This window comes from Ursus maritimus, unplaced genomic scaffold (assembly GCF_017311325.1).
Source record: "Ursus maritimus isolate PB19 unplaced genomic scaffold, ASM1731132v1 scaffold_21, whole genome shotgun sequence".
In the NCBI taxonomy this organism is placed as follows: Eukaryota; Metazoa; Chordata; class Mammalia; order Carnivora; family Ursidae; genus Ursus; species Ursus maritimus.
In genome coordinates, this window is record NW_024424564.1 from 47,678,192 (window position 1) to 47,747,593 (window position 69,402).

The following is a 69,402-nucleotide window of genomic DNA, read 5'->3' on the forward strand; positions in this document are numbered from 1 at the left end:
CACTTCCTTTATGAGCTCCGCTGTCATGGGCACTGGCTGCAGGATAGTCCCTCCGTGAGCATGCTGCACTCCTTTATGAGCTCTGCTGTCATGGGCACTGGCTGCAGGCAGGTGACTGTGGCAGAGTTCAAGAGGCCATAGGGGTGTAAGAAGAACTGAGGCTACCCAAGCCCAACTTCACCAAATTAACTCATTCACTTAGTCTCTTCAGTGTTTTCCAATCAGATATGGGCTCTGGTGTTGGTCCTAGTGTGAATTCCCTGATTACCAGGGAGGGATGAGGTGAGGTCTTTGTTTTAGACTCTACAAGGGAAGTCCTATCCACCTTCTTCCCCTCCCCCCCACTCTTATTTTTTTAAGATTTGGCTCTACCAATCTTCTATTGGCTTTCTTGCTAACTAGCGATACTTCACAACCTCATTCTAAAAAATCTACAAATCTTCATAAATACAGAATAATGTAAGATAGAGATGAAAATGTCCCTTCCTGCCACCACAGAAATTGAGGGAGAGAGATCTTACTGTGTCATAATATTAGTTCAAAGAACTAGTTCAACGAATCTGAATGTAAGATTAAAATCTCACATTCACAGAGCATCAGTCTTGATTTTCGGTGCTATTGTGTGAACACCAGCAGCTGTTACCCAGCAGTATAGAGTAGTGGTAGGAGGAGAGACTCTGGAAGCCAGCTACCTGAGTTCCAATCATGCCCCTACCACTTACTGGATTATGACATCTGACAAGTTCTTTAGCCAAATTATAAACATATGAATTGGAGATAATAATAGAACTTTCATCTATTTGTGTTTTGTGAGGCTTTAATGACTTTGTTCATATATATATCTACATATATTGTGAAGAGTGCCTTACCTATAGTAAACATGATAAGAGGGTTTGCTGTTACCTATTACTAGAAATCTGTCTCTGAAAACAGCACTAAACATCATCTTGTAAAAGTATCTTAGATCCGTACACTGAAAACTACAAAATGTTACTAAGACAAAGCAAAGAAGATGTAAAAACAAAGGGAGAGATATGCCATGTTCATGGATCAGAAGGCTCCATATTGTTAAAATGCCAGTTCTGTAGATTCCATGTAATCCCAAGTGCATTCTCAGGGTTGTGCCCCCTTGCAGCAGCTCTGATGCATGGACTTGGCCAGGCTGAAATACATTTGCAGAATTCCCCTTACAGTAGTCCTAGATAGAGGTGGGCCCCAAGAGAGGCTAGTTTGGCCAATTGAGGGGAATGCTGTGAAGAAGCAGTCTTCTCTAACAGGCTCCCATGTTGAGGTGCTGACTTGACTCACCTCCTTAGTGTGAAACCACAACAGTAAGAACCTCCCCCACATCCTCCTTGAGCTTCTCCCACCCTGGAGTGAGGTGTAGTTTGCTAGCCCTGTGGCAAAGGAAGTGTTAAGAAAGAAAAAAACAAACACAAAATGGAGTCGGTTACTCCCCGTGACAGCAAGCCAAGACTCAATTGCAGGGTCAATCTGTCCTAAGACTGTAACCTTTTATCATTCAATCTGAAATTTTGTAATTGGCCCTAGAGAGGTCATCTGCTTGATAAAAACCCTACTGGTCCCTTCCCCCCAAAAAGAAGATGTGCAAGACTGAAACAACCTTCTCTTTTGTTTTGCTAACAACTTCCTTGCTCCACCCTCTACCTATGAAAACCTTCACTGGTACAATGCCTCAGAGCATCTCTACTTGCTAGGTGTGGTGCTGCCCAATTCCTGAAGCGTTTAATGAAGCCAATTAGATCTTCAAATGTACTCAGTTGAGGTTTATTTTTAACAGGACCCCACAGGACACCCAGACCACTAAAGTCAGGGGCAAGAACAAGGACATGGGTTTCTGCCCATCCTCACGAGCTCTACAGCGCATCCCTTAGGCTCCAGTTTGTCCTTGCTCTCCCACACCCTACATCCACCATCCCATCACAAAGTTCTTGTGCCATGGACTTCATGTCTGCTGCACACCGGACATGAAGACAGCACCTTACTGACACTGCTTAACCTGCCCCTACCATGGCATAAAGTCAGAGTCCCATAAGAAGTCCTCGTATGTTCTGTATGATCCAGCAATCCCACCTCTGGGTATATAGAGCAAGATAGCTCTGTAGAGAGCAAGACAGAGTCACTCGTGTCAAGCAGTGAGTCATGTCAAGCGTTGATGTAAGCAGCCCAGGGCACTGTAGGTAGGACCAAAAATCCCCAAAACCAGCACAGGCTGACAACGCCCGACACTGAGAACCAGCAGGCCCAAGGGCAAAGGCTGACTAAAGTCCAAAGGAGTTTTAAAAAGAACTGTAGCAAACTGTGCATCTCTCCTGATGCTGATTCTTTTACATCTGGCCGCATCAAAAAGGCAACTGTGGCCGAAGGCTCTGCCCAGTTGATCTCTGAACATAATACAGATCCTCCACTGCTTGAACGTAATAAGCAGCAAGTGCCAAGAGCTGACCAGGACTGGACAGAGGCCTCGTCTCAATTGTGTGCCCACAGACCGACTTCGAGTTTGGTTCATCAACTTTGTAACCCTTGTATCTTGTTTGTTGTGTGACCTTGTCTTGTGCTTTGCTTGGTGTGACATGTATGAAGCCAATTTAGAAATTGGGCATATGAAATGTCATTGAGTTTGGAATCCTGAACTTGCTTTACAATTACATTAACCTTGCTTTAGGACTGAATAAAGCTGGCATTGTAGAAAGACAACTCCTGCATGCACCCTCATAGCATGCTTGTGACAATAGCCAAAGGAAAGGAAATCAGTATTTTGAAGAGATATTTGCACCTCTATGTTCATTGCAGCATTATTCACAATAGCCAGGCTGTGGAAACAACTTAAAAGTCCAACTGACTGATGAATAGATAAAGAAGATGTGGGAGATTGTATATATATATATATATATATCTGAAGGGAATAACAAAAGTATTATAATCAAAACCTAGTACTTTGAAAAAAATAAGAGAGAAAGCAAAAATAAACCAAATTATGAGTAAAAAAATGGGGTCTTTTTTTTTTTTTTTTTAAGATTTTGAAGTAATCGCTATACTCAGTGTAGAGCTCAAACTCATGACCCCGAGATCAGGAATCACGTGCTCCACCGATTGAGCCCGCCAGGTACCCCTGGGGTTGTCTTTTACAGAAGCGTAGAAAGTCGGAAGAGAATACTATGAACACACTTGCACCAATCAGTTTGAAAAATGAGACTGAATGGATAACCTTCCAGAAAAAATATGATAAAAATGATACCAAAAGAAATACAACACATGGATTAACCATAAACCATTAAAGAAATGCAATTTTTACTTAAAATGACCACATAAACAACCGTATCAAATAGCCAGCCCCAGAGGTTTTATGGTAAGTTCAATCAACCATGTAAGGATCAGAATTGAACTTTCCTAGGAAACTAGAAAAAAGTGGAACTCCCCAACTGATTTTCGATAGGTACAATAATCTTGATTTAAAACTAAATAGGAAGAGGATGCCTGGCTAGCTCAGTCAGTGGAGCTTGTGACTCTTGGTCTTGGGGTTGTGGGTTCAAGCCCCATGTTGGGTGTAGAGATTACTTAAAATTTAAAAAAAATAAAAAAAAACTAAATAAGAACATGAGCAAGAAAAATTATAACCATATTTATTTATAAACGTAGATGCAAAAATCATATTAAACTGTTAGCAAACATATTCAAGCCAAGAAAGATTTAAAGACTATGGGACTTCAACTATACTCAAAAAAAATTATTAAAAAAAAAGATAAATAAAGAACTTGGGGTTACAATTTTCTTTTCTTTCTTTTTTTTTTTTTTAGATTTTATCTATTTTTATTTGAGAGAGAGAGAATGAGTGGGGGGAGGAGCAGAGGGAGAAGAAGACTCCCTGGAGCGTGGTGTGGAACTCTATCAGAGGACCCTGGGATCCTGGGATCATGACTTGACCCGAAGGCAGATGCTTAGCCAAAGGAGCCACCCAGGCACCCTGGGACTTACAATTTTCTATTTCCCTCTTAGAAGAATTTCCCTTAAAATGGAAGGACAGAAGAGTCCCCTTTACGACTGCTACTGTTCAACACTGTGCTGTTGTCCAAGCCAGTGTCCCAGGAGACACAATAAAGCACAAGAGCTGTGGGGATTGCAAATGAACAGAAACTATTAGAAATAGTAAGCAAGTTCTCAGTGAGGTGGGTGGATCCAACTTCAACTTAGGAAAATTAGTAGTATTCCCAGATACTAGCAACAAATGACAAGTGTAAAGGTAGCTGAAGGCTACAATAGCTCCCCAAAAGTTTACTAGAAGTGAACCTAACAAAATGTGTGAGACCTTTTTGAAAAAGTACAGGAAACATAAAGAGAAGACCTATAGAAATTGAGGTATATATCATGTTAATGGATAGAGACCCTCTGTTCCAAGATGTTTATGCTTCCCAAAATTTCTTCCCCCTCTCCTTCTCTCTCTCTCTCTCTCTTTAGCAAAGGCGAGACAGTGCCCAAGAGGAATACCTCCATGATGACGTGGAAATGCCCCCTGTCAAGGCTGGGCCTTATAATAAAGGGTAAAGAAGCAGCCAAGGAAACCTGCACAACCAAAGAGCCCAGGTTGGGGAGGAAGCAGGAGGGACGCGGTGCCCATCACTCCTTTGTCAGGATTATAGGCAGGGCTGAGGGTGAGGACTCTCCCCAGTCTCCAGGACACCAGCTTCAGGGGCAGCTCCTCTATTTTGCATCTGCTATGAATCTATCTCCCAGCCAATGCGCCTTCGCTTCTTTTATTCCCATCAGGAAGCTCCCATCCCTGCTAGGTGCAGCACTGGCCCAGCTACCATCACTCACGGGGCCTCCAGGGAGGTAGCAGGGAACACAACTTCTGACCTCCAACCTCCAACCTCCAGAAAGGCAGCCACAGAGCCCCGAGATTGAGATTCAGCTCCGGGTGTAAGGCAGCACCCCCCCCCCCCATGCAGCAGTGTGAGGAGGTCAGCCCTCCTGTCCCTGAGTCAATGAAAGGAATCCTGTCAGTCGCAGTTGTTATGGGCTGAATGTTTGTGTCCCCCAAATTCATATGGTAAAGCCCTAAACCTCAGTGTGGTGGTGTTCAGAGCGGTGGGGGGGTGTCTTTGGGGTGATTACGTTTAGGCAATATCATGAGGGTGGACCCCATGAGGGGATTAGTGACCTAAGAAGAGGAAGAGAAACTAAAGCTGTCCCTCCTTCTTCCTCTCCCTCCTTCTCCACCTGTTCCTCTCCCTCAGCTCTGTCAGATGAAGGCTGAGGGGCCTTAGGCAGAGGACCCACCACAGACTTAGGAGCTCAGAGCACATCTGTGCCCTCACTGCTGGGGAGTCAGGAGAAAACACCAGAGTCCTGACATGAGATCCACACTTCCATTTCTCTTCCACTCATTCAGCAGACAGGTGGAGAGCAACACCTGGGCCCAGACATGGGGGCGCAGGGGTGATGAGGAGAGGGCTCACTCTGCTCCCCAGAGAGCCTGCCTCTCCTGGGAGCTGGCCTCCCCCGCCTCCATCCTGCTCTCCCCTGCCAGCCTGTCCCAACCCCCTCTGACATCCTACTTTCTCTTTCTCTTTGCAATAACTCAGGTCCTGCTGCCTGTCTCCACCCCAGGGCAGGAAGCCTCGCCCCCCCCCCCCAGAGAAGGAGAGAAGGGGGGTCTGAGCCCAAGGAAGTGCAACCACCAGAGGGCCCTCCCACCCCTGAAGCCAAAGCAGGAAGGAGGTGGGGCGTCTGTGGAGGCACCCGGGAAGTCTCAGATCCCGAGGCTTTCCTAAAGCAAAGCTGGGGAGAAGAATGGAGCCCTGGCATCACCACCCAAGGTACTGCAGCTGCTGCTCGCTCTGTCCACGCGCCCCCACCCTGCCCCCCTTCCACAGCTCCTCCTTCCTGGTGGCCCTGCCCATGTGTGCCACTGTCCCTGGCCTCCTCCTCCTCCCTGCTGTCCTCCTTCCCTTCTCTCCCTCTCTGGGCTCCTTCTCTGCAGGACCCACTCCTGCCTGGGTCCTCACCCTATTCTGGGGACGCTCCCACTACTGCTCCGAACATACCCCTCCCGCACCTCCACCCAGCCCCGTGATCCTCCAGGCCAGCCTCTGGGTCTGAAAGTCTGTCGGGCCTGCCCCTCCCAGCCTGTGCCGGGTGATGCCATTCTCTGAGGCTTCTGGAAGTTTCTGTTCTCTGTTAACGCTTAGAATTTAACTAAAGGATGAGCGAAGAAGTAGGTGGATTTAGTTTTAAGCACTTTGATTGATTTTCTATCATATTTACCCCATTGTAAACACGGTGTGAGGCTAGCTCTTGGAGGCAAAAAGAGAAGTCATCTGTTGCTGGGCTCTCCCAATCCCGCGCAGACACGTGAATGCAGCCTGTTCTCGACCTTACCCGCAACCTAGGTGACCAAGCTTCACCCTTCACGTTTGTAACGACCGCTGACTGGCAGCTGGGGGCAAGATGCCAAGGTCAGGAGAAATGCGCATATTTAAAATGAAGAGGAGAAAGAGGCAGGTCGAGGACCATAGTCATGGGAGGTCCTTGCTGGAAATAGCTTGGAAATAGCTGCCCAGGGACCGGCCGCAGCCCCATCACTCACTAGCCCTGGGCTTGGAGAGGCTGCTCCATCTCCTGCCCCTGCTTCCTTTCCTCTACAGTGGGGGTGGCTCCCACGGGATCTGGGGAGGACTCTGTGAATTGAGATATTTAAAGCACTTGGAATAGTGACCTGAACCTGTGCATTAACCTGATACTTAAAAAAAAAATGCAAAGATAAAAAATCAGGAACGAATTGAACCGCAGTATTAGAAAAGCCGTTCTCCGGGGATGGAGGGTTCCTATTTCTCTTTGCAATTTTTCTAATGCGTCGGAGGAAGAATGGGCAGGAAAACCGGCGTGGCTGGCAGGAGCAGGCCTGCAGGGGCCCCTATGGGAGAGGTCCCTGTCCCTGATGTCCCCGGCAGCACCCCGCCCATCCAGTCTGGAAAAGCAGCAGGCGATGCTCAGGACCCCGGAGCGGGAGCTGGGCAGGGAGCCCCCGTGCCCAGGGGAGGCCAAGGGTCAGGGACAACTCCAGAGAGCATTCTCCGCATTTTGTTTTCTGTCTTTCGCCCCCAGAAACCCAATGGAGTGGATAAGTCCTAAAACCTTCTTCTTCCAATTCCCAAGCCTGTGCTACGCTTGGGGGCGGAAGTTCTGCTACCTGTGCTTCCAAGTGGAAAGAGGGGGGCACCCCCTGAGTGACTGGGGGGTCTTTCGAAACAAGGTAAGGCCCGTTGACAGGCAGGAGCTGCGTCAGTTGGGAAGGGGGAAAAGAATGGACTAAAATGCCAGGTGGAGGCTCTCCGCGGGGCATGCTCCTTCCTCCGACGTTGTCCTAAGCCTTTGGCCCAAGAGCTCCCTGCTTGATCCTCCTGGAACGGGATACGGGATGGCGTTTGACTTACCCTGTGAGCCTGGCTCTAAGAGTCTGCCGGCGTTCGAATCCAGGTCTTGTCCTGGAGCTTGGCCTCTAGCAGTCTCTGATGAAAGAGCATCTTTAGAAAGTCGGGGCCTACTGGACACCAGAGCCTTTTCTGCTCTAGTAATGGTTTTGCCGGTTGAGTCCTCCGCCGCCCCACCACTGACCCCTCCCGATCCAGGACCTGTGATCCCTCAGGGGAGAGCCTGCACCCCTCGTCTGCCCGCCCCCGGCCTGCTCCCAGCCACAGCCCCGGGGTCCCTGGCAGGCGGCCACAGCACCAGTGACCAGCTTCCACGGCTGCTGGAGCCAGGCCACCCCCCTGCAGCCCTGCCCCCTCAACACCTGCCACTCCTGAGAGATGTCCCACCACACCACACCCCTACCCTCTCCTCTCTCCTGACACTACAGACTTTTCAGAGCCTCTTTGCAGGACAGAGCCCTTACGGGCTGGGTCAGGGGTAGCCCAGTACTAACCCATAGAAACGTCATGGGGGTCACGTATGTCATTTAACGTTTTCTAGTACCCAGTGTTCAAAGACTTAAGAGAAATTGATGAACTGGGTATTGATAATGTATGGGATAATATATCTAAGATTATTTCAAGTTATAATTAATATAAAAATTCTTCATGAGGTCATTTACACTCATCTTTTTTACGTTGTTGGAACAAGATGTGTACTTTACACTTGCCCCACATCTCAATTCAGACAAGCCACGTGTCAAACGCTCTGGAGACACGTGGGGCTAGCGGCTTCCCTGCAGGGCAGCATGGCTATGTGGCCCTCCCCAGCAGACAGCACCCACGGAACCAGCCTGGACCCTGGAGGGCCTGGCCTGGGGCCAGGGGGATGCTTGTAGGATGGATGGATGGGTGGATGGATGGATGGATGGATGGATGGATGGATGGATGGATAGATGGATAGGTGGATGGTTGGATGGACAGATGGACGGGCGGATGGACAGATGGGTGGACGGACAGATGGATGGATGGAGAGTGGATGTTGGAATTGATGGTCGATGACTGTGAGAAGGGATGGCTCAGTCAAAAAAGACAGGGTGGGGAAAGATGGAAAGGAGGGATAAATCAATGAACACCATGCCCCTGGGACTCCTGCCCCCTCGTCCGTCCTCTCTCGGCACCCAGCACTGCCATGCTGTCTGCTCTGCCAGCCAAGAGTATCCCCTTCTCTTCTCCGCCTCTCCCAGGTCCATCGCCGGGCTCCCTACCATGCAGAACTCTGCTTCCTCTCTTGGTTCCGTGCCCAGAATCTGTCCCCTGATGAGAATTACCATGTCACCTGGTTCTCATCCTGGAGCCCCTGCCACACCTGTGCAGATGAGGTGGTCAAGTTCCTGGACCAATACAGGAACGTGACCCTGGACATCTTCGCTGCCCGCCTCTACTGCTTCTGGGATCCACCCTTCCAGAATGGGCTTCGCGAGCTTCAGTCTGCAGGGGTCCAGCTGGACATCATGTCCTTTGAAGGTGACAGCAGAAGGAGCTGGGACAGGGCTGTGGGAGGGAGTAGGACCCGGGCGGAGGTGGGGAGTGGTGGAGGGTCTAGAGCGTCCCTAGGGAGAGTGAGTGGGAGGAGAGCCTGGGAAACTGAGGCAAGGACTGGTGGCGCCTGGCCGGGAGGTCACGGGAGGGTCAGAAGAAGAAGGCCTCCAGGACCCACCTGACTTCCTCCTTCCCTCTTTATCTCAGATTATCAATACTGTTGGGAAAACTTTGTGGACCACAAGGGGATGCGCTTCCAGAGTCGGAATCTATTAAGACATAGGGATGTGCTGGCCACAGAGCTTGAGAATATTCTTAGGTGAGGACATCCTCAGCCTCCTGGCCTTTCCCTGCTGCTGCTCTTCCTGGCTCCAGCCACCTTCACCTCCCTCCCCAGTCCCTCAGCAGTCCCCACTTTCCCCCTGCGCATCCTCCCTCCTCCCTCGAGACTTCCCTCTCCACCGGGAGGTGGCCCCCTCAACCTGGCTCCTCCCATCTCACCACATTAATCAAATCTCGTTAATAAACGGAAGGTCAATGGGCCTGAACATGTCTAAGTGTGAAAACTGGAAACTGTGAGAGACATCCTTCCTGAGGATATGACTTCTCAGAGAACCAGGGTCCTCTGCGCTCATCACGGGGAACCCCCGGTGTCCTTCTGCGTGTCCCCGTCTCCCCGACTCGTAACAATATCAGGCAGATTGGATCCGGGCCCACCCTAAAGGGCCTCCTTTTAACAACCATCTTTTTAAAGTCTGTACGTCAAATGTAGTCGCATTCGGAAGCACTAGGGTTGAGACTTTAGCTGACGGATTTGGGGGGCACACTGTTCAGCCCAGACAATGACCCAGGGCCTTTCTGAGCTGAAGGCATGGGGCAAAAGCAAGATCCTTATTCTGCTCTCTGCCTCCTGGGTTCCGCCTGAGCGGCCCCTGCCTCACCAGCTTCCCTTCCAGCCCTTGCTGCCCTGGACCGCCCCGCCCCCCACAGTCACTGCCTCTCACCAGGTCAGCACCACCCCTGCCCTCACTCCCACATCCCTTACCCCCTTCCCACATTGCTGCCAGAGGGGACAACAGAGATTGCAGCCTGGAGACAGCAACGGAGAGTGAGCTAGAAATGAATTATTCAGTTTATGTTTAAATAAGGCTTTTTTTTTTTTAATGTAGGATTGGGTTTGGGAGGCCTGAGATCATCAGAACTTTTCCAAAAAAGCAGAATCAAAAGTGGCAGGCGGCTGAGAATCAAGTCGGGGAGACAGGGAAGCGCGCAAGCAGTCGAAGTAGAACAGGGACCATCTGGGTCTTTGACCACAGAGCCGACGACCCCATAAACATACTGGGGGGAAAGTCAGAGGCAGGGCCCCCTGGGGTGGTCTGGACCAGGGCACGGCGAGAAGGAGCAAGAGGTCAACCTGAGACGGTGGGATTCTGGGCAGGCAGAGGCAGGAAAAGCAAGAGGGCAGGTGTTCGGTTTGGAAGACATCCCTAAAATCACTGTGGAGAATGTCTTGGGTCCCATTCAGACCAGCTGTTTCTCCCTCTGATCTTGGCTGTCTAGGTGTGAATTGTTGGTGGCCCTAGACCGCTGTCCCTTCCCTCGGCTCCCTGTCTCTCCTGCTGCCTGGGGGCCAAGGGCAGAGCTCAGAAGAGCTCGGGCTGCCCCCCACCCCAGTCTGCCCTGCTGCTCTCCCTGCCCGCACAGCCTCCACGCAGGGAGGCACGGAGAGGCACATGTGGACAACGCAACTCTCGGAGGCCTGCATCGTCAAAACGGGCCAAAGGAGCCAGCTCAAAATATCCCCTCCTTCAGGAGGAAAGAACCAAGCGGAAGGCTAGTCTTAGAGATCTGTGGGGGCCTTCAGGACATTTCCTCCAAAGCAGTCACGCTCCCACTCTGGCACACTGCCGTTCTCTGCCCATCTCCAATGGCTAGCAAGAGTTCAGCCCTCCTGCCCACCCTTCCTGCTTCTCGGGCCAGAGGCGTCTTAGCTGTCATTTTGACTAACACCTGAGTACGCAAATCTGATCACTTTCTTGGAAGGGCCGGGGCCCAGCTCATTCTGGAAGCTTCTTCCATTGGCTGGGGCCTCTAGACATGAGACCAGATGGCAGTGAATAGTGAACTATTCCCTCAGATCCTCCAACTCTTGCCCGTGCTTTTGTTACCCCCTTGGGGCCATCCCAGGGCCAGTAGGGCAAAATAAGGTGTGCGTGTGGCGGGGGCCACCAGCTGGGAGAAGTTCTGCGGGGACTCATATATGCATGTCGTCTGGACTGGGGGTGACAGGTGGCTGCTCTAAGGCCTCCTATCTAGGATTCAGCTTTTCCTCTCTTTGTTTTTCCATCCAGGGGTCTTGGTGGACCTGTGACAAGGCAAGCGGATAGCTTTCAGGTCACACATTTCAATGTCAGGTCCTAGAGATGTCAAGACCTAGGAGGCCTTGTGGGGGCAGCAGTTTCCCTCCTCTTGTGTCCCACCCCCCAACTCCTACTCCAGGAACACTGAGGAAGAGGGAAGGGCCAGGCCAGTACCCTTGGAAGGCATTCCAGCTCCGCCATTTGCTTGCTGTGTGGCTTTAGAGAGTAGCTTAGCCTCTCTGTGCAGGGACCTCATCGAAGATGTCAGGATAATGGTAAGCCCCTCCCAAAGCTACTGGGGGCTTTGGTAGCGGAGAGAGTACAGGCTCTGCTCAACACACCTGCCTTCTCCAGGGTTAGGGATGAAGATCTGACCCATAGACCTCACCTTCCAGATGCCCAGAGTCCTGACACGATACTGAATGACTCTAAAGGGCAACACAGGGGTAATGGGGGAAGGGCTCACTCCACTCCTCAGAGAGCCTACCCCTCCCCAGGAGCCAGCCTCCGTCCTGCTTTCCCCAGCCAGCCTGTCCCAAGCCCCTCTGGCACCTTACTTTCTCTTTCTCTTTGCAATAACTGGGGTTCTGCTGCACAGTGGGGCCTGTCTCCATCCGAGGGTGACTCAGAGAAGGAGAGAAGGTGGGTCTGAGCCCAAGGAAGTGCCACCACCCGAGGGCCCTCCCCTGTCCTCCCACGTCCAAAGACAAAGCAGGAAGGAGGTGGGGCATCCGGGGAGGTCACTCCAGATTGGGGCTTTCCTGAAGCAAAGCCAGTAAGAAGAATGGAGCCCTGGTGCCCCAGACAAAGGGCAGGCCTGGGACAAGCCAGCTGAGGCAGGCAGCTGCCTAGGGACTCCCAAGGTCAGGTACGTTGGGAGGAAAGAGGGTGGGTGGGAGCCCAAAGAAGCACAATCAAGCTAGGGCCTCCCACCCCAGCCTTTGTCCGGCAGGAAGGGGGTGGGTTCACCACTCAGACTGCTGTGGGAGGACACCCAGAGTAAGGGGCTTTCCCAAGGCCAAGAGCAGCCTTGTGAGAGGGGAGTGGAGCTGGAGAACCTGGGCCCCAGGCCAGGATGGGACGAGCCTGCCAAGGAGCCTGGGACGGGGCTGCAGGGACCCAAGTACCACTGCTCGCTCAGCTCTCTGCCTCCTTCCTGCTCCCAGCCCGACTTCTCTCCCTCTCTGACACCTCGTCCAGTCCATCCCCGTCCAGTCCATCCCTGACCGTTCCTGCCTCTGGCTCTTGCACACCACCTGGGCAGGTGCCCATCCCCCCACCCCAGCCCCACCCCTGCTGCCTCCAGCATCCTGTCTCTGTCTCCGTGGCCCTATCCCCTAGGCCCATCCCCTAGGCGTGGCCCCTGGGTCTTTCTCAAGCACTTCCTTTAAGCTTAGTTATAGACTTTAGATTCAAGGACGATTGAGACAATTGTTGGAGTCAACTCCAGATTTATATATTTTATTTTAAAGACTTGCACGGTTTTGCAAAGAATGCTGTAATTTCTGTAACCGACCTGAGCAAGAGTTCATCCGCCTTCCATTTTGGCTGTGAGTTTCTCAGACTTTCCTTGTTTTTGATGACCTAGACAGTTTTAAGGAGGACTGATCAGGAATTTTGTTGGATGTCCTTGGGATTTGTCTGATGTTTTTCTCATGCCTTGACTGTAGTTATGGGCTATTGGGAGGAAAACCACAGAGGTGAAGTACCATGTTCAGCACATCATATCAACAAGCCCTGTTTTTTATATTTCAGGAAGCCAACAGAGAGTTGACGCTGGGCTTCTGTGCTGAAGAGACAGGCTAGTTACTGGTGTGCTACCACCCAGGGGAGCCGGGAGCTGATGCTCAAAGGTCCTGAACTCCCCGGTGGTTTGCAAGTAAGGGTGTTTAAGGGCAAAAACTCAAGGTTAGGGGTCCAGGCTCGTGGCTTCTTCTGATTTATCTGGGATTAGGTAAACTTCAAGATTGATTGACTTGTCTTTCTGGTACCAACCGGTCTGGTTTCATCCAGATTGTGGTCAGTGGTCCTACCGCTTCCCTGGTCCAGGTCTGCAGGCCAGCTCAGCAGAAGCAGAAGCCAAGCACCTCGTGGCTCTGGTGGCTGCTTAGATGATGTTGCCTGGGTAAAGTTCATCGTCTTAAGCAAAGCATCGTCTAAGCTCCCACTGGCGTTTTCCCCAGCAATCTTTAACTGCGGGCAACACGCCTTTCTGCAGACTTAATTCTATGGATGGTTTCATTTCTCTACTGTGGAGGGAAAAATCATCTCCAAGACAAGAAGATAAATTGTTTCCAGGGAAGACACTACCAAGTGTGCAAAATTAAATTAGTCTTTAAATGCTTCTTACAAGTTGTTTCCATCATCCCTCGATTTTAGCTATTCAAGGTCAAGCTTCAACGTTTGTGCCATAAAGATAGTGTACTTGTCTAAAATTTGAAATATTTCAGCCCTGAGTGTCCGGGTTTGCCAGGGATTGGGGAGTCTCTCAGGGCGTGGGAACTTCAAGGCTAAAATCGGGAAGCCGCGGGGCAGCTGGTTGTGCTAAGTGTGCGATGAACGGATGTTTCCGATCCGATGTTCGCGCTGAGCGCAGCCAGGTGCCCTAACTGAGACTCGCAGCTCTGGGGGAGGTCACTGGCGGGCAGTCCAAGGCCAACATCCAGGGATGTCTTTTTCAACCACAGTCATTGAAATGCACCTGAGGCTTTACTAATCAGCATAAAGGGTGTCGGAGATGGGTTTCCATGATGAAATAGTGGCTTTGTCAATTAGCGTAGCAGATGACAGAAATGGTCTTTTGTTGGTGGAATCCATGGTTCAAAGAGTTGGCTGGAAATATGGGAAGGCACCTCCGGCCTTGAGGGAGCACGGGATCCCGTAGTCTGTACAGGAATGGCACCCTTGGCTTGATACCTGTGTCCGGTTCCAAGCGTCTGTGGTCACCTGAACCAGACTCAGTAGTCGGCCAGGTCACATGAGCTTCGGGTGGAGTTTCCAGAAGGAGAGTGGGCTGCGGCCCCATCGAGCTTCCCCAGCGCGTTCAGACTGGTTGGCGTCTGCTTGGTCAATGATGTCCACATGCAGTGGGGCTCCGCCGGATGGGTTGTCAAGCACTTCTCGGGGGCAGACAGGAAGGCTCCTAGTTCTGTGTCCACGTACTTGTCTCTTTGCAGCGCCGACGGCTGTGCACGCACGCTCACATGAACCAGGTCACTCTGCGACTGAAAAACGAGCCAGATAGGAGACGGAATGCTCTCCAGAGCACCGTCACAACTGGGGGGAGGAAAAGCTACGTGAGTCCTTTAGCCAAAGTCTCGGTCACAACACGTCCTTGGTGACAACAGTTTTTCCTGTTCACCAGCCTCTCTGCGCTTTGTACAGTCAAGATTGTCATACCCACACCTAAGCAAAGAGCACAGAGTTAGAAGAAATACCAGTGCAGCCCCTCCCTCCCCAAAGAGAAGGGCTGTGGCATTGGACAGCAGGGTTGAGATGTCCGTGGGACCTGAACAGAGGGGTCTGGGGCACAGGACAAAGATGGGTGAGCCAAAGAAGGACATATGATGTCGAGTTCTCAGGGTGGGGCCCCCCAGCCAGCCCAAGGCATCTGGCCAGCAATGACCTCCAGCGTGGGCGTGGTGGGTGCTCCCCCAGACCAGAGGTGGGGCTGTGTGCAGCTGGGAGAGCTCACCCTCTTCCTTCTCCCTTCCCAGCCCTCCTGGCCAACAAGGAAAGAGGAGAAGGTCCCTTCCCTCCCCACCCCAGGGGCCCAAGTGGACCCAAGGAGTTGGGTTCAGAAGGTGACAGAGCCTGGGGTGACACCAGAGGATGCTCTTTGCATCTTTGGTTTTCTTCCTCTTGCGCAGAACCACGATGAACCCACTACCACGAAAAGTATTCTACCATCAGTTCGGCAACCAGAAGCGGGTCCCAAGGCCCTACCGCCGGAGAAAGACCTACTTGTGCTACCAGCTGAGGCCCCAGGATGGCCCCGTAACTGCCAGAGGCTGCCTTCAGAACAAGGTGCCCGGCGGGCTGTCTGGACACGGGGCCGATGGGGAAAATGCCGAGGCTTCACCGGGTCTCAGTGAGCCCTGCTTCCCGGGAACTCGGCATGATTATCCCGTCCCTGGGCCTCCGCAGAAGCTGTTCCCTCCAGCAGAGTGCTCTTCCTGCCCCTCTTTGAGGATATAATATTTACTTGTCCTCTGGATATCAGTTCAGTCGCTGCTTCTGAGAAGCCAAGCGGTCTTCCAAGGACTGAGCGCTCAACCCCACCTCCAAGAGCCCCTCATACACCTGCCCTCTGCCTTCCCACCTGCCCCGTCCCGCCTCCCTCCCATTCGGAACTGCTTCTTGGGAACCCCATGCTCGAACATCTCCTGATGTCCAAAAGGCGAGGTCTGCTGAGCATCTGGGATGGTGTCATGGGGGTGTCTGTCTGGCAACCCGTCTCCTCCGGGGGGGGGGGGCGGGTCGGGTCTGATTCAGATCAAGCTGCCGATGCTCTGGGGGGTGCTGAATTAATGGATGAGTGAGAGAAGGAAGGAAGGAAGGAAGGTTCTTTCCCTGTCCTAGGCAAGTTCACAGGGCAGAACCCCTTAGCCCCAGTGGCGCCCTCAGTATGTGACCTCTGTTCTCTGCGTTGTAACTAAACCCTTCTCTCTGTCTGGGACCCTGTCTAGAAAAAGCGCCATGCAGAAATTCGCTTTATTGACAAGATCAGGTCACGACAACGGGACTCATCCCAGACATTCGAAATCACATGCTATGTCACATGGAGCCCCTGCTTCACCTGTGCGGAGGAACTGGTGGCGTTTGTCAGAGACTACCCCCACGTCAGACTGCGGCTCTTTGCCTCCCGCCTGTATTTCCACTGGCTGAGGAAGTATCAGGAGGGGCTGAGACTATTGCACAAGTCCAGGATCCCAGTGGTCATCATGAACCTCCCGGGTAGGGAGAGGGCCGAGCTGTCAGGGGACGGGAGGGTTTGCAGCTCCAAGGACGGAAACGCCACTGGGGGAGAGGGGTGACTGGACTGAAGGGTGGTGGCCCAGCAGAGGCCCAAGCTGTGACACCGCCAGGAAGGGCAAAGGAAGGAGGGGTCCCTGCCGTGGCAGGGTGCACGCTTGCGGCTCCCCTGGCCCGGGGGCCTGACTGCCTTCCCTCTTCATCTCAGAGTTTCAGAACTGCTGGGGGGAGTTTGTGGACAACCAGGACAAACCTTTTCAGCCCTGGAACAAGCTGGAAACGTACAGTGAAAACATAAACCGTCGGCTCCAGAGGATCCTCGAGGTGAGAAGCTGTCCCCGCTGCAGGCTCCTGGCCCCCCTCTCCCCCTGCGACCCCTCTTCCCAGCTCCAGCGCCCCCTTGTGTCTGTCACTCCTCTCCTTGCTCTCTATCCCCACTGTCCCCCCACACCTTTCTCTTTTCTCCCAACACCCTTCCCTTCACCCCAACAGGGACTCCCACTTCCTTCCTTATCTCCCTTTTCTTAGGATCTTGTCCATTTTCTGGTTCCCTCGAGGCCTCGATGGCTTCTTTGACTTGGCTCTTCTTGTCCCCTCTCCTTAGCTTGCTCCCCGCACCGCTGGCTGCCAATAACACTTTTAATTGTTCTCTTTCTCTCTCAGCAGCCCCAGAATGATTTAGAAAATGACTTCAGAAATTTGCAACTTCGATGACCCTCAACCCCTTCCCCCATTCCTGGAGCCCCTCAATGCTTCATGAACCGGCTGACTTTTAGAAGCAACGTGTGAGTTCCACAGTCACACCTGAGCCTCCCTGGAGTCCAGAAAACCTTCCTCCTTCGTTCTTTTGTCTCCTCTTTTTTTTTATAAGTAGGTATATATTTTTATAACTGAAAAAATAAAAATAATTTTTAAGTCTGTAAAACTTGGGTGACTTTCTAAAAGAGAAATCAGGACTTTCCGTCATCAAAAAATGAGTATAAAGGATTTTTTATCCTACCGCACCAAGGAAAAAAAATGTGTTTGAGAATTCCCTCTAAAGTCTAGAATAGTCGGATCATTTTGTCATCCCAATATTCTCTGTTCCTTCTCAGCAATCTACTGTGTGTCTAAATAAATAAGGTAACACAGCTGAGCGCACACAGTTGCTCAGAGGACTGCCTGGGGGGGGTCAATAAAACCAGTTGACGCGGCGTTATTCGGTGTTCTTCTTTGAAGCAATAAGCACGAACACCAGCTGATTAAAACACGGGAAAAAAGATTCGTTATAAAGATATTGGGTGGCTCCTTGAAGCTCTAGGAAAGAGGGAGAGCTAGATTCTGCCGCTTCCAAGCCAGGACGGAGCCCCCAAATTATGGGGCAGAGCCTGTCTAATAAAGGTGGCCCCGCCCACCTCAGCCGCGCCTGGAAGCTGGTTGCTGACCTAGAGCCCCCGCCTTAGCTGCCTCCACTGCCAACCCCGCCCCCCGCCCGGAACGGAGAAAAGGAAAGGAGAAGAAAGGAGTGACAATAAATAATGAACAGAGCGGGGGCACCTGGATGGCTCAGTCCATTGTCTTAGCGTTCTAATGAGGGCAATAAGACAAAGAAATTCCATGATCAGTGTGAACATTGGAAAAACACATAAATTTTCTGTTGACGATTTGACACCCTCCAAACCCAAGAGACTCCAGTTTGGTTGGGGGGGAGGGGAGAGTAAATAAGACAGCTGAATACAACATAAATATCTAAAACCTTTTTTTATGGGGCGCCTGGGTGGCACAGCGGTTAAGCGTCTGCCTTCGGCTCAGGGCGTGATCCCAGCGTTATGGGATCGAGCCCCACATCGAGCCCCACATCGAGCCCCACATCGAGCCCCACATCGGGCTCCTCCAATGGGAGTATGCTTCTTCCTCTCCCACTCCCCCTGCTTGTGTTCCCTCTCTCGCTGGCTCTCTCTATCTCTGTCAAATAAATAAATAAAATCTTAAAAAAAAAAAAAAAACCTTTTTCTCTAGGTTAACAACAATCATCTAAAAATGGAAAAGGGGGAAAATATTTCACTTAAAATAGCAATAAAAAGTATTAAATCCAATTCATACAAAAATCAGTTGTACTACTATACACCAACAATGAACAGTCTGAGAAGGAAATTAAGAAAGCGATCCCATTTGGGACTCCTGGGTGGCACAGTCAGTTAAGGGTCCAACTCTTGATTTTGGCTCAGATGGTGATCTCAGGGTCATGAGTCAGGCTCTGGGCTCAGCGGGGAATCTGCTTGGGTTTCTCTCTCCCCCTCCCTCTGCTCCTCTCTCTCTCTCTCAAATAAATAAATAACTAAATAAGAAACTATCCCATTTAATTAAAAAGAAGAAAAAACTAAGGACTAAATTTAACCAAGCAGGCATAAGATCTATTAATGGCCAATTGCAAAACATTGTTCAAAGAAATCACGGACACAAATACCTGGAAAGATGTCTCATGATCATGGCTTGAAAAACTTAATGTTGTTAAAATGTCCACAGTACCCAAGATGATCAGCAAATTCAGTGCAATTTCCATCAAAATCTTAATATCATTTTTTGCAGAAATGGGAAAAACCATCCTAAAATTCGTGTGAAATCTTAAGAGACCCCCCCCCAATTGCCATGCAACCTTAGAAAATACAGAAGTTTGGAGAAAGATGCCAATCTCCAAAATTAAAATCTGTATAACAAAGGAAAACTTCACAGTCCCCAATGCCACAAATAAATATTGCAAATAAATAATAATAATAATAATAATAATAATAATAATAAAGAGACCAAGCTTAATGATGGAAGATTTCAGCTTAAATCTCCTTCGAGTGTACCTCTCAATAAGGAAATCAGTCTCGATGACTCAGATCCTGCACTCTCGATGGGCCTGAAATATTCTGTGTCTGTTTGGCCTGTTATTTAAGATGTCTGCAGGGGTCAAAAGGATCAATCACAGTAGACTTGTGATTGCCATCTAGGTTTGAAGGAGCTGTAATTAATCACATTATTAATAATGTTTAAATGTTCAGGGAAATAGATTTCCAGAGTTCTATTACTTTCATAAATTGTTCAATGCACTAAGTACCGATACAATTGAGTGATCCCCTCCAGGCACAGAAACCTCCCGGATGTTAAAGGATTATCAAAAATGTATTAGTTACATTGAGACTGCCTGAAAGCAACGGAAATCCCCCAAACAAGGGGCTGAAACTAGCCGGGAGCAGGGGCCACTGAGGATGGTCTGTTCGCCTCCAAGCTCCTAGGTCTCCGTTCACATCCTCTGCCGTGGGAAGGCGCCCCCTGCCTTTGTGCAGAGCGGCACTCCCGAATGGACGATTATCTCAACAGAAAAATCCAGATATAAGCTGCAGAGCGAGGATGACCCAGGCTGCTTCCAGCTTTCCACTCTCGTTCTTGGGATGTGTAGGGTCTTTGTCCTCGTGGCCCCAAAATATTGCGCAGTTGTAACATCTGTGTTCTGTCAGCTAGGATGGAAAAGAGGAGAATAAAGGGGCAAAGGACCCACCTGGCAGTCTCCTAGGAAGAGTCCCAGAAGCTGTCATTGGGCCTTTACCGTCACATCCCATTGACCAAGACTTAGTCATTTGGCCACATGGGGCAGCAAAGGACTCTGGGAAATGTAGCCTTTATTTGGGAGGGCCATATAACTTGGGAAATGTCAGGGGTTATACATTGACAAAAAAGAGAATAAATAGAGTGGGACAATTAGTCTCTGCCACATAAGTGAGAAAGTATCTAATAATAAATGTGAAATGTGTGTGTGCTGAGTGGGAGAGCATCCCCTCCAAGATATATGTCCTTTCCCAGAATCTCAGAATGTGACCTCATTTGGAAATAGGGTCGTTGCAGATGTAATTATTTAAGATGAGGTCACACTGAAGTAGAGTGGGCTTTTCATCGAATACAATCCGTGTCCTTATGCGAAGAGGGGAGACCCAGACCCAGACTTTCAGGGAGAAGGGCCTGCGAAGACCAAAGGAGAGCTTGGGTCTACAAGCCAGGAAACGCCAAGGGTTGCCAGCAACACCGGAAGGGAAAAGCCCCCACCTATAGAAGATGCAAGAAAGAACCTCCCCTAGAGCTCTCAGGGAGATCGCAGCCTACGGACACCTTGATGACAGACTTCTAGCCTCCAGAACCAGAGAATACATTTTTGCTGCTTAAAGAAATTCAGTCTGTGGTACTTGGTCATGGCGGCCCGGAAACGAACACAATGTATATACAAATGGCGGTCTTATTAACTAATGATCCCCAATTTACAAATACTTATCTGTGGTTGGTGGAGGGGAGGGATACTATTCTCGAATGTCACAAAAATTATGAACTGCATAGGAAAATCCCTAAGAAGAAAGATGTACACTCTATGAATATAATTTTAAAATGTGGATGAAGGATATAAAAATAGAAGCTAGATGAAGTGAGGAAAAAATTTAATATTCTTACAGAAAATATTGTACTTTTTCGTTTTTTCTCCTATAAATTCACAGCACTCTTAACCAAAATTTCCTTTGAATTTGTTTCCATAATTGGGCCTATCAGTTTTAATCTCAATATGAAGAGAGAAAATCTGCAAGAACAGCCAAAAGAATTCTGAAAAAGAATAACAATGTTAGGAGGGAAGAGAGATTGCCCAATGAAGGGTTTTAAAGCTTTAAGAATATTGAACCCTAAAGCTAGAATAGTTAAACTAGCTTACAACGGCTCCCACTAGCCAAATCTGAGATATTCTGAGCATTCAAGTAAATAATGATATATGAATTATAGCCCATTGAGTGAAATAGGGAGACCATGAATCCGTACTAATATAAATACATAACTACATTGAAAATGTGATGAAGAATGGGAGGGTTACATAGTTTCAAATGATCTCCAGAAAATAGCTCTTCATTTCAACAGGAAAAGGAGTAACTAGAGGATACCACCTTAATCAAATGATCCAAGAGGACCTGCGGAGCGATGGGGCAAACAGACATCGTGTGCTATGTCTTGGGTACCGTGAGAACACAGCATCACCTTGGTAATGTCCCTGTTGAAGATGCATGACCTGAATCTAATCATGAGGAAGCATTAGATGAGCCCCAATTCAGGGGCAGACTGCAAATTGCTCCCTCACTTATCATTGGTCCTATAGCACCCCTAGTGGTCGGGAGCGGCATTTCATCGGGTCAGTTGTTTCTCCCCAAATGAATGAAGGTTCTGTTAGCAGGAAGACAGTTGGGTATTGGGGGTTGTTATGGGCTGAACTGCGTCCCCTGCAAAATTCCTTTTTTTTTTAAGTAGGCTCCACGGCCAATGTGGGGCTTGAACTCACGACCCTGAGATCAAGTTCAAGAGTCACAGGCTCTACCCACTGAGCCAGCCAGGCACTGCATCCCCCCTTGCAAAGTTCCTGAGCTGAAGCCCCAATTGCCAGGACCTCACAATGTGACTGCATTTAGGGGCAGAGCCTTTAAAGAGGGGTTGAAGTCAAATGATGTCACAGGGGCGAACCGTAATCCAGTAGGATTGATGTCTTCATAAGAAAAGCAGAGTACCGGGGCACCTGGATGGCTCAGTGGGTTAAGCATCTATCATCGGCTCAGGTCACAATCCCCGGGTCCTGGGAGCCTGTTTCTCCCTCCCCCTCTACCTGCTTGTGCTCTCTTTTTGGCTCTCTCTCTCTCTCTCTCAAATAAATAAATAAAATCTTTTAAAAAAGAGAGAGATTAGAACACAGACACACATGGAAGGAAGACCAGGTGAGGCTACAAGAGAGGTGGTCATCAGCAAGCCAAGGAGTGAGGCCTCAGAGCAAATAACCCCACCAGAACCTTGATCTCGGCCTTCCAGCCTCCAGGACTGTGAGAGAATTTCTGTGTTGTTGAAGCCCAGCTCTCAGTTCTGGGGGCCTTGGCACGTTACCACGGTGAGTACCGGTGTCAGCAAGCAGCGAGCTGGCTGGGGGAAGGCAGGACTCAGGAGAGTCCACGCACCCAGGCCTTTCTTCAACAAGAAGTAGGTATGAAACAGAGGACGGGGTGGCGGGGGGTTTCACAGCTATTGGAACCGCTGTCTTCCCTCTTCCCTGCTGCGTTCCCTGACTCTGATGTCCCCATCAGAAGCACACCGGGGATGCCCCCCTCCCCCATCGTAGGGGCCCACCTGGCCAGTCATTTCTGGGGAGCTCCTGGCCCAGCTGACTACTCTGTTCACGTGTCGTAAGGCCCTAGACGAACAGGTCACAACCCCCAGCACGGGGGGTGTTCTCGAGGTCTGTTTGAGAAACTCGACTCTGTCGCTGGGAGGCCAGCCACCCCCTCCTTCACCTGTCCTGGATGTGCGCTTTACCTTCTGCCCGTGTGCTCTGATGTTCCCTCTGCTACTCTGCCCTTGGCCACCTTTACACCTTCTGGAAATTCCTCAACCTTTGTCATGTGTTGAATGGCCCCTCCTTTCCACCTTTCCGGTCCTGCTATCCATATTTCTCATTTTAGTTTTCAGTGTTGATTGGTCGTTTGGTTGTCATTTTACTGGGATTTTAGGAGGGAGGAGAGGTAAAGGCTTGGCTCAGCTTTGCCCTCTTGAACCAGAAGTGCAGGCGGTGTTGGCTGGAGGGTTGGACAGATGGAAGAATAAAGGGGAAAGTGTGCGAAGAGCTGAGCGGATGAAGACCATTCACTCTTCCTGGCGGGCAAAGCACAGCATAGCCCAGTAACTGAGGGCTGGCAGGTGGGCGGCTCTAGGGTCAACCTGACTGCTGGCTTGGTCGTTCGACCAGAAATCTTGCCCTGCCCTTCTTGGCCGCCCCGAGACTCCCTGGGCTGCAGCGCTTCCTCGGCAAGACTCCTTCTTGTCTCAGGTGGTGCCGGGCCTGCATCCCACCCACGCCCTCCCAAGGTCTGAATGTACCTGGTACAGAGAGAGGCTAAAGAAACCACTGGAGCCACTGGCTGAGGGCGGGAGAGATGAGACTCCCAGGAAAGAGCACCAGAGCGCTGGGCTGGTAGGATGACACCAGGCTCAGACGCCATCTGAGTCCACCTAAGAAGGGCGGTCCAGGAGCCGATGGAAGGCCCTGTTGTGCAGTGCAGGGGTGTGTGCAGTCCTGGGGCCCGGCTGCTTCTTCCCCTTTCCCCTCAGATTTGCAAGGACAGTTGGGAGACTTTGGAAAGACAGGACGGCTGCGGGCTGCCCCAGCAGAGTCCCAGCAAGGGCGGCCTCCCTCTCTTTCCTCCACCATCTGTGGAGGTGGTCCTCTCTCACTTCTCCACTGTAGCTGGTCCCCACGCAGCCTCTCCAGAGCTGGACCCTCCTTCCCTCTCTTTCCTCCCGTCCAGCTTCCACCCCGTCAGACTCCGCAGCTCCTCTGACCGCGGGTGGGAGCTCCCTTGCCCTCTGCACAAGCACAGCTCGTAAGTACAAGAGACTCGACGCCCTGGGCATCCTGGACGCTGAGGGATAGAAGCCCGTGGGTAAGCAAGCCTGTCTCGGTCCTTCTGGGGGAGGCTTTCGAATGCTTCTCAGAAAGTCTACGTGGAATTAAACCCCTGTTGCTCACAGCATCAACCTCAATGGTTCCCAGCCCCTCACTCTTGCTTCCCAGGACCACCTCCTAAATAAAGCACCCGCACCCAAGCCTCATCTCAGAGCACGAATGAGGGGTGCACGCGCGGGGCAGGCTGGGAGGCCTGCGGACTGAGTGGGGCGATAAATGGCCCAGGAGGAGGTGTTGATGTGAGAGCACCCCCCCACACACAACTCAGGAGTTACCAACTGACCAGGACACCTGCCGCCGGCCCCCGTGTCCTGCTAAGACGGCTCCATGAGGCCCGGGCCTGGCGACAGCCCATTCCGGGATAGAGATACTGTGACGAGGGGTCTGAAGCCCCTTTTTGATGTTTAGCCACTGACAGCTTTTATGCCTACTCCCCTCTCCCCCCCTTGCACCCCACACCTGGGCAAACTGATAAGAAAGCCTTCTTTGGTACCAGCGGGAGATTCAAACCCAGTCGGTACAGGGGCACTTGGCCCGGCCTGCCCTCTCACAGCAAGGAAACCCGGGCCAACTGCCTCCCTGGGCGCTCTCGGGCCGTTACGAGCCACACCACCTACCCCATCACCGCCACCGTCACCCCGCAGAGGCGGGCCACAGCCCTCCAGGATCTAGTGTATGCGCTGAACCATCGGTGCTGCGTCCAGGGAGAGCCGCGGGGCGGGCGCCGCACCGGCCCTCCTCACCCCTGCCACTTAGACCCTGGCCCCAGTTTCCAGTGGAGGGAATGCTCCCACCGGGGGACGGTGGAAGGAACGCCGCAGAAGCCAGCACTGCCACTTGGTCCCTTGGGCAAGAACGGTGGTCCCTTAATTGATGCGGTTAACCAGCTTCAATGACCCAAGATGCCAGGCTTGCTGCTCCATACTGCGGGCAGAGGGGTCACTGAGGTCCCTTCCGGGGCCCCGGGGCCATCATAACCAGGCGCTTCCGGCAGACTCGGCTGATATGACGAAGACGAGTCAGCAAGGGCGCAGACTCTTCCCGCAGACTCACCCCACTGGGCGAACAGCCTAGACCCAGGGGCACCGGGGCCGAGTGAGGGGCAGAGGCGGGAGATGAGGGGCGTCCAGGACAGGCTTGGGGCCGGCGGCAGCACGGACGACTCTCAGCGTCAAGTCTTTGTTTAGAGATTGTCACTGGCCACCTCTTTGAAGACTCTGAGAAAGAGCGAGTCTGTATGGAGAAGGCAGGAAGGGGAGCAGTGCGAGGGGTGGCCGTGTCAGACGCCTTCAGGGGCCCCCAGGGCACTGGTGTCTTGGCCGCGGCTCTGTTTCGGCTGTGGGTGGGGCACACGGTTGCCTGTCCCCACTCCCTGCCCCAGGCTCTTCCAGCAGCACAACACAGGGGGTGATGGATGGCAGAAGCCAGCACGTGCACAGCTCAGAAGTTGGGGGCTTGGGCTAGCGCCCCCCGGGGCAACCCTCGGCCAGCGATGGATGGCGACAGTGAGGAATGCTCCCGTTCCTCATTGTTTGGGAACGGACAACTCTGGGAGCCGTGGCTGTACTTGGGTCACTTCGGGTGGAACGACACAGTTGCCAGACCTCAGTAATGCACCTTCCCATGGCTTTTCTTCCTTCCCCGACCCGTGCTACCCCTCACGCCTGCTCCCGGGATCACTCCCCAGAGAACACCCCTGTCTTGGGCTCTGCTTCTGGGGGTGACCCAGGTACCTCCATGCCTGCTTCTCCTCTTTCAGGCTCTGTCCAGATGAAGAACTGGCTACTCAGCTGTCCGTTGTCCAAACTAGAAACCCGGGCATAACCGTGATGCCTCCGTTCCCCTCACACCAAATCACTGCCCAAGTCTTGACAATTCTACTGCCTAGGTCTATCGCCAGCCTCTCCGTTCTCCCTCTCTCGCGGACATGTCCTCAGCTGTGGCCACCACCATTCCCCTCCTGGGTGGCCGCTGGGAGGGCTGGGACGTGAGCTGATTCTTACCTCCTCTCCGTCGCCAGCCCTGGGCGCTCCCGTCCAGCCTCTACCCTGAGCCCGGAGTGAACTGAAATGCAGAGAAGCTCAGAGGACTCTTGCGGCGGTCACTCATTTTGGCCCCAACCACCGCGCTCCGGGCTCAGACAGCTGTGCCGAGCGTGGCCGCCCAGCAGAGGAGCGTTAGCTCACGACAGTCCCGGGTTCCAGAACCTGCAATTACAGAAACCTGGGATACTGACCACCCCTGGGTTCTAGAACAGAACACACTTGGCAGGAAGCAGAGAAAGGGTGAAGAGATCAGAAGCACTGCTACGCCTCTGATGACACCCTGCAGGGACCCGCACGGGGGGCATCCGCCCATCTACGCGCCAGCACCCCCCACCCCGCTTCATCTCACTGTACATCTGGAGGCCTCCACAAATGGGCTGGCCTGTCTAAGCTCATGGCTGGCAACTGGCAGACCTGGGACCTCCATCCTCGGCCCAGCTGGGACACCGCCAAAGCAAAGGCTCAAATGCAAGAGTTTTTTTCAAAATCATCTTTAATGTATTTTTAATAATTTTTTGCCTCATTTACCAGATAAATCATCTAAATAAATAGATGCTATACAGTCTCTTACCAATATCAGTACAAAAATAAACCGCGCTCTGCATCCGCTCTAGCCCTCCCAGCACACGCTCACGCAGAAAACGCATGTGCTTGGAATCAGCCCGCACCCCCAACCCTCCCAAATACATTCACGTTGTCTGAACAAAGCTCGACGCTCATTCCGTGCAAAGGCAGCGTTCTTGTGCTGAGACGTGGAGGCCAGGCTGGCCACTTACAAAGCAAAGCGAAGCCACCTTACACGGGCATAGCGCCCCCCGCTGCAGGAGGGGAGTCAGCGATGGGATCATCACCTTGGAGGGATGACAGGGCTCGGCTGGGCATTGCAAGTGGCCGTGCCAAGGGTGGGGGGAATCCTCTCTTCGCCCCATCCTACAGCAAGAGGAAAGTACCGACCGGGCTCTCTACATTCAAAATGGGTGGGGGCTGGGGAAGGAAAGGCAGGCGGTCCAACTCTTTCTAAGCGCCCCCACCCCTGCGAGTACTGGCCTTCTGGGGTGGGGTGGGGTGGGGCGGGGTGGGAGCTCAGTGTCCCAGGCCCCACCCGGACGCTCAGGGCTGGGCAAAGGCCTGCAAGACCACACCCAGCCCCTCATAGAGGTCTCCGTCCTGGGGAGCCGTGGGGAGCCCCGGCTTGCAGGGTTCTGCCCTCTCTGAGATCCCCTCTACCCTGCACGCCTTAAAGGGCCGAGGAAGAGGCGAGAAGCATCCTGCTGCGGCAGACAGAACATCAGCTGTCTTGCTCCACGAATGGTCCCCCAAACCCCCCCGCCGAGCCCGCAAATTGCACAAACAGCTCTTTGAAAGTGCCCATGAGGCAGGAAGAGGTCCCATGTCCCCTGGGGGGTGCGTGTCTGCCTTCTATTGCAAGCTGCCAGCCCAGCCCCAAAGCCACGGCCAACAGCATTCGATCAGAGAGGAACCCCTGGCCACCCCTGTCCCACCACCCTCACATCTGTTGGGAGCCTGTGTCCTGGGACAGTCCCCCCACTCCAGGCTGCCCTTCCGGAACCCAGGTTCTCACAGCTGGATGGGGCAGGGTGGGGTGGGTTCTGCTGTCCCTCCTTCCCTGGTCTGCCCCCCACATACTCCTCTAGAGTCAACTTCCCAGGCTGGGAGGAACCACCAGAGGGGACCACCCCCAATGGAAGCACTGAATTGACCCTGGACAACGAAGGATTAAGGAGGAAGGGGAGAGAGAGACTCAGGGATTTAGGAATCTTCCCAGCAGGGCACCCCAAACAAAAATGGGGTCCAGGCTGTCTTTGGTTTGGGAACTTGGGAAGAAGGGGTCTGGGGGAAGAATCACCCTATCCTCACCTCATCAGGATTCTGCTGAATTCCTCAGGACCCATCAGAGTGGGGAGAGAGCAAGCAGCCCCTGCCCCCCCCCCTCTTTTACTTTTGCTCCCCCAGGTGCCCAGCCCCACCTGGCTTTTTCTCCCTTACAGGGTTGGAGCAGGGGAGCAGCCCCTCCTCGAGGCCTGGGAAGCTACTTGGCCACAGGGCACATCTGTACAAAGCAGGAGATGAGAACCCCTCCTCCTGGAGCCACAGCCCCTTGCTGGGTGGGCGGGGCTTCTATACAGCCTGAACCACCCCCCCCACTGCCTCCCGACTTTGGGAAGACTTGGCAGAGGTCCCCTCGTAGGAACAGGAATGCTAGGTCACTCCTGGCTGTGGCATTTAGGATGAACGGGGAAGGGACACAGAATGGAAGGAGGAAGGGTTTCGGGAGGCTGCCCTGAGAAGGTGGTGGGACGCTCCCTCCCTCTCTGGGAGGACAGCAAAAGAGAGGAGTGGGTAGGGTTGAAAAGTCACCTGAGTCAGAGAAAACAAGAGCCCCTCAGGGGAGGAAGGACAGGGCCCAAGTGCCTCAGAGCCTGTGTTGACCCACGGCACACCTGCGGCTGGCCAGGGAAAGCCACAGAACCACATCGCATGCCCGGGGCCTCGGCGGCCATCTGGGCCTCTGTGCACAGCTGTGAGCAGACTGTGTCGGGAGAGCTCCCGTTACATGACGTGCTGGGCAAGGCTGGTAAGTGTGGGTGCCCGTGACAAGTTCTGAGGTGCTGGGAGTCACCCCACAATTCACCAGGTTGGGGTTTCTAAACAGGAGCTCTGCAAGACCCCCTGTACGCGTCCGCAAACACAGCAGCCGGGGGTGCCCGTGTGGCTGCGTGTGCATGGGAGTGTTTCTCACAGGCCAGGTGATGGGGGGGGGGGCTCCCAGTGGAAGGGGCTCAGCTGGCAGCCACCCCCAGGGAAGGGTATGGGACGCACCCCAACAACCTCAAAGGCTTCCTCCTGCCCCCTCCTCTTGACCCGGTCATTTTTGGTCAAAGCCAGCCTCCATGTTCCACTGCAAAGCTGGAGTGGAAAGTTAAAAATAAAGGCCCTCCCACCCCCCAAAAAGGAAAAGGGAAACCAACCAGAAAGGCGGGAGGTGGGGGGGCTCAAGGGAGAGGGTTTGGGCCCTCGCATTCTCCTTTGGTTCCTGGGACGAGCTGCTGCATTTCTAGAGAAGAACGGTGATGGAGGCATCCAGGGGTGGGTGGCCCTGTCTCCATCCTAGCCCAGAGATGACCCCCTGACTGGCAGGGCAATGCCAGGCCGCCCCATCCCCAACCCCCAAAACAGACCACCAAGCCTTTCTGTAAACATCAGGCGCAGAGAAAGGGGCGAGGTGGCGGGAAAGTGTCGGGATCTTGCCCCCTGCTCCTGTTCCATACTTTTTTAAATAAAATAATTACCCCGCCCCCAACCCCTCCCCATCTCTGGAAGTCCCCACCCCAAGCCCAAAAGCAAACAGTTTACGAAGAGTAAAAATGGTGACTCAGAACTTCCCGCCGCGGTCCCGGAAGAAACCTTCAGCCGCCTGGGCCTCACGGAAGGTGACGGTGACGGAGTTGGCGGTGATATCGGTCACTGTCACTTCACTTGGGGGGAGCACGGGTGTCCAAGGAGGGGGCCCCTCGGCCAGGTCTGCATCTGCGGCAGGCACGGGAGAAAGACGGAGAGATGAGGACGGCCTTGACAACACCTCTGAGAAGGCGGACTGGGAGTGGGGGCAGCATGCAGACCCCTGCCCGCCCAGCACCGCGTCCCCCCTCTGAGTCTGCAGCCAGCTCCGGGCCTAGCTCAAGGCTGGACACCTGGGAGGGGGTCACTACATTTGTCTTCCCTTGCCTGGACCACCCCACCCCAGCGGGACCACAAGAAGCGCTCGGGCGGTGCCGGGGCCCCTGCAGGCTGTGTGGCCTCAGGAGCGCCCTGGGCCCTCTCTGGGCATTGCAGCAGTTGGGCCTGATGACTCAAGGGAACTCTCTAGCTCTTGGGGGCTCTGGGACGGGGCTGAGGGGCCCGGCCACCTTACCCTCCTCCTCGGGGGGCTGCTCAGCAGGCTCCCACTCGCTGGCCGCCTGCAGGACGTCCGGGGCTGCGGGCTCCTGCAGGAAGAGCTCCCGTGGATGGCTGTGACTCTCCAGGTCGGGCCCGCGGGGCGGGAACTTCTTGCGTGAAAGCCGCAGGTACTTGTGGGCCTTGCGCGGCTTGCGGAGCGGGAAGGGCAGGGCGGGCACCAAGGGGCCCTTGTCCACCAGCTCGGGCGCCCCTGCCTTGACCACCCCCTCAGGGCTCCCGCTGCCGAGTGGGCACGTCAGGGAGAAGCAGAGCTTCTCCTTGCCCTTGGCCTTGTGGGAGCTCCGCAGGTCCATGCTGTACAGCCGCTGCGGGGGCAAGCCAGGGCACGGCGGGTCAGCCCTGCCCTCCCGGCTGCGGCCGCGCCTTCGCTCATGCTGTTCCTCCCACCTGGAATGCCCTTCCCTGTGTTCCGTGGCCCAGAGCCAGCCATGACCCCAGCCCCCACCCCGGCCCAGAAAGCCACCCCTGACCAGCCCCAGCCCCAGGCCCAGCCTGGTGGCGCCTCATCTCCCCGGGGAGCTGTAAGGGGCTCGGGGATGGAGGCCACACAGCAGAGGCACATATGAGAGTACAGACTGAAAACTGACCAAGAAAAAGCAAATCTGGATTCATGAAGCAGATAAACTAAGGAGTTCTTCTTCATCACGGGGAAGGAATTTTTGCCTCCCAGAGGACCCCCTGGGCTGGAACAGCCAGCTCACCAAGGAGATGGTGTGAGACGGATGCCCTAAGGGCAAGTACCCGAGGGGGCACGCGGCACTGGGTGCCCCGTGTCACGCGGCCATGGCGACAGTGCTCTGCCCACAGCCCACGGGATACTCCTCCGCTCCGAGCTGCAGCATGGCCCCTGCGGGCCCTGCCCTCCGCCGATGCCGCATCGCACTCTCATTAGGATGGGGCTGGAGGGCACGTGTTCCACCACTTAAGGGCTGGAGTTTTGTACTCTAGGGATTTGTCTTGCTGACTTTGGCCAAGATGTGTACAAATCCAAGAAAGATCCTTGGTGCTAAGGTGTTGGGAGCGCCTGGATCCCTCCAGGGCAGCACCTTCTGCTGCCACCTGTCATCAGAGGCCAAGAGCCCCCAGGAAGAGAGTGAGGCCATGAGATGGGGCCTGTAGGTCCAACATCCCGCAGCTGGGAGCAGAGATCACACGCACAGGCTCCATTCTTCCGTCCAGCCCGCTAAGGCCCGTCACTTGGCCTGGGGTGCAGGTTGTTAGGGGAGGAGGGCTGGCCAGGGAGAGGTCGGGACAATATTGCAATGCTGGGAGGGCTTATCCTATTGCCGTTTTATCAAAACCCACTCCTTCAGCCTGGCTCAGCGGCCATCACGAGCCCAGTAAACTCCAATCTGCAAGGCGATTCGTCTTTGCCCTTCTCTACGTCCCCAAGAGAGGACTCAGCTACCGACAGGCATCCAGCAGCCTCCGGAGTCAGACCTAGGTTTGCATCCAGCTGTGACACCTGGGCAAATTCCTGGCCTCCTGGAGCCTCAGTTTCTTCGTCAGTGCCACGATGGAGAAACTGAAGTAGCCTGCCTCCAAGACTGCCCCAGCAAGGCCCGCCTCAAGGGATTCACAGCCATGCCCCTCGGGCCGGGGGACTAGCTCATTAAAGACACTGTGCTCCGCCCTTGCCCTCACTCTCGGATCATCTGCTCTGGGGGAAGCTAGCAGCCATACAGGGAGGCCGCGAGGTCCACGTGGAAAGTACCAGGCCTCTGTCAACAACCAGTGCGGACTTGCGGCCACGTGAGTCGCCACCTTGGAAGCAGATCGCCCCGCCCCAGGCAAACCTCCAGAGAAGTGCTCACTGGTTGACATCACGACTGTAACCCAAACCGGAATCACTGAAGAACCAGCTACAGGACTCCTGAATTCCTGACCCTCCCAGACTGTGTGATATGCAAAGTGTGTATTTGCTCTAAGTTGCTAAGTTCAGGGAAGACATCTGACAGATGCTACCTTCTTCCTGGGACCCACTTCACACCAAACCCCATGGAAAATACCCACTGCGTGAAGGGAAACCCATCTTCTCTGCCCAAAGCCTCAGATGATCTATGCTCAAGAGTGGGCAGGAGACTGGCTGTGGCTCACACTGTGTGCAGACCAAGAAGCCTTCGAATGGCTGGGTGAAACTTACTCACTTAAGGACAGCAGGTATGCTTATCGTCCCAATGTTACCGATAAGAAAATTCAAGCTCACAGAGGCAAAGAGACTTGCCTCAAATCACATCCCTTCGAACTCCACCCTCTTTCCAAGCAAAGCAGTGAAGTCAGCAACGTGGCCCCAAGACCTGGGTAACTTGGGGTGTCCTGGAGTCTAGATGCCCACCTGTGGCAGACAACTGGAAAAGGGGGCCCCATAGGGTTCTCTTTTCTCAAAAATGTCACATTTCTAGGGCATCCCAAGACAACAGTCCCAGAATTCTGAGTCTCCCTTTCTTGGGTTCTAAAGTTCCAGGCTGCCGCATTTCCTCTAAAGTTTATGTTTCTGAGGTCTTCAAATATTATAATTTTGTGTTTGGGGGACTCTGAGCCTCATAAAGGCTTATCTACAAGATTTTAAACTTTCAAACTTTTAGGCTCCCATCAGCCATATACCCACCCTCCCCCAAACCCCACAGCATCTCCCATCCGGCTGTCCTCATTCCCCCCTCCCCCCATGGAGACTTACCCACTAAGCGCCCCCACCCCACAGTGCCCTGGGCAGAGCAAGGAGGGTAAGTGGCCCAGCTCAACTAGCTGGTGCAAATGCACGGGGTGGGGGCGACCAGCGGGAGGAGCAGGGGGACCTGTGGGTGGGCACCCAGGCTGGCGGGGTTACCTGCAGCAGAAGCCGCTTGGGTTTCGGACCTCTCTTCCTATACCCCGACGCTCGGTCTCTCTCCTCCCTGGGGTGCAAAGCAGATGGCAGAAGAAAAGCAAACACTGGTGACATTTAAGGGAAAGTAAAGCATCCGCTCCACCTCGCGCTCTGCTGTCTACGGGGAAAGGGGCACCCGCCATAGGCCACCCCCAATCCTAGGACAGGGACTCCTCCGCATTGCTCTCTACACTGTAACAGCGGGGTCCCATGTTCCAATCCCAGGGCCTCAGTCTTCGCATCTGGCAAAAGTCGGGAGGCCACGGCCACTGGTCCTAATCGCTGAGGTGGGGCTTGGGTGACGTCCCCAAAAGTATGTGGGTGTTTGCTGGGTTCCAGAGTCACGCCGGAGCTCTGCTCTCCATGCCAGTGGGTACAGCCTCCGAAACAACGCAGATCCCGGTATCCACTCTCGGGAGAGAGGTACAGAAACCTGTCAATCAAATGTGCCTCCAGTGTCCCAGGGGAGCTGGTGAGAATGGGAATGGGCCTCTTGTAAGTGAAGCTCTCCCCAGGTTTGCCCCCATTTGGGATCTGCATGACCCTGGTGGGGAGGACAGGCTCTCGCCTGTATCACCTGCTTTGGGAAAGGGAGAGAAACTTGCCTGTACTGAGTCCCTCATAGATGCCAGACTCTCTGCCGGGTGCCCTCCCCACATCCCAAACACACAGACACAACCCGAGGACGCGTACAAAGCCACACACGACACACAGGAGACAACACAACAGAGACTCCGACAACAGTGCCGGGAGTGGTGGAGAACTTCAGAGCCACTTTCGTTCTGCCCATTTCGTTTCATTCCACCCCACCTCCTGTGGCCCCCACTGCAGAGGCCATGTGGACAGCAGGGAGAATGTGGAGGCTGGGAGTGCATTCTCCCTTCCCCTATGGGCTGTGTGATCCCAGGCAGTCTCTCCATCTAAGCTGGGGAAACCAGCCGTCCAGGCAGCTGTTTCCACCACTCAGCCTCTCCCTCAGCCCTCCACCCTCCTCCCTCCTGGGGGGGGGGCAGCGCTGCCCTCTCTTCCCCCACTGGCTGCCCTCGGGGCGCTGGGGGAGCTGCAACTTGCACAGAGGGCCCTCCCTCCCTCCCCGTGGAGCTGGCTTGCCTTGGGGCCGAGGAGCCAGCATTTGATCCCGCTGTGACACCAGCCACGGGGCTTGCCAGGATAGACCTGCTGGCCTTTGAGGATGAGACTCTTCTCTCAGAAGCTGGTGCTGGGCCCCAGGACACCCTGTGCCAGGCCCAGCTCTACCCTGACCCACGGAGGACCTTGGCCAGTCACTTCCCCTCTGGACCTCAGTGTCCTCGCCTGGAGCCGAAAGAGGGTCCCTTCTGCCCTGGCCACCAGGGCTCTCGGGAGGAGCAAGAGAGGGCCCTGGGATTTATCCAAATGGAAGGTAGACAAGCTAAAATAATGACGTGAGGTTGGGGAGAGAGGGACAAGAAAGAAGAGAGGAAGAGGAGGAGGAAGTGGGGGGGTTGGGAAGGGCTGTGGGGGAAAAGAACGATGAAAGCGTGTTTACGGTATTTCTATGAGCGCTGTTTACAACCATCATGCCTGAACACTGCACAAGGCACCGCTCCACCCAACCCTCCTGCCACCCCGTGAGGGAGCCACGGATACTACCCTCACCTTACAGTCATGGAAACTGAGGCACAGAGAGGTGAAGTCACTTGCCCAGCGCCAAAATTCTGATGTCTGCCGCTGAGCTCTGGGCTCCAGGCCTAACGAGGGTCGGGCCCGGGGCCCAGTCAGGGCCAGCAGGGCAGGCTCCACATGATCTTGGTTTCCAATCTGCAGCGTGCATACGTGTGTGCATGTGTGCGTGCGTGCGTGCTGGCGTGTATAAAGCGGAAGGGGTCCATTCTATCCAGTCCTCACCACCCAGGGCCTGGTTTCTGTTGGCCTCGGATTCTGCCCCTCAATGTTCAGAGCTGCAGGGCAGGAGCACCCTAGGAGTCGCACCCTCTCAGCCTCTCCCTGCAGGCGGGCCTCTGTAGAAGAGCCCCCTGGCCAGACTCCTTCTGAGTCTTTTTAAAACCCTGCAAGGCAGGTGTTAAATGGACATCATCCTGGGGCGCCTGGGTGGCGCAGTTGTTGGGCATCTGCCTTCGGCTCAGGGCGTGATCCCGGCGATCTGGGATCGAGTCCCACATTGGGCTCCTCTGCTGGGAGCCTGCTTCTTCCTCTCCCACTCCCCCTGCTTGTGTTCCCTCTCTCGCTGGCTGTCTCTCTGTCACATAAATAAATAAAATCTTTAAAAAAATAAATAAATAAATGGACATCATCCCTCTTTTACCCCCTTTCACCAAGACTGAGAGAGAAGAAGTAGGCCAAAAGTCACACAGTGGGTCTATAAAAGTCTCCAAACTCTCCCTTTGTTCCTTAACTATTAAATTTTCTGACTCATTCAAAGTAAGATCCAAATCCTCCACCAGGACTTACGTGGCACCCCCTGAGCTGTGCTCCCCCTTTCTTCAGGTGCTCTATTCCTGCCTCATCTCCCACACCTCACCCAGCTCACACCAGTCCAGCCGGCCATGCTCAGAGCCACGCTTGCCTCCATGCTCTTTCTTAAACACTGGCTCTCACCCCAGGGCCTTTGCACTGACTGTTCTCTTCACCTGGGATGTGCTTCTCTAAAATACTTGCTGGGCTCATTCCCTCAGGTCTCTGTCAAACACCCCCACCTAACCACCCTACTGATCCCTGCACCCCCACCCATCCCTTCCCCCTGCCCTCCAACCCTGTCTTTGCAGCAGTTATGACCATCTGATATCATATACATTTATTGTGGTTTTTTTTTATTGTATGTCTCTGCACTGGAATTCGAGCCCCATGAGAATAGGGATGTTTGTTGGTTTTGTTCCTTGCTGCATCCCCAGCACCTGGGGCACATGGCAGAACCTCAATAAAGACTTGTTGAACAAGCAAACAAATGACCCTGAGTTATGGTCAGGGAGATAATTCAAGCTTACTGGTCTACAAAGTGCTTTCATACACCTTGCTCCCCATGAGAGCCCTGTAAGGTCAGCACTATTGTCCCCACTTCACAGATGGGGAGGATGAGGCCCCGAGAGGGAGAAGGCCTTGCTCACCACCACACAGCTGGCGAGTGGCAGAGCCAGGATTCTAACTCGGGGCTGGGACACCTGCCTGACGCTCTCCTCACTGCAGTCCAGGACATTCCACAGGATTCTCCCAAGCACCACAATCCTTTTAGATCAAGACCCCACCAAGCGCCCAGGAGCCAGAGAAAAGTTGTGGGACAGGGATGCCCTGATTTATAAAGGAAAGAACAGGGGAGAGTTTTCCTTGGAATGGGCAGCAGAACACTTCCTGGGCAGAAGCAATGGGAAGGGAGCAAGGAGGGGCAGGGGGAGAGCATCTGACTGGGAGTCAGTAGGCCTGGGTTAAGTCCTGGTTAGACGGCTTCCCAGGTTTGAGGTGCCCCCTGACAAGCTCCTTAGCTCGCAGAGCCTCAGCTTCCTCATCTGTCAGATGGGACTCTCATCCCGTCTCAGGAGGTTATCGCAAAGGGCCAAATGGAAACGATTTCGTGTAAGATCCCGCCCTGTACCAGTGGGCAGGTTGGGAAGAGGCAGAAGGATTTGGGCTGTCTGCTGGCAGGAGGTCAGTAAAGCTGGAGCTCCTGTAGCAGACGGGGATGGCTAGACTCAAAAGGCTCCCACATCAGGAGAAACAACATTTTGTCAAAGCTTCCCCCTGAGATGCACCCTCATTGCCCATGGGTGGAGCTGCCAGTCACTAACCGGCCTTGGGAATCAGAGCAGAGCACTGGCAGATAAGGGAGTCTGAGGCCTGGTGAGGGGGCGGGGGAAGCTCTGCCCAGGGCCCCTGAGCTGGGAGGTGGCCAAGTGGGACGGACCAGAACTCAGACATCCTTGCTCCGAAGCCACAGTCCCCCCCTCCCCCCCAGCCTTTCTCAAGCTTCACTGGACTTTTCTTCTCTTGGTGAGAGAGTCTCTAGATCTCTCTCTGATCTGTTGCCAAGGCCATGACTGCCCATTTCGGACATGGCTGCCCCTCACACAGGGCATCTCTGTAAAGCATTTTTATACCCTTCACAGCAATTGAAAGCCCTATCTTTGCGGGAATCAGAGCCAGTGTTATTAGGGATGGCCCATTTTACAGCAGAGAGACTGAGGCCTGGGGAGGTTAGAGAAGTGGCCAACATCACTCAGCCACAGGAAAGGGAGCCTGGGCACTTGGCTGCCCTGGGACCTGACGCCCACCCCCTTCTCCCAGCTGCAGACTAGACCGGGCTGTCCCTGCCAAACCCCCACCCCGCCCCCCGCATGCCCATGCCCCTCCTTCAGAGCCAAGCCAGCAGCGGGCTCCTTATGAAACCTCAAAGCCTGCCTTATGCCCAGCCCCAGTGGCAGGCTAAGGCCCCCTTACTTCTCCTCATAGGCCATGACCAGGCGGGGGTCCAGGATGTGCTCTTCCGGCTCCCACGTGCTGTACCTGGGGAGAGAAGCAGGAAGTCAGAAGCTGCCCTGCTCCCCACTGGCATTCCCCGAGGCTACAGCTGCTCCAATGGGGCCCACCATCTGCAAGCTCTCGCCCCCTTCCTGGTCCACATAATTGCCACCTACTCCCAGGAGCCGTCCCTGGCTGCCCAGGCTAAGTGAGGGGGCTCCGACGACGCCAGAACTCCCCTCATTCTGAGCACCGATCACACCACCCTGCAAATAACTGCGTCCAACTCCCAGTTAGACCTCATGCTCACTGCAGAAGCACAGGGCACTGCTGCCAGGACTCCCTTCTTGCGAGACGCATGAGCATGTGGTCAAGGGCAGAGGCTCTGGCGCTAGACTACCTGGGTTCAGACCCCAGCTCTGCCCTTGCTAGCTGTATAACCTTGAAGGATTTACTCAACGTCCCTGTGCCTCCATTTCCCCATCTGTAAAGAGCTCTTGTGCTGCTTAACACGTTCATCTGTCTAAGTGCCCAGAGCGCAGTGCCCGGTGCACAGGAAGTGCTCCTCGCTTAGGGCTGCTGTCCTGCCGCCCACCCTTCCAGCCCTGGCCCGGGGCGCAGCTTCTCTGTCTGGGCTGAGCCGCTCCCTCCCTCCTCGGCACACATCTGTACCTGGCATGCAGCAGGAATTGGGTAGATGGATAGCGACTGAATGGTGATCCCACGGCAGGTCCCCTTGGTATTTCCAGCGGGCACCTTCCACCACCCCCAGACCACAGAGCGTCCCCTGCTGGGCCAGCCTTGGGAGTGACAGCTCGGCAGTTCCACAGCTCAAGCCACCTCTGCTCTGCCTGCACTGCTATTCACTTACCGGCTCACTTTTTTGGTTAAATAATTTTATTTTAAAAACAAACTTTAGGGGCACCTGGCTGGCTCAGGCAGAGGAGCATGTGACTCTTGGTCTCGGGTTGTGTGTTTGAGTCCCACGTTGGGTGCAGAGATTACTAAAAAAAAATAAACTTAAAAAAAAAAAAACCTTTACGACTTCCATAAATGGAAAAACTAGTGTCACTCACCATAAACAGATGCTACTGAATAAAAAATGCAAAGTTTTAAAACACGTACCTGAATGTGTCCATATACACACGTTTTCAAATATACAACATGCGTACAAACATATAAATACACATATATGTTCATGTGCATACACGTACATGTACAAACAACACCAAAGCAATGGACTATGATTCTGGCCCCGGCTGCACCCAGGTCTGCTGGACAAGAAGGGAGGTGAGCAGGTATGAGGGAGGTGTCAGGAGGCAGTAAGAAGCCGGGTGGAGCCCCTGCTCCTGCTGCCTCCTAACCAGCCAAACTAAAACCTTCATCTTAATCTGTCCTGGGACACTGACCGCTACCAGTAATTCAATCCAGATTCCAACCACAAGCTCCCTGAGGACAGAATCCTTTCCTCCTTCCTTCCACTGACACTTCTGCGCACCTACATTGTGTTGGGCCCCGCGTCAGGCTCTGTGGAGTCAGCAACAAAGGTCTGAGCCCTGAGGACCTCACAGTCCCTACCCAAGTGCCCCACGCCCAGCCTGGTCAGGCACAGCCGCACCTATCTCGTACAGGCTGTGCTCTCCGCCTGAGGGCCAGTCCCTCCATGACCTCCTTCTCATCCTTCAGGAGCCAGGCCCCTGTAGCTTCCCCTGACATCGTCCTTAAGCTGTCTCACTCCCCTCGGAATGAGCCCTTCCCTCTACTGCTCTCCAGCCTGGTGCACTTGGCTGGCAGAATATAAGCCCTCCCCAGGGTGCCCAGCCCAGCCCCGGACCCGGACCCGAGGTGTTCTGAGAATGGCTACAGAAGCCACTGCAGAGTTCTGCTCACTCTAAAGAGATGCTAAAAGTGAAACTGGGGTTTTTTGATAGTTTGCATAAAGCCCGAAGTATAAGCAACCAGAGATTGGCAGAGACTCCAAAACTTCCTCTTCCAAAACAAAGGTTAAATTTCCTTAACTGTAACTAGTTATAACAAAGGTGGAATTTTGTGTTCCTCCTGTGTCCTCTGCCTTGCATTCTCTCCTCTAGCTGTTAAGATGTCTTTACAGTGTTCTAGTCCTCTGTCCTGCCCACTTCCCCACTGCCCTGCCCATTTTTTTGTTGATGTGGGTGCTGTGTGGTTCCCGGCAAGTCCCTAACCTTCTCTGGACCTCAATTTCCTCATCTTAAGAATCACCACCACCTCCATCATGGTAAGAGCACGACTCACTGCCAGGGACTCATCTATTCCTCATAAACCCATGGGATAGGTTACCCTATATAAAGATGAAGAAACGAAGGCACAGAGAGTAAGCATCTTGCCAAGGTCACTGAGACGGTAAGTGGCCAGTCTGTGGTTGGAACTGTTGAATCTTGGCCACCCTCTACCTTTGGGTCTCTCACTTGTCACTGCATCTGGCTCCCCACCGGGCTGTGATGTCCTTGGGAGAGGGCTAGTGCCTGACTGACCACGGCTTCGCACACGGTGGGTGCATAGAAAGGCTCAGTGGATTCAGGGGGGATTGCTACTGGGCTGGGGCAGCTGGAGGTGTGTAACAGTGGCAAAAGGTCAGACTAAGAAGCAGAAGGCCTGGTCCTGCTCCATGCTGCGGGAGAGAAAGGCTGGGGGTCTGCACTAGCGTCTCACTCTCCAGACACCCCCGCCCCCTAAAGCGGAGCCATTAGCCCTGCTCCGCTGGGGCCACCGCGAGGGCAAACGCGCTTTGCGAAGAGCTGGGCGCAGGCAAGACCAGAGCGCGCACCCGGCGGGCGGCAGGGCTGGGAGGAGCGAGCAGAGGGACCCGCGCGGGCAGGGCGGGAACTGAGCGCTCCGCGGGGGGCGGAGAGCCCCACTTTGCCCCGCCCCGCCCCCTGCAGCGGAGCCGCCGTGCGCGCGCACGCACGGAGGTGGGCGCGCCCCGGATTGCCAGGCCAGCCAATGGGGAGCGGGGGCGGGGACGGAGCGCGCCGGCCCCGAGGTAAACACGGCCACGTGACCGACCGCCCCGCCCCCTAACCCTGGTAAACAGTCTCGCGGGGGCCCCGCCTGAGCCGCGCTGCGCAGGCTCCCGCCGTGCAGGGGGCGGGGTCTCTCAAAGCCAGGCCCGCCCCAGTCCCCCCCTCCAACTTAAAGCCCTCCAAAATGAAAAGCAGCGCAGCGCAGCAAGCTCAGGTCCGAGATTGAGGGGCTCGGCGATGCGCAGGTTAAGGCCGCCGCTGGGGCCTCCGTTTACTCATCCGTGAAGTGGGACTACCAAAGGTCCCCGAATTTGGGGCTTAATGTGACCATGAGATGTGCTAAGCCACGTGAAGCACTTAGCTCAGTGTGATACGTAAGAAAAGCAAATACGCGTTAATTAAATCAATTCCAATAGAGTGCGAAAACCTCCCAGCCCAGAACCCTGGACTCCGCTGCTGCCGCGGAAACCCAGCTTTGGAAGAGGTAGGCGCGCCTGCTCTGTCCCTGGCACTGTGTTATGAAACTTTTGTCTCAGGCAGCCTTCCACGGGGTCCTGTGAGGCTAGGGCCTCATTTTACAGGTGGAAAAATGGAGGTGCAGAGGTTGAGGGCTTTGTAAATCTACAGAACTACGGTTCAAAGGCAGCCTGGTCTGGCTCCAAAGCCTAAGCACGTCTTACTGAATGGCCAAGAGAGGAACAGGCAAGAGATCCTCAGTCACCTTTGGCAGAGCTGATTGCTTATCACAGGGGCTAGGCCCCCAAGCCCTGGGTCAGGCACACCATAGTGCAAATCATTCCAGCTGTATCTGCCCCTGGGCACAGACTCCTCTGCTGGGGATTTCTGTGTGCCCATCTGTAAAATGGGTTGCCATGAGGTCATTATAAACTGGCCAATGCCTGACTCATACCAGGTGCTTACTGATTAGCAGCCTGGCTATTGCTGCGCCCACTGACAATATCATTACCAAATCTCCAGAAAGGCAGTCCTCCCTAAGAGATGGGGTAGTAGTCACAAGTGGGAAAAGAAGGAAGGAATGCATTTCCAAGGACGGAACAGCAGTCCTGGGCAGGCTGAAATCAGTGGGGTATCTGAGGGTCTGTGTGGGTCAGAGAGCCTGGAACTGATGATTTAACATCCTCTGCCCTGAGCCCCCAGCCCCTCCCTGCGCAATTTGCCGTACCTTCCAGAACAAACAAGACAGCTCCTCTGCCCCATCTGCTGGGGATGAAGGGCAGTCATTTGTCTGCAGCTGGGGAGAGAACAGCAAAGCATGTATGGTCTAACGGGGGCCTGGCACAGAGTGAGTGTGTAGCTAAACTATGGTTTCTGTTGTTAACATAAGCCTCGTTGAGCAGGGCAATGAAGGTGCCGCAGAGCAGGAGAATCGAACTCTCCTCCCCACCAAGGCTGGCACGACCCTAGCCAAGGCTCCGGGCCTGCAGGGAACAGCCTGCCCAACTACCCACTCCCCACCCTCTTTCTCAGCTTCTTCTCCAAGCAAGGGCCCCTGAGGAGGGGAGACTAAAGCCAAAGGAGCCCAGGTTCTCCCCCCGACTGAACTTGTTTTCCCCCAAGTGAAATGGGGTGATGCAATGGGTGGCAGGAAGTAGGTACCACACTGCATGGGGTTGGAAGCTATATTCTTGTCATGATCTCCCCTCTTTGGGCCTCAGTTTCCCCAACTGAGGACTGATCTAAACCATTTCCAAGGCTACTTTGAGCTCCTATGAGGAATGGAATCTCCCAGATTCCTTTCCTGGCTGCAAGGAAACCTAGAAGCTGAGCTGTCCAACTTCGTGTTAACAGCAAGCATTTCCTAAGTGCTGGTCACCTGAGAATGCACCGGGTACTTTATCTCCATCACCTAACCCTCACAATGCTGTGGCAGAGGCTTCATTATTCCGATTTGTAAGTCAGGAAGCAGAGGCCCCAGCATGTGAGCCAGGCTAGGAACCCAGAACCAAAGTGCAGGGGAGCCAGGGGTGCCCCAGGTCATCTGGGCAAACGGCTCCCAGAACCCCTCTGGGGAGTCACAAGAGGCAGTCATTAGGGCCCACTTGCTGGTCTCAGCATGTGAAGAAACAAGTGGCCTCAGGGCCCACGGCTCAGACCAGCAGAAACTGAGGGACTGTTCTTGGAGTGCTAGGCCCTTCTCTCCTGGCAGAAGCTCTGATAGGCAGACAGATCCATCTGGGAGTAAAAAAGTGGAAGAAGAACTTTTCATTGATAAGTACCTCTGTTTAGAGAAGGAAAGCTTTCAAAAGATGGAGTCTACAGAGGAGGGAAAATCGCCAGCAGTGCCTTGAAGGCCGACAGGCTGGTGACTACACTCCAACGCAAGGCCTTCTGGTGCCGAAGCTAAGGGAGTGCGGACCCAGGGAGTCAGTGCTCCTGCTGCCTGCCTTAGGCATCTTCCTTTTTTAACTCTGCCTCCACTCTTACTCCTCCTTCACCGAGTATAGAAGGCTACCTCTCATCCGCCCGTGAGGGGGAGGGGATCCTCCTCCAGTTCCAGGGTGTGGGGGAACGGCAAGCAGGGGCAGCAGGAGTGGACCAGTGCATTCTCTGATTGGCCAGTCCCCAACCCCAACCTCAGGATGCCTGTAGGTCACCCTGAACGCATGAGCCCAGGCCTTGCACCCCGCCAGGTGAAGGAACGTGAGAGGGGGGAGCTGGGCCTGCCCTATAGAGCCTATTTTGCAGAGCGGGAAGCTGAGGCAACATAGGCTGTATTTCCCTCTGCTGTGTCTCCCTGCCAGGCCCCCAAGATGCTCCCAGAATCCAATACCAGGTTAGCCCTCAACATAAACATGACAGAAAGCCCCTGGCACAGACAGCAGAAGCTCTGGGCAACGGGGGTTTCCAGAAGTCAGTCCCTAGGAGGCAGGGCAGGGAGGCAGGGCACCCACAAACCAATGAAGAGGCCCCACGACTTGCTCATTCCCTCCCACTGCAACCCCCCTGTTGGGAGGTGATTGGTTAGTAGGAAGGTTCCTGATTGGACCTTAGCAGGAGAGGTGGAGCCACTGGGAGAGGTCCTAGACCCAGCACCCTGCCCCCCAACTCTGAGATGGAGGAGGCACTCAGGAGATACCCTAAACTGGGGAGGCTCAGTTCAAGTCCCACCTCTGTCTCCACTTGCTGTGTGACCTAAGGTAAGGTGCTTACCTTCTCTGAGCATGTTTTCTCATCTTTAGAGATCAACATCATACCTGCTTTACAAGGCTATATGGAAACCTGTTTGGTAGACTGGAAAATGCTGTCCAAAGGCAAAGTGGCTCAGGCTCTGGTCCTAGCTCTATGGCACGGAGGACTCATGCCCCACTGGCTAGACTTGTCTTATCCAGCCCCACAAACCCCCACTCAGCACTGTATTTGCTCTACCTCCGTCTGGCCAGCAGCCATCTCTGAAGCCAGGATGTTGGACCTTCACCTCCCAGGTGCTAGGAAAAGCCAGAAGAGGGGAGAGGAGGCTCCAACCAGAAGATGGAGCTCAACCCAGAGGCGAGCAGGAGAGAAGAGAAGCTGGGGCCCACCTGGACCCTCATGTCCTTCTAGCCCCTCAGCTGGCAGAGGGGAAACCGAGGCCCAGAGAAGAGGATGATTTAATCAAGGTTCGATTGCCAATTACTACAGCAGCTGGAGCTAAAAGCTGGGTGGGAGAGAGGCAAAAGGCGGATGGAAGGATGAACAGGTAGGCAGACACATACACACAGGGGAGCCTTACTTTGGAGGCCATCCTTTCCACTTCACCAGATATTCGACTTTACCCTGGGAAGAAAGAGAAGCAGACACAGTGAGATACGCAGCTGCCCTGACAACCACTCACAGGACAGTAAGGCGCAATACTTTCTGCAGACTGGTGCTCCCCCGAGACATACACAACCCAGGGACACTGCCCCCCTTGCTCTGCACCAGATCCCCACCAACCCAGAGACACCCGAACTTTGGCTGCTGCATGACTACCCCAGACTGTCCTTCCTGGGAAAGCACAGGAGGGCATCTGGCCTCAAACATTTCTGGGGCTCCTGTGGCAGAAGCTCAGAGCCCATGTCACACATGGGGAAACTAAGACCACATGGGGTATGTATCGCCAAAGACCCAGTGCCCAGAGTTCCAGTGCTAAGACCATAACTCCTACGTTTTTCGAACAGAAGACTCCCCAAATCCTAGAAAATTCCTCACTGGCGCGTTTCCCATGGTTCTAGCCCCACCACCCCCCTCCCTGGGAGAGGCTGCCTCTGGCCCAGGGGTGACAGGCCAGTGACTTTAGGGCTCTTAACTCAAAAGACCCTGGAAGGACCCCAGAAAAGACTGACAAAGTCTCCACCTTCAGAAGCGATGGTCACCCCTCCAGAAGTTAGAAAACAGAGCCTCACCCCTCCCTTCCTCACTGACGGGGGCCTGGCTTTCCAGTCCCACCCCATCCACACAGGAACTTTAAGACCAAGATATGTCACCTCCTCAAAGAAGCCGCCCTGACCAAACTTTCTAATGCCATCCCTCCCACCTTCCAGTTCTCATTCTGCATAGCACACAGGCCCACTGGAAGGCATCTGTATTTATTTCCTCGTTCGGCGTGTGTCTTCTCTACCAGGATGCCAGCTCCATGAGGGAAGGGATGCATGCTTCCCTGGGGCTTAGAATGGTGCCTGGTACGTAACAGACCCTCAATAAATAATTCTGAATGAATGGCTGAAGGAATGATGTCCTTCATTCTCAGGCACTACCATGGAGAAGGAGGGTAACCACTGTATCCGCTTAGGCTACTGTGCATGGAAAGCACTGGGCTTTGTGGAATAAATTAAAATCCTGGAGGAAGGGAGGAGGAGGAGGGGCAGCCCCAAGAGTTCAACCCCATCAAAGCAGGGGGGAAGAAAAGCCCATGGCCCACCTCGACCTTCACCCTTGGCTCAAGATGCCAGGACTGAGTTTTCTCACTCCAAAGATGAGCTAGCCATTAGCCAACTTGAGCTCCTGCTCTACCTCTTCTCTACCTTGCTGTGTGACCTTGACCAGGTCATTTCCTCCGCCTGGGTCTCAGTCTCTTGTCTCTGTCAAACAGGAGAAGATGACCTCTAAGACCCCTCCCAACCCTGCCACTGGGGCCTCCCAACGGGCTGCAGAGAGGAGATAAGGGAAAAGGACGGTGGTGAGTGCCAGAAGGACTTTCCCGAAGGGCTTCCATCCCCCACCACCGCTCTGAGGCGACCACTCTGCAAACAGGTGCACAGGAAGTGTGAACCGCCAGAGTCCAGCCCCGAGGCGCGGGTACCCGAACCCGGTGTAACAGATGCCTCCTTAAATTGCAGGGTGTATGTTTTGGAGGCGAAGGGAAGGGGGAGGAGCTTAGAGGATGCCCCAGCGCTGTAGGCGGCTTCACTAAGCTTGGCCGGGCGGGGCTGAGAGTTGGGGTGGGGAAGACAGAGAGGTGTGCGCTGCAAGACGGGGAGAAAGCCGGAGGTGGGGGTAGAAGGAATCCGAAACGGTCGAAGTCCAGAGTTAGACCTCAGAGGCAGGAGGCTGAAGCTCCGCCTCCAACTTCAAAGGTGTCGGTACCGAGTCCGGGGTCCTGAGTTCGAGACCCAACTCCGATGCTAACGCACCAGTGAGCCTTTTCCTCAACTTGGGCCTCAATCTCCCCTTATTTAGAATGAGGGGAGGTTGAGGACGGACGGCGTTCGGGATCCCTACAGTCTGACCCTAATCTCCAGCTCTGGCGGGTTCAGCTGTCCCCAGGATGCCGGGGCGACAACTTTTATTCTACTAGTCCTACAAGGTGGCAGGGGAAACTGAGGCACAGACTGGGGAGACGAACCCAGCAGCGCGGAGCTGCCTGGGCCCCCCGCCCCACTTTCCCCCTCGCCGCCAGCGTGGAAGGGACGGTGCTGGGGACAACAGGGGACCCCACAGGGGTCCTGGGAGCCGCCCCCAGGCAGCCTCACCTTCCGCACGCGCTTCTTCCGGATGCTCTCCACCGCGAACACCTGCTCGCCGATGGCTGACAGCTCCATGCGGGGCGGCGGGCGAGCGGGCCCGGGGCCGGGCCGGGCCGGGCCGGGGGCGGAGCTGCGGGGCCGCGGCTGAGGCGCGCGATGCTCGGGCCGGCGGGGACCCCGTCACCCTCGCCCGGGCGCGCACGCGCACGCGCACGCGCGCACACCCCCTCGCGCTCCCTCACGCCGCCGACGTTCCATTTTTGAACCTGCGCAACGTTTTCCTCTGCGCGAGCGAGCGAGCTAGCGAGCGCGCGAGGAGGGGGCGGGGCGGGGGCTCGGCTCGCGCCCGGCAGGTCACGCCCCTCCCTCCTGGGCCTCCCCCTCCCCGCCGGTCCCGCCCAGCCCCGCCCCCGATGGAGTCCCGCCCCGCCCCGCCACCGAGCCGGGGGCCGCGCGCTGCAGCTTCGCGGCGCCGGCCCGCGGGACTTATTTGGCGCGGGCGTCGCTTGGCGCCGGGGCGGAACGAGATCTTATACCGAGACGCGTTTCTCGTAATGCTCCCGGTGCCTCTGGGAGGCCGGAAACGACACGCCCCGGTTGGGCAGATGAGAAACGGGCCGAGCGCGGAGGCCGTGCGTCCCATCTCCCACCGAGGAGCGGGCGGGGCCGGGGCGCGGACCCCGAGCGGCGGGAGGAAGGCGCCGGCCGAGATTCGCATCTCCGGACCGAGGCCTCTAGATCCGGGCTCCGGAGCGGCGTGGTTTGGCCAGTCCGGAGCAGGCGCCTGCTTGTTCGTCCTTCCGTCCGTCCGTCCGTCCATTCGTGGGCGACTGTGCGGAGGGCCCCAGCTAGGCAATAATTCGCGGCAGGTGTGGCCGGGGCGGGTTTTGCCGCCACGCACTTGGCGTTCGGCACATAATACTCGTTCCACTGTTTGTGAAATGAATGGATGTTGAGGTCCCAGACGGACTCTGTCTCACCCACCCCATCCCCCTTCTGTTTTCGTTCCCGCGCCACCATTCCTCCCCGCCGGGAACCGCGCCCCTCGCGCTCCCACCGCCTACCTGCATGGATCCCAAGTCCTGCCTCCCTGACCCGCTTCCCTCTACACCCCTCGTCCTTTCCGCTGGACGGCGGCGACCACCTCCTCACTGAGCTGCCGCCCCCTCCGAGCCGTATCCACACAGTGCCAGAGAGCGCTTTCCCCAATGCAGATCCGACTGGGTCACCCTAGTGCTTAAAAACCTCCCGTAGCTCCCTATTCCCCTCAGAATAAAGTCCAAACGCCTCTGTCTGGCGCACAGAAAAAAGAAATGATAAATTAACACTTGACTTTTTATCAGAAGCAACGGAAGCCAGCCAGAAGACACTGGAATGATTTATCTAATGTCCAGGGAGAAAATAACCATCATCTTAGAATTACGTACCAGTGCAAATTTCTTTGAAGAATTATGTGCCCAGTGGAAATATCTTTCCAGGAGGGGGAGAAATAATAACATCTACAAATACTAAGACTAAGCCTTTGCCACTAGCAGACCCTCCCTAAAGGAAATTCCTGCGGAAGAACTTCAGACAGGAGGAAGATGTTCACAGACAGAGGTCTGATGCAATAGGGAATAAAGAACAATGAACATTGACAATATAAAACAATAACAATGTCTTCTGGACAAAAAAAGAATTAAAATGCACAAGAACAATAGCATATAACTTGGATGAAAGGAGTTAAAGGGTTCTAAGATCCTTATATTCGTCAGGAGGAAGTGGAAATACCACATACACTTAGACGTAGGTGAGTTAAGAATGTAAGTTGCCATTACCATTGTAAACTTAAAGAATGGAAATGCGGCGTATAATATTTATCCGAATTATTAGAGGAGGAAAATAGAATGAGAAAGCCCACCCAATCAATCCTAAACCGAGCAAGAACAGAGAGAAAAAATAAATGTAAGACAAATAGATGACAGATACAGATTCAAGAAATGGAAGTAGACTAAATGTTGTAGTTAAAATACAAAGACTATCAGACTGGCTAGAAATCCAACTACATGCAGTTTAGAAGAGAAATCCACAAGAGACAGTCCCAAAATGGAAGGATACTGAAAGGATGAAAGTAAATGTGCAGAAACTACATTACACCAAAGCTAACGAAAAGAAGGCTCGTGTAGTTCCTTTAATACTGGGGGGAAAAAAACCAAAAACCCTTGCTAGAGATAAAGAAAGTCCTTCATAATGAAAATGACCCAAGTCACCAGAAAGATGGAACAATTTCAAATTTGTGTGCAAATTCCATAATCTCAAAATATAAGAAACATGAAGAAAACTACGCAGAAAAATAGACAAATCCACAATCCTAGTGGGAGACTTAAAAACACACCCCTCTGTGATTGGTAGAAGAAACAAATATATTCAATAAGAGTCTAAGAAATTTGATTGATGGACCTTCATAGACTACTGTGGCGACAACTGTAGAGTTACGTATGGAATATTTACAAAGACAGCAAATCTCAAGAAATGTCTAAAGTTTGAAATCATACAGAGTACATTCTCTGACCGCAACACAAATAAGCCAGAAGTTGATAACTAGAAGAACTTCAAAAGCCCCATGTGTTTGGAAATTAAGAAGTATATTTCTAAATAACTGATGGATCGAAGAAGAAATCATAATGGAAATTATAAAACGCTTTTATATTGCAACAATGAGAATGGAAATATTACATATTAAAAACTGCAGGGGCGCTTGGCTGGCTTGGTTGGAAGAGGCTGCGGCTCTTGATCTTGGGGTCATGAGTTTGAACCCCATACTGGGTGTGGAGATTACTTAAAAATAAAATCTTTTTTAAAAAATTGCAGGCTACAGCTAAAGCATGACTTAAAGGGACATTTACGGCTTTTAATGCTTATATTAGGAAAAAGAAAACTCTGAAAGTAGTAAGTAGGTGCCCATCTCAAGAAGCAGGAAAAAGAACAGTAAAGTAAAAACAAAGGAAACAGAAGGAGAGAGTGAAATAAGAGCAGAAGATAATGAAAAGGACGAGCAAAAACAAAAATTACTTCTATGAAAACACTAATTATACTGACAACCTCTGGCGAAATTTATCAAGAAAAAAAAGAGAGTGAAGGCACAATTAACCAGTATCAGGAATGAAAAGCCAGAGAGTCTGTGGATATCGAGAGAAAGAAAACATGAAAGATAATTATGCATAACTTTATGACAATAGCTTAAAAATCTTGATGAACTAGGAACATTCCTAGAAAAAACATAATTTACCAAAACCAACACGAGAGGAAACCTGAATGAGCATCCCTTGTCATAGTACCAAAGTATCTAGCAACGGACCATTGAGCATTCATAGCAGGTGCCAGCCTTAGCCCTGAGCAGAGTCCAGGAGACCCCTGGCTACGCCAGGCATTAACTCTTTGATTTATATGTCCTCAGAAGGTCTGGGAAATCTGGGGCAGCCATGGAGTGGTTGTGGCACTTGGGGGGTTGGGAGGGGTGGCTCTGTTTAAGCTGGTAGGAAACTATCTCGATACTGTAGCAACTTGATGTCCCCCTGATGTCCCGTAGCCCCAACTGAGCATCACATCTCCCCATAACCATGAAAAGAATGGAATCAATCATCAGTAATGTTCCCACAAAGAAAACTTCACCTATGAGTTGTTTAAAGAAGAAATAATTCCAGTCTTACCCAACCTTCCCGCATACCAGAAAAAGAGGGAGTACTTCCCAGTTCTTTTTTGTGACAAGTACAGTGCAAAAATAAAATTATAAATTAACGTCTCTCATGAATATAGATACACAAATCTTTAACAAAACGTCAGCAAACCAAATCTGGCGGTATAGCAAAATGATATTACCTCGTGACAAAATTGGGTCTTGTCCAGAAATGCAAGGTTGGCTTAACATTTGAAAATCAGTCGATGTAATTCACCGCATTAAAAGTTAAAGGAGAAAAACATATGGTCATCTCCATAGATGCGGGAAAAGTTCAATATCTGTTTGTTTTAAAATGTGTCGCAAGCTAGGAATACAAGGGAATGTCTTAATCCCGGTAAAGGTATCTACAAAAAACCTATGGCAAATATCCTAATTAATGGGGAAACATTGAAAGCATTCCCCTTGAAATTGGTAACAAAGCAAGGATGGTCACAATCTCCATTTCCATTAAACACTGTACCAGCTATCCTAGACCTGTGTTTTCCAACATGGTAACCACTAGCCACCTGTGACTAATGAGAACTTGAAATGGGACTAGTCCCAATTGGGATGTAAGAGTAAAATTCAATACACATGGGATTTAAAGACTTAGTACAAAAAAACCTAAAACTTGACACCGTAAAATGTTTCATTAATAGTTTTACATTGATTACATATTAAAACAATATTCTTACAAATTAAGGTTATATGAAATATATTATAAAAATTAATTTCACCTGCTGCTTTTGATTTTTTAATGTGACTACTAGAAGATTTCACAGTATGCACGTGGTCTGCGTATCTGACTCACGTTAGGTTTTGGAGAGTGCTATCCTAGACAGCAAGACAACAAAAAGAAAACAAAGGTAAAAGGATTAGAAATAAACAAAACTGTCATTATTTTCGGATTCTTCGTAGAAAATCAAAAAAATTCCTCAGATTATTTTTTCAAATTGATAAAAGAATGTAGCAAAATTGTTGTATTTTTTAAAACCAGCATAGGGGCGCCTGGGTGGCTCAGATGGTTAAGTGTCCAATTCTTTTTTTGTTTTTTAAAGATTTTATTTATTTATTTGACAGAGAGAGAGACAGCCAGAGAGAGAGCGAACACAAGCAGGGGAAGTGGGAGAGGAAGAAGCAGGCTCCCAGCGGAGGAGCCTGATGTGGGCTCGATCCCAGAACGCCAGGATCATGCCCTGAGCCGAAGGCAGACGTTTAACGACTGAGCCACCCAGGCGTCCCAAGTGTCCAATTCTTGATCTCAGCTTGGGTTATGATCTCAGGGTTGTGAGTTCACCCCCCTCATGGAGCCTACTTAAAACAAAATGAAACAAAAAAAACAACATACAAAAATCTGTTGTTTTATACTTCTCTATGCCAGTAATAAATGATTAGAAGACGAAGTACGGGGGCTCCTGGGTGGCTCAGTTGTTTGAGCGTCTGCTTGTGGCTCAAGTCATGATCCCGGGGTCCTGGGATCAAGCCCCATGTTGGGCTCTCTGCTCAGCGGGAGCCTTCTTCTCCCTCTCCCTCTGCCTGCCACTCCACCTGCTTGTGCTCTCTCTGTGTGTCAAATTAGTAAATAAAATCTTTAAAAAACAAAGATGAAGTACATTAAGATTTCATTTGTAGCATAATAAAAATAGAGCGTCTGAGTGGCTCAGCTGGTTAAGCGTCTGACTCTTGATCTCAGCTCAGGTCATGATCTCAGGGTTGTGAGATCTAGTCCCATGTCTGGCTCCACACTCAGTGCAAGTGTCCTCTTAAGATTCTCTCTGTCTCTCTCTACTCCCCTTCCCACCCACTCTCTCTTTCTCAAATAAATAGATAAATAAATAAAATCTTTTTAAAAATATATAAAGTACCTAGGAATAAATTGAGCGAAAATACACAAGGTCCTTACGGAATAAAACTTTATACGGAGAGACATTAAAAACTAGATAAAAATGGAGGATTAACATAGAAAACAAACAGGTAGGGGCGCCTGGCTGGCTCAGTTGGTGGAGCACGTGACTCTTGAACTCAGAGTTGTGAGTTCAAGCCCCATTTTGGGTGTAGAGATTACTTAAAACTAAAATCTTTAATAAATGAACAAATAAACAGGCGGTTACCAGAGGGGAGGTGGGGGACGAAGAGGACACTTACCCCGATGAGCACTGAGTAAAGTATAGAATTGTTGAATCACTATATCATACACCCAAAACTAATCTAACACCATACGTTAACTACGCTGAAATTAAAACTTTATTAAAATGGAGAGTTAAGCCATGTTCATAGATTGGAAGACTCAGCACTGGAACCACGTCAGTTCTCTCCAAACTCATCTATAGAGTCAGGGCAATCCTAATCAAAACCATCCAATTTTTTGGAACTGGATAGGCTGTAGGTAACATTTACATGGACGTGCAGAGGGCTGAGACTAGCCAAGGCACCCTTGAAGGAGGAGAAGGGAGAGATGGTGATGAAGAAATTGTCCCTAGCAGGTAGAAAGACATAACCCAAACACTCAACAAACATATATGTGGAGGGAGGGACGGAGCCTGAGACCGCTGGTCAGTGGGTACGAACTTTTCAATAAATGGTGTTGAGATTATCAGTTAATCATACGAGGGGAAAAAATGCAATTAGGTCTCCTACATCACAAAAATGTATGCCATAGGACTGTCAAGCTTAATGAGAAAAGCAAAACTCTGAAACTTTCAGGAGATGATATTTTACCATGTCTTTGTTCACGAGAGGTAGAGAATAATTTCTTACACGAGAAACAAAGAACATAAGTCACACGGGAACAATTGATAACTCCAACTACATTAACATTATAAACTCTACCAAAGACTGTCTAGACAGTTAAAAGAGGATGAAAGTATTTAAAATACTCATTAATTGACAAAGGAATGTATGTGAGGACTTCCTATGAATCGAGAAGGAGGATAGACAACTGATTGGAACAGAAATACAGGAGTGGAGAAGGATGGCAAAAGAGTTGAACCCTAACTCTATTAAGAGGGACCACAAATGATCGGTCCCATGAGCCGTGCAAACACAACCCCCCGATGAGATGTACAACTTCACCCCCACCTGATAAGCAGACGTTGAAAAGTCTGATAATGGCCAGTCCTGAGGGGAGCATGTACCCCCACGGACTCTCACACACCATTGATGAGAATGCCCACGGATTCTCCCCTCTTGGGAAATCAGCTTGGCACCACTGGGTCCATTCAAACCCTCATGGAATCTGTGAGCCAGGCAATGTGTCTCCTAGGGACACATGTCAGAGCCGTGCTTGGATACGTGCACCCCAAAAATCTGTTTTTAAATGTTCATAGCAACGGTGTTTGTGGAAACCTGACACTGGAACCCGCCTCCAAATTCAGGAGGCTGAGCGAGTGAAGTCTGGAATAGTCACACGCTGGATTATTATTCAGCATCGGGGCGGAAGGAACAGCCGTGATACACATCAACTTGGATGGATCTTTCAAAACAATGTTTAGCAAAAGAAATAAGAATACAAACCATATGGTCCCGCTTATATACAGTTCAAAACCAGGCAAAGCAAAACGCTATGTTGTGTACGGATGCGTGCGCTGATGATAAAACCAGTGAGAAACAAGGAAATGATTATTGCAGAGATCAAAATAATCATTTCCCCTTGGGGAGCAAGGCCAGTATGAATGCAGAGAAACACGTTGTCCTGATGACATGCCCTTACTTGATTTGGAATGGGAGTGTCTGCTTTGTCATTATTCTTCGAATGTCCTTATATTTTATAGACTCTTGTATATGTATTATGTGTCCCAATCCCAAAATTCAATTAAATTTAAAAGAAATGTTTCTGAAACTATAGTTAGGGGGCTACACTCTACAGGGCGTTTTAGGTTATGTTGAGGATTTCTGTCTTTATCCAAAAAAGGACCAGGTAGCTCAAGGGGAAATTATGGCTGAAAGAGAAATACTAAGAGTAATAGAGGGGCCCCTGGGTGGCTCAGTCGGTTGAGAGTCTGACTTTTGACTCCAGTTCAGGTCAGGATCTCAGGGTCGTGAGATCATGAGATCGAGCCCCACGATCATGAGATAGAGCTCCGCGCTGAGTGTGGAAACTGCTTAAGAGTCTTACCCCTCCCCTCCCTCCAGCGCTCTCCCACTCTTTCTAAAATGAAAAAAGGGTGGGGGGAGCTCCTGGGTGCCTCAGTCAGTTAAGTGTCTGCCTTCAGCTCAGGTCGTGATCCCAGAGTCCTGGGATCAAGTCCCGCACTGGGCTCCCTGCTCAGCCAGGAGCCTGCTTCTCCCTCTGCTTGCTGCTCCCCCTGCTTGTGCCCTCTCTCTCTCTGTCAAATAAATAAATAAAATCTTAAAAAATAATAATTAAAAGTTAAAAAAAGGAAATACAAATATTAAGAGTAACAGAAAAAAATTCACTCAAAGATAGTAAGAGTAAGTCGGGATGTTTGGGATGAAAGCTCCTCAGAGAGATTTTAGGAGACCCCCCCCCCCCATGAGCATAACAAGAACGAAGTGCTTTGAGAAAGGAGCAATCAGAATGTAAGAACAAATTCTTGGACGTTAAAAACATTGCTGATTAACAAAAAGTATGCTGGTTAACATAGCACAAAGGTGTAAAATATGAAGGAAAAAAAAAAAAACCAAGAGCTATGAAAGATCTTTCCAGGTCCGACATTTGCTATCAGAAGTTTCAGAAAGAGAAAGTAGGAGGTTAACGGGGCGGAAATGGCCAAATAGAAAAGAATTTTCCAGTGTCAAACAGACATAGCACCACCAAATTGAAAAGCTTGTCAACTGATGAGCGGGATGGATTTTTTTCTTTTTTTTAAAGTTGGTTCCATGACCAGCATGGAACCCAAGGCAGAGCTTGAACTCATGACACTGAGATCAAGACTTGAGCTGAGATCGAGAGTCAGACACTTAACTGATTGAGCCACCCAGGTGCCCCACAATTTTTAAAAGGCTAACACATATATATACTAAGAAATGTATGAACAAGCTATCAGAAAGAACGAGTTCTCAACATTTGCTACAACATGGACGGCACTGGAGGAGATAATGCTAAGTGAAATAAGTCAAGCAGAGAAAGACAATTATCATATGATTTCTCTCATCTATGGAACATAAGAACTAGGATGATCGGTAGGGGAAGAAAGGGATAAAGAAAGGGGGGGTAATCAGAAGGGGGAATGAAGCATGAGAGACTATGGACTATGAGAAACAAACTGAGGGCCTCAGAGGGGAGGGGGTGGGGGAATGGGATAGGCTGGTGATGGGTATTAAGGAGGGCACGTATTGCATGGTGCACTGGGTGTTATACACAACTAATGAATCATCGAACCTTAAAAAAAAAAAAAAGAAAGAAAAGAAATGTCTGAACATGAAGGATTTAAAAAATTAAAAGCTTTCTGTTTGAAACAAAATCACAGGGTTGCCTGTGATTTCCACAGGACAACTCTTGATTTCAGCTCAGGTCATGATCTCAGGGTTGTGAGATCGAGCCCCATGTCAGGCTCCAAGCTGGTTGTGGAGCCTGCTTGGGATTCTCCCTCTCTCTCTTCCTCTGTCCCACCTCCCCCACCCTGCTCTCCCTGTCTCTCTAAAAATATAAAATAAAATAAAACAAAATCACAAAGAAAGGAATATGAATCAGTCTGACATCACCAATAACAGAGGCCAGAAGACAGCAGAGAATGAAATTCAAATTCTAAGGGAAAATTACTTTGAACCAAAAATTATATACCTTCTGGGCCAGTTAACAACGGTCTCTGTAGTAGAAAATATGACTGACAGCACCTCAAAAGAATAGGAGACCATTTTCTCATCTAACAAGACATATGTAGGAAGTATTGCCTGTTCGTTCCATAGATCAGAGACATTAGGGCAAGCATCTCTGTGATGCCACAGGCCTCTACCTTATATTTATTGCCACATGGTCACAAGATAACTGCTACAGCTCCAGACATCACATCCATGTTCCTTTCAAGAAGGAGGAGAAAGGTTGGTGCCACATGCTTATGGTCCCTTTTACCCTGATTTTATCGGGAAAAGAAAGCTTACCCAGGAAACCCAAGAAAAGTTCTGTTTATGGTCCAGTTGCCAGAAATGTGTCACAGAGCTCCTCCTGGCTGCCAAAGAGCCTGAGAAAGCAAGTAGTTAGCCAAATTACATTGTTGTCCCATACTTGGAAAAGGGGTTCTGTGAGAAAGAAATAAGTTGGGGAATGGATATTAGGTAGGCAACTAGCAGATTAGCCTCATTAGCCAAACTCAACTATGAGGGCTCAATAAAGACATTTTTCAGACATGCAAGAGCTCTGGAAACTTACCTCCTGAACACCCTTCATTAGGAAGTTATTTCAGAATCTACTTCAGCAAGAATGGCTATGGATTAGGGTAAATAATGCTAGCCATTAGACCAAATACACACACACACACACACACACACACACACACACACACACACACACACAGAGTCTCAGTAGTTAAATGTACTAAGAGTTCATTTCTTGACCACCTTAGAATCCAGTGTAGATTAGTCGGGGCAGGGGTGGGGGTAGGGGAGGCTGCTCCACACAGTTATTCAGGACTCAGACGTCTTCTGTCTAGTTGTTCACCATCCCCTGGAGCCTCAGAGTCCTCCATGGGAAGATCCAGCTGGTGAACAAGGGGAGAGAGAAAGCACGTCACTTCCATGGAAATAACACACCTTCCAGGCACATTCCGTTGGCAAGAACTAGTCATAGTGCCAAGAATGGATGCGAGGGATTGAGTCATCTGTCACAGCACCAAGGGACCGGAGGAACTCAGGGATTTTGGTGAGCACTGGTAAGTACAAGAGGTGGAAACCAAATAAGAGAAAAGTGTAGGAAATAAGAAACAAAGGGATTTATCCAGGAGTCCAGTGGAAACCTGGAAACCTGTGGCAGCATGCCTAGGAAGCAATTTTCCTGTCTCTGGGGTGGCAACCAAGGAGCAGAATCACTGGATTGTAAATGGCAACGTTCAGAGAAACTGTCAAACTGTTTTCTACACAAGCTGGATGATTTTATATTCCATTAACACTGTTGGAGAGTTCTGGTTGCTCTACACCCTTGCCAACACTTAATATCTTAAGTTTTTTCCATTTTAACTATTTATTGTATGTGTGCTGATAGAGTGTAGAGAACTTGCATTTCTCTAATGACTAATGATATTGAGCATCTTTTCACTGGTTTATTTGTCATTCTATATCCTCCTTGGTAAAGTGTGTTTTTAAATCTTCTGCCCATTTAAAAAGTCTGGTTGTTTGTCTTATTTCTGAGTTATAAGAATTTATACATTTATTTATACATTTCAAGTCCTTTACCAGATAAATGTTTTGCAAATATTTTCTCCTAGACTGTGGCTTGTCTTTTAATTTTCTTAATGATGTCTTTCAAAGAATGAAAGCTCTTACATTTAGGTATATGATCCATTATGAGTTAATTTTTGTATACGATGTAAGGTGAGGATCAAGCTTCATTTTTTTTCCAAATGATTCTCCAACTTGTCAGTTTCCCCACCCAAAAGACTGATAGAATTTTTATTGAGATTATGTTGAATCCATAGCTCGATTTTGAAATGACTGACATCTTAACAATATTGAATTTTCCAATCCATGAAAATATTATAACTCTCCATTTAACAATAGTTAATATTTAGTTCTTGTTTAATTTCTTTCAACAATGTTGACATTTTCAGCAATGTTCTATAGTTTTGGGGGTATTACTGCTACACGTTCTTGTCAGAGTTATCCCTAAGTGTTTCATTGCTGTGTTATGTGGCATTTTTAAAAGTCAATTTCCAGTTGTTCATGACCAGTATACAGAATGAAGTTTGATTTTTTATTTTGACCTTGTATCCTACAGAATTGCCATACTCACTTATTAGTTTTATTAGCTTCTTTGTAAATTTCACTCCGTTTTCTACATGGATGATCTGATATTAAAGGAAGTTTTCCTTCATTTCCAGTCTGTATGCCTTTGTTTTTCTTCCCTTATTGCATTGGCTAAGACCTCTAGTATGATGTTGACTGGAGGTATTAAGAGCAGACGTCTTTGCTTTTTCCTGATCTTGGGGAGAAAGCACTCAGTTTTACCAGTATTGATGATATCAGCTATGGGTTTTTTTTTTTTTGTAGGCACATTTTATTAGATTGAGAGAGTTTCCTTCTATTCCTAGTTTGCTGAGAGTTTTCATTGTAACAGTGTTGAATTTTATCAGATGCTTTTTTTTGCATCTATTGAGATGATCATATGGTTTTTTCTTGTCTAAGTCAACTACTATGATGAATTAACATTTGATTTTTAAAATCAATAATAAAGTTAAAAATATTGTCTACAGTTCACATTTTATTTTTTTTTAAAGATTTTATTTATTTATTTGACAGGGAGAGAGAGCCAGTGAGAGAGGGAACACAAGCAGGGGGAGTGGGAGAGGGAGAAGCAGGCTCCCAGCGGAGGAGCCTGATGTGGGTCTTGATCCCATAACGCCGGGATCACGCCCTGAGCTGAAGGCAGACGCTTAACGACTGAGCCACCCAGGCGCCCCAACAGTTCACATTTTAAATATAAAAATGCAGATTCTCAGGCCCTGAAGGGTATCTCAGACCCTCTGTCTGGCTCAGCTCCCACCCACCTCTTAATTCCTTCCTCTTCTCCCAACCACTATAGTCACTACCATGCCATCACCTTCCCTCCCAGATCAAACCACCAGCACCCCTCACCTTGGTCTCTGCTACCTCTTCCATCCAGTGCTAACAGCCAGAAGAATTGCACCATTGCCTACTAACCACTTATGATATCGTGATTCCAAATAAGCAATAAGTATCTGGTCTTCTTCCCATTTCTGGCATAGCACCTCTAAAATCCTTGGAATTCCCTAAATGATAAGAGCCATAAAGTTGTCTTGATATTTATAACAAGCCCCTTTCAACTACATCTGAGTTTATGTTAATGAAGTGAGTTTTGGAAAGCAACTAAGGATGGGGGCTGGTTGCCAGGGGAACTAACCAGGTGATTACAGGGTTCCAGCTTTCAGCACCCCCCCCCAAGACTTTCAGGGAGGGGAGTGGGGCTGGAGGTTGAATCAGTAGCCAATGGCCAGTGATTTAATCAGTTATGCCTATGTAATAAAGCCTCCATAAAAACCCAGAAGGATGGGGTTCAGAGAGCTTCCAGATCGGTTTACACCGGAGGTCTCAGGAGAGTGGTGCGCTAGGAGAGGCTAAAATCTCCACACCCCTTTCCCCAAACCTTGCTCTGTGCCTCTCTTCCAGTGGGCTGTTGCCAAGCTATATCCTTTTATAATAAACCAGTCATCTGGTAAGTAAACTGTTTTTCCTTGGTTCTGAGAGCTGCTCTAGCAAATGAATTGAACCCGAGGAAGATGTCATGGGAGCCTCTGATTCATAGCAGATAAGTTGGTCAGAAGCACAGGTGAGAGACCTGGACTTGTGATTGGCATCTGAAGTGGGGTATAGTGGGGGAGGGGGAGACTTGTGGGACTGAGGAGCCCTTAACCCGTGGGATCCAACACTATCTCTAGGTAGACAGAATCACAATTGAGTTAATAGCTTGGTAGTGTTGGAAAACACACTGGACCACCCTTCCGTGGCTCTCAGCTCAGGACCTCCATACTTTGGAATTTTCCTTCACTGGCTTTCCCCTCACCCCTCCTGTGATTACCGTGGACCTCTATCAGTCCCTGTGTGTCCATCCTTCGAAAGGAAGTTCAACCATCCCCTCCTCCATGAATCATCCAGGCTAACCCTTCTGCCTGACCCCCAGCAAAACCTCCAGGCTTCCTCCAGTCACAGCCCTGATCCTGCTGTCTGTCTGTGCATATCTCACCATCAGGCTGCTCCATCTCACCATCCCGGGCTCTGCCTAGAGCCAGGCACACGATAGGGGGTTCGTGCTTGTTGAGTGAACAAATAAATGCTCAATGAGAAGCTGGCTTAAGCAATGCATGGGGAAGAGGGCAGAAGACGACGGGCTACACAAGAGAGGGTGGGAGGGCTGTTAAAGGGCCAGCTCCAGCTGAAAAACATTGCAGAGGGATGGCTGCAGATGGCAGGTGCCTCTTCTCATCGTGAGCTCAGGACAGTGGGACTCACTGTGACCACCAGGTGGCGCCAGGCTCCCAGGCGTCCGGCGGCGCAGCCCTTGTTCCCCAACTTCCCTCAAAGGATGGAACCCCAAAGAGGGCAGAGCCAGAACCTGCCGGACCCACAGCAGCAACGAAAGAGGGTCCCCCGAGGCAGGTCCTTGGTGTCACTTCAGATACTCAGGGGGTCTTACCCTTTTTGCTTTTCTGTCCCTGAGATTCTGCCTGTGGAGACGGTATGCCTGCCCTTGGCTGCAAAACCCCTCAGGGAGGGTGGGGGTGATGGGTGTGTCACAAAGAAAATGGAAGAGAACGGGCCTTGGACCCAAGAGACCCGAGCTCAAGTCCCCAGTCTGACGCTTACTGGCTGTGTGACTTGGGAACTCAGAGGCTCCCACTCGCAATGTGCAGGAATGTTCTGAGTGCTTCACATTCATCACTCAGTTAATCCCTCCACCACCCTAGGATGTAGAAACCACTATTAGCCCCCTTCTACAGGTGAGGGAACTGAGGCACAGAGAAGATAAGTAGCTAACTAAAGGTTACACAGCTAACTTGTGGGTCCTGGCCCACCAAGCCTCTGCTGGGGAGGGGTTAGACATGGATGGCCCGGCTGGGCGGGGAGAAGAGGGTGGGACCGAGGCCCCAGGAAGGACCCAGAGGGTCCAGGCTGGCAGGGGAAGCCAAGCAGACTGAGGAAAAGCCAGTAGAGAGGGGCTCTCAGAGCCAAGCAGGAGGGAGACACGGAAGGCGCTGAAGGCCCATGGGAGATGTGGCCGTTTCCGGAGTGCTGGCCACAGCCTCGGGGGCAGGTGGAGAGGCAGTATGGACAAGAGGGAAGGGGGAGAAGGATGGTGGAGCTGGGTCAAGGGGCTTGTTCGTTTGTTTTAGGGCGGACACTGAGGACGGACTGCTGAGGGAGAACCAACTGAAACGTGGGGGCTGGTGGAACGGCAGCTGATGATTCTGGAAGGAGAAGGCAGGAGAGAGGAACACCGGGAGACCCCACCGTGTGATGTCCTCGGGTCCTCAGGCGTCCACTCTCATTCCACAGAGGCGCATACTGAAGCCTGGAGAGGGCCAGTGACTCGTGGAGAACCCAGGTCATGCTTACTATCCCGGGACCTAGGCTGCCCTCGAGCTCCCGCTGTGTGCCGAGCCCCGCCCAGTCCAGGGAGGGAGACAACAACGCAGGACCCAATGGCTGAGCCCCAGGACCAAGATCCCTGGCTGGCCGGGAGACAGAGGCCAAGGGAGGCGGTCCCAACCTCTGGGGCTGTGAGCTCCCTACTTTCTCTCCCTCCTCCCCTGGCCATTCCCACCTCTGCCTTGAGGGCCAGGGTGGGCCCAGGGGCCAGAAGCAGAGCTGTCCCGGGGGTCCCCAGTTAGAAGGCATCTTAGGGTGGCTCCCTGGGCACTTACGACCTTGCCCAGCGCCGTTCTGCCCTTGTGGGTGTGTGAACTCTCGGGGTCCTCCGGTACCCCAGAAGGTGGGTGCTCTTACAGTCCTCTTCATAGAAGCAGGGAAACAGGCCCGCAGACTGCGCATCTCACCCAGGGCACACAGCTGGCACCTGCTGTGGTCAGAACAGACCAGCACAGCACGTTACATCCTGTGTTACGGAAACACCTCGCCATCGGGCCGTCTGAAGGGGCTGCAGAGCCTGAGCCCTGACGGTCCAGACTCAGGCACGAGGCCTGCTTGCTGCCTCTTCTGACAGAACCCTGCGTTCACAGACGAGGACACTGAGTTTCGGGGGTACGAACTCAACAGAGCCCCACCCCTGGTGTGCGGCAGAACCAAACCAGGGCTCTGGCCTGGTGGTGCCAAGGCCACTGCCCCTTCCTCAGCCACTCATGATGCCCCTTTGTCCCTTCCCGTCCTAGAAGGCCAGCCCGCTTCCCATCTGGCCTCCGAGGCCCCTCCCGGCCCAGCTCCCGCTCCCTCACCTGCTCCAGACACGCACAGCCCACGGGACTCCGTCCCTTTCCTGCATCCCATTTCAACAGCCCCCACAAAGATTTCCACTGGGGATTGGAAGAGATCCTGGCCCTGCCCCACCCCCGTGGCAGGTGGGTGAGAGGCATCGGATGAGGAAGCAGGAGGACGGTGTGGGCAGGGATGTCCTTTCCGGGGCGCACCTGAGGCCCTCAGGTGTACCCAGAACCCCAACCACAGTGCTTGGAGCCCAGCTTTCAGCTGAGAAGGCCCAGGGCCCAAGCAACGGCCAGGGCCTGGGACGGATATTCATTTCCTCCCGGCCCCTGACCACACCTGCCCCTGCCCCTCGCCAAGGCCAGGTCTCTGCTCCTTTTCCTAAGGGACCCTCATGGTTATCTGATCTCAGGTGCCCCTCCTTCCCTCTTCCGTCGCAGCCTTCCATTCCCCCAGCTGGCCCGGGACAGCCTCCCTGCTCTCCGCGGTGCCTCCCTGGCTCCCCAGTGAGGCTGATTGTGCAGGAGCTCGGAGGGACTCAGGGCCTCCTCCACCACCCCTCAGTCTATGGCTGGGCAAACCGAGATCACTAACCCACGGGCTCCTCAGAGGCATGGCTGGAGGTTGTCCATCTATGTGTCCCCAAGGCCTGGCATGAAGCCAGCACAGGACAACTACTGCGGTGTGGACTGCCTGAGATGGCGGGTGGAATCAGCCGGGCGGGAATCCAGCTCTACCATTACGTGCTGTGCAGCCTAGGGCTAGTCCCTCAACCTCTCTGAGCCTTCCGTTTCTCATTTGTAAAAACTGGGAAGAACGAGGCCTACTTCATAGGGTTGTGGTAAGACAACGTATGCGAACTAAATATCTCAGTATATAAAGTGGTTATCACTCATTTATTCACTAAATACTGATGGCACACCTGTGATGTGTCCCTGATACCAAGTTCAAAGGGAAAGAAACCAAGTCAGCAGACCCCAGATTCCCCGATCACCCATTCTGTGCTCCTTCCTGGTATGTCCCCCCACCACATTTCTACTCTGTCCAGAGGTGCCCCCCTAAATTATCCAGTTGCATTATCCCTGCCCTGCTCAGGGGCGACCGGTGGGCACGGGTGCCTGGAGCATCAGGCCCTGGCCCCCAGGGCTGGCATTCTGTGCCCTCTGTGATCTGGCTCCAACAACGCTTTCCCATCAGGTCTCCTCCTATTTTGTGACACCAGATTCCACTGCAGTCACATGGGTCCGGTTCCCCTGCCCAGAACACGCTGGGCTTCCTCATCAGCATACCTTTGTGTGAGCTGTGCCCCCCGCCACCCACTTCATCCCTGCCAGGTAAACTATTAGCTTTTTCCTTTTTTCCGTGTGACCTCCCTGATGGCCAGGGCACAGCCCTGAGCCTCCATCAGTCTCCGCTAAGCGTCCTGCCCCTCCTGCCCCAGCCCGGGCCCTGCGCTGCCTCTTCTATTGGTAATTTCAGCAGGAACTGCCGGGTTGACATTGCAGGATGGCCCGCACTCTGCCACTGTCCTGCCCGTGTCGTCCAGATCCGTCGTGCTCCCAAGCCCTTGAACGGTAGCCGCCGCTGCTTCAGAGCCTTCTTCGCTTGGTCCGAGGTCCTGGTCCCCTTCCAGGTCATGGAGAGAGAGCTGGGTGCCACCGCCTCCAGCTGCCCTCCAGAGATGCGGGCTTTCCTCCACAGCCACAGTACCAGCCAGATACCTGATGAGATGGAATGATCCAGACGGAATCCCTGGGCCAGGCCCTCAGCTGGTGGGAGGGAGGGAGCTCTGAGGCTCTTCCGCTGTACCCTCCCCCACCCAGGGCGGGGTCCCTTCTACAAGTCTTCCCAGCCTGTATTCACCCACCTCTACTGACAGGGAGCTCTGTCCCTTACGGGGCATCTTGTCCCTCTCTGACTGTTCATACTGGGCTGAAAACTGCCGCCATAGAACTTCCGCCTGGCTCAAGGGTCCTTTCACTTGTTCATTCAACATGCCAAGAGTCTCCATCTGAGGGTCGGAGGGCCTGTGCTCTGTCTCCCACTGAGCTCGGTGCGTCCCCTTGCAGGATCTGGGGAGTAACAATGCTGTGGGGAGACATGGGGATGACACTAGCCCATCGGGTCCCCCAAAGCCTTCAGTGGAGGTCACAGAGCTGGGCCTTGGTCAAGGCTATTGAGGGGACCCAGAGGGGAGCCAGGATAACCTTGGGGGGTCTCAGAAGTTGGGGGACTCAGCAATGGAGCCATTGGGAAGGACCCTCTTCTTCCCCAGGAGCTTTCTTCGGAGAAGGAAGTATTATTTAACTGACATTGTGTTGGGAGGGGAAACACGGGGTCCTTGGAGCTCAGCCAGCCTCCTGCCTTCAGGCTGTTTGGCTTTGTTTGTTTTTTTGGCCTTTTTTTTTTCCTTTTTCTTCGGGCTAATTGTTCTCATTAAATCTTTTTGTCCTGTTTTGTTTTTTATGAGGCTGACAATGCTGCGCAGTGCTCAGCGCTGCTTCCTGTGTTTCGGCCCCAGCACAGGCCTCCATGGGGCCTTGCTTCCTGTTGTGCACTGTCACCATGACGACTCAAGGCCTGGTGGGCTCCATGGGCTTGGGGGGGGCCTGGGGGGCTAACATGGTTGACATCACCGGGTGAGGAGGCAAGGGTCCCGTCCGGAGGGGGTTGAATGGGGGCCGGGCAGGCAGTGGCGGGAGCCTGGTGCATTGCTGAGGGGTGACTCACAGCCTGGGAAGGGGAAGAATGCCCTCACATTCTTTTGGGAGGTAAACAAGGTCAGGGAGTGCGGCTGGGATCCTGTTTACCTGACCCTGGCCCCCCGGGGGACCAGGAACCAGTGCAGGACAGCACACTGGAACAGAACCAGCCAGACCTCAGGGGCTAAGGGACCAGGAGGGAAGGCCAGGAGAAGGTGAGGGGCCAGCGGCTCTAGCCCAGACACCCTAAGAGAGGGCTGCTGGGTGCCAAGACAAGACTGGGATTCAAATTACAGCTCTGCTAAGTGACAGTTCTGCAGCTTTGAGCAGGTCACCTGGCCCCCCTGAGCCTCAGTTTCCCCTATTTCTCGTGGGCTAATTGGCCTGTGCAGATGGCTGCTTTGGGGTGGGCCTGGGGCTGGGCACAGCCGAATGTTCTTCAGGCCTCTCTGTCCCCACCTGCCAACAGAGCTCAGTCCAGGGCTAGGCGCTCCGGACTCTTGGGCTGGGGCAGGAGGGCTACGCCCTCTGGATGATGCCCTGGGGTACGGCCCAGCTGAAGGGCCAGGGACACGCTGGGCTCGGGAAGCAGGAGATGGGTGCACCGCGGCAGAGGAGGGGACACCTGTGGAGTCACGGGGCTGGAGTCAGCACAGCTCATGCCCTCCCCCCAACCACTGCATGAACCTCCAGACTTCCCAGAGCCCCACTTCCTGTCCCTGAGCCCCCCGAGCGACAGCCTCCCCTGCCCATCACAACTGGTGTGCAGGAGCCCCTCCTGAGCCAATGCGATGTACCCCGGTCAAACTCTGGGATTCACCGGTGCTGGGATCCTGCGAGAACAGCCAGGGAGAGGCCTAGAGCTGACCTTCCAGACAAACCTCCACACTGACCCTCTGCCAACCGCAAAACAGACCGGCTGCCAACAGGAAGGTGCTGCTTTCTGCAGCACACCCCCCAGCCTTGGCAGTGCCAAGGAGGGGGCACCAGGAGACGGCCCCCAGCAGCACTGAGGCCACCTAGCCTCATGGCTGAGAGCAAGGACGACAGTGCCAGGCTGGCCCGGATAAAGTCTGGCTTTGCCACTTGCCAGCTGGAGAGCTCGGGCAAGCTCCTGAGCCCCTCAGGCAAGCTCTGAGCCCCTCAACTTCCTGATCTGGAAAACAGCCTCTCCCAGGGTTGCTGCGAGATTCCGTGAGTTAATACACGTGCAACACTTAGCACGCAGTAGGTCCTCAGCACCCTGCTGAACCCACGCAGACCCCCTGTGTCCTTGCCCTGCAGTGCTAGAGCCCTAGGTTCCCCCCGACCGGGTCCCATCCCAGGGCAGGAGCGGTGCCCAGCACATGCCCTGAGGTTTTCCCATAAGGGGGCTGGACTTGGGCTTCCCTGGACAGGGAATATCCTGTTCTAGGAGTGGGGGGAGGAAGAGGAGCGGGAAGGACGCAGCCGCTCCGCATTCCTGGCATTCTTGGCCGCAGCCCCGTCCAGCTGCCTTGAGCTGCCACTGCGGGGCACTGGCCCCGTTCCAGGCTGTCTCGGCATAGCAGGACAGCATCCCATTTGGGGTGCCCCTTGGACTTGGGGTGCTGGGGGACCCCTCTGGTCCCAGTCCCACTCACCCTGTGCTGTCCCAGAAGCAGACAAACCCCCAGCCTGAAAGGAGCCGTTTGGGAGGTCTGGGGACAGTCCGTCAACAGGGAAGGGGCTTCAGCTTTTGGTTCCACCTTCTAGGGTTCCCCAGCCTGCTCCCCTCCACCCAGGGAAGCTCTGGAGAGTGGCCAGAGGGCAGAGCAGGGGTGGGTAAAGAAGGAAGAGGCAGAGGGCTCCTGGGTTCTAGCCTCTAGTGACTGGGACACTTGTTTTCCTTCTCTGAGACTCAGTTTCTCCATCTCTCTCCTTTAAGCAACCTCAGCCCTGCTACACTGTCGTGTGATCTAGTAATCACTTCCTCTCAGAGCCTCTTCCCCGGGGACCAAGGGCAGAAATCCAGCGCGTCCCTGCGCTAAGCCTGGCCTAGTGCAGGCTGCGTAATGCTCACTGTTGACCTGGGACCACCTGCCCCTCCACTCGCAGCAATGGTCTGCAGGCTTCTGAGACTCAGAGACCTGGAAACAACACAGTCCCAGGGTGGTCTTGCTCCAGACCCTCCTCCCTGGGTATGTCCTGGGGGTCCTGGGAGGGAAATAACTTGTCCAAGATCCCACAGTTAGCCGGGTTGAGCTGACTCTGGACCTCCCGCATTTGCTGCTCCTCCCTAAAGCCACCCAGGGCTGAGTTCATTCATTTCCATGTTTCCCTGCGAACAGCCTCTGGTTTCAGACCGTGAGAGCCAGAGCTGTCTGGGAAGGAGCCCGACAGGGCAGCTCCCCAGGGGTCCACGTCAGAAACCTCCTCTCCTCGGGACACTGAGCCTGTGAGCAGGTGGCCCCAGACACAAGCACCCCCTCCTCTCCCTGCACTGCTCTCTGAGGTTGGGGAGGTCAGCAGAGTCACACGGGGCCCAGCAGGGAAGGCAGAGTGGCTAAACTGGGGTGGGCATGTCTGAGTGCCCGTCTCCCTCCCTCTCTCCTCTCCCGCTGCTCAAGGACCACCCCAAGCCCCTCGGGCCCAGTCCTGGAGTCCCTCCAGTGCTCTCGATGCCCATTGCAGAGTTCGAGAGCTCACTCCGGCTCTGGGGACGGACACCGGGAACATGGTCCAGGCCACATGGGGAAGCAGAAAAAGCTCTTTGCCCAAGTCAGGCGTCGTGAGACGTCCCGATGCTTGGACCTCGGCACCTGCATGACCCTTGGAGTGTCGGACCAGATGGCCCCTCCGGGCCAGTCCCACTCAGTCCCGCTGTGGTCCCGGGATTCTGAGGTTCCGATTTCTGGTTCTGTGAACACCCATCCCCATCTGCACACCCTTGACAGCATTAAGCCGAGGAAGCCCTGTTCTGTCACCTGCCCTTGGCCGGGACTTGCCCCCCTGAGGGCAGCCAAGGTCCTGTTCCCAACAACCCCACCTTCCCCATCACCCAATCCTCCTGACAGCCCAGACACCCCAGAAGCCATTGTCTCCACGTGGCCCAGGCCCCTGTCTGCTTCCTGTCTGCTCGCCCTGCCTGCTTGTCCCGTGTGTGTCTGTCCTGACATCTGTCTGTCTGAGGGACTACAAAAGGAAAAGGCTGGAACACACCCTGCTGGGGCCATGTGACCAGTGCACTCCTCACCCCCTGCTGGGAAATCACCTCCATTGTGGAGCTTGGGAGCCCCCGGAGCGCGCGCCAGAGTGTCTGCGGGCGTGGTGTGTGTGTGTGTGTGTGTGTGTGTGTGTGTGTGTGTGGACAGTGGCACTGGGTGTGTGTCAGGATTTTGCGTGTGTGGGATACTTGGTGAAATGAATTATGATAAACTGAATGCAATGGGTGGAGTACTACGCAGCCATTTAATACGATGTCTTGGAAGAATCATGATGACATAAAAAATTGTCACCATAAAAGATTTAGTAAAAAAAAATGTACACCCTCCCCCAAAAAAAGCCGAAACGAATACACCAAATGCTAATAATCGTTATTTCTGGATTGCGAGACTATGAGTAATCTTGTCTTTCCTTTATACTCTTGGACATTTTCAACGTTTTCTGCAATGTGCACTTGTTTTATAATCAGAAAAAGGAAAAAGAGGTAATAAAAAAACAAATTAGAGACAAAGCACAAAACAAATAAACATGATTTAAGATAAAAAGAGACGAAGGCCTGACAGATAATGTTAAGCATAAAACTAAGCCAAATGTTCAACTCAAGATAGCGAGCACTGAGTGAACACCTACTGTGTACTACAACTCTTGTTGAGTGTGGAGTTACAGAAATGCTTGAGATGTAGCCCTCCCTGGTGAGGACACTGTCCGTTGGGAGGGTGGGACGGTCACCAGTCACCAGTAACAGACACAGATAGACTGGTTCCCCTTTGAGAGGGCACCAGAGAAAGAAAGTGACAGATGAATCAGGAGGGCTTCAGGGAGGAGATGACTCCTCATAGGAGGGTTTTGTGAGTTTTTTTTTAAGATTTATTGATTTATTTGAGTGGGGGAGGGGTAGAGGGAGAGAGAATCCTCTAGCAGACGTCCCACTGAGCACAGAGCCAGACTCAGGGCTTGATCCCAGGACCCTGAGATCATGACCTGAGCAGAAATCAAGAGTCAGCAACTTAACTGACTGAGCCCCCCCAGGCGCCCCACCGGAGGGCTTCGGGGGGGGGGGCGTGCAGTGGTGGAGGGAAGCACGGTGGGTGGCTAGGGGACCACCCTTTGTCTGGAGCAGGCGTGGCACACAGGCTTCAGTTCACCTCAACACTGCAGTGCTGGGTTGAGAGAGATTCTGAAGCTAAGTGGGCACTCATGGGGAAAGAATGCAGGGATTGATCAGCAATTCATTCATTCATTCATTCATTCATTCAAGAAATAGTTCTTGAGGACCTACTGTGTGCCGTGCACCGTCTGGGGAATCCTGCCATGCAGCTTCCAGCTCAACAGAGGGAAACAGGCAACGGAACAATTAAGGAATAAAATATATGACGTGCCCGATGGTGGGAAGTGCTACGAGGAAAGACGAGGCCGTGGCAGGTGGAGGTTCATTCTATGTCGGATGGTCTGGGAAGGCTCCCCCAGGGTAGCATTTGATCAGAGACAAAAAGAAGTGAAGTGTGGAGTCCAGGCGAGGGGGGCTTCAGGTGGAGGGAGGGGGGACAGCACATGCAGCGCCCCAGGGGAACGCAGGGAACACGAGGTCAGCAGGGGCCCCGTAGGTCCTTGTGGGGCCGTGGTGAGGACCTGGGCTTCTCCTCTGAGTGACCGCAGGAGCCATGGGGCGGGGGGGGG

General features: G+C 52.5%; 2 protein-coding genes and 1 pseudogene across 3 annotated transcripts; 2 read left to right on the forward strand and 1 right to left on the reverse strand.

Annotated features, from left to right (window-relative positions):
• The first annotated feature begins 5,678 nt into the window (after positions 1 to 5,678).
• LOC103676525 (DNA dC->dU-editing enzyme APOBEC-3) lies at positions 5,679 to 17,226 on the forward strand. Its single transcript, XM_040637553.1, is given in 11 exon segments — positions 5,679 to 5,837; positions 7,126 to 7,273; positions 8,678 to 8,957; positions 9,180 to 9,291; positions 13,390 to 13,410; positions 13,806 to 13,815; positions 15,079 to 15,155; positions 15,157 to 15,358; positions 16,021 to 16,288; positions 16,515 to 16,630; positions 16,973 to 17,226. Coding segments are annotated over 11 exon segments (1,308 nt in total). The 5' UTR covers positions 5,679 to 5,811; the 3' UTR covers positions 17,021 to 17,226.
• A 10,576-nt stretch (positions 17,227 to 27,802) lies between these two features.
• On the reverse strand, positions 27,803 to 46,230 carry CBX7 (chromobox 7). Of its 2 annotated transcripts, none has more exons than XM_040637554.1 (6): positions 46,087 to 46,230; positions 43,869 to 43,912; positions 37,119 to 37,184; positions 32,652 to 32,718; positions 29,778 to 30,129; positions 27,803 to 29,392 (listed from the first exon to the last, which is right to left on the reverse strand). In XM_040637554.1, the coding sequence occupies exons 1-6, from the start codon at positions 46,153 to 46,155 to the stop codon at positions 29,238 to 29,240; spliced, it is 753 nt and encodes a 250-aa protein (XP_040493488.1). In that variant the 5' UTR covers positions 46,156 to 46,230; the 3' UTR covers positions 27,803 to 29,237. The 2 variants fall into 2 exon arrangements, with proteins under 2 accessions (XP_040493488.1, XP_008703770.1); XM_008705548.2 differs by having other exon boundaries at positions 29,778 to 29,850; positions 46,087 to 46,229.
• Positions 46,231 to 65,569: 19,339 nt separating this feature from the next.
• Positions 65,570 to 69,402, forward strand: part of LOC103676524 — a 5,703-nt pseudogene continuing 1,870 nt past the window's right edge.

Bases quoted from the DNA above. Each gene is read 5' to 3' on its own strand.
- CBX7 (XM_040637554.1), bottom strand. From the start codon at position 46,155: ATGGAGCTGTCAGCCATCGGCGAGCAGGTGTTCGCGGTGGAGAGCATC. The intron at 43,913-46,086 runs GTGAGGCTGCCT...CTTTCTTCCCAG, and splicing joins GGAAGAAGCGCGTGCGGAAG to GGTAAAGTCGAATATCTGGT. The intron at 29,393-29,777 runs GTAAGGTGGCCG...TGCCTGCCGCAG, and splicing joins GCAGCCCCCCGAGGAGGAGG to ATGCAGACCTGGCCGAGGGG.